Here is a 72,089-nt window from a genome sequence, read left to right as displayed (position 1 = left end):
AAACCACCTTAGGGTACCAACAAGTTCAGCATATCTTTAGTGGATTTGATTATCTTATCATTACTCCAAAGATAAGTATGTCATCTACATATAGACACAAGATGACATAGGCACTCTCTGTGGCTTTCATGTAGACACATTTATCACATTCATTAATCTTGAATTCACATTCCTTCATAGTATTATCAAATTTTTCATACCCTGCTTTAGTGCTTATTTCAAGCCATATAATGACTTCACCAATCTACATACCTTATTTTTCTGTCCTGGCACAGAAAACTCCTCAGGTTGCTCCATGTATATTTCCTCTTCTAAATCCCCGTTTAGAAAGGAAGTCTTTATATACATCTGATGTATTTCAAGACTCCATAGAGCGGCAATAGCCAACAATGCTCTAATGGAAGTTATTCTCGATACTGGAGAATACGTATCAAAGTAATTAAGGTCTTCTTGTTGCCAGTATCCTTTGATTACCAATCTGGCCTTATACTTATCAATTGTGTCATCTGATTTCATTTTCTTCTTGAATATCCACTTGCAACCTAGTGGTTTACTTCTCGAAGGAAGATCCACAAGTTCTCAAGTGTTATTTTGCAAGATAGATTCTATCTCAGATGTAATTGTCTCTCGCCAGTGAGGTCCATCAGAAGAGCCTATAGCTTCTGAGTAACTTCAGAGCTCACTTTCCAACATGAAAGTGATAAAATCCGATCCATAGGATTTTCCTACCTAAGCTCTTTTGCTCCGTCTAAGCTCAACCTCCACTGGTTCTTCATCATCATCTTCACCTTGTGTTTCATATGCCTGCTTTGAGGAGCTAGCATCCTCTCGGGTCTTATACGGAAACATAAGCATGAAGAACGAGACATTTCTTGATTCTCTTATCGAGTTTTTATGTATCTCCGGTATTTGTGATTCATACACAACAAACTGATAAGCACTGCTGTTTTGTGTATATCCAATAAATATACAATCAACAGTCTTTGGTCCTATCTTAATCCTTTTCGGATCAGGCACCAAAACTTTGGCAAGACACCCTCACATTCGTATAGGACGGTTGTCTTCCATTCCACAACTAGTAAGGGCTCTTATATATTTTCTTCTGAGGTACCTTATTTAAAAGGTAATTAGCTGTTAATACAGCTTCCCCCCACATGAAATCTGACAATCCAGAGCTTAATAGAAGAGCATTCTTCATCTCCTTTAGAGTTCAATTCTTCCACTCAGCAACTCCATTTTGCTGAGGAATGTAAGGAGTTGTTGTTTCGTGTTTAATCCCATGTTCAGCATACAACTCAGCAAACGGTGATACATATTCACTGCCTCAATCACTTCAAATCACCTTAATCTTTCTATTAAGCTGGTTTTCAACCTCATTTTTATAGAGAGCAAATTTCTCTATACCTTCATCCTTACTTTTGAGAAGATACACATAACAATATTTTGTGTTATCATCTACAAAAGTGATGAAGTATTTATTTCCACCATGTGTTAGTGTACCTTTGATGTCACACACGTCAGTGTGAATTAGCTCTAGTGGTTCATTGCTTCTTTTAATATGTTGAAAGGATAACCTTGTCATTTTCGCTTCAACACAAATATCACACTTGTATTTTGGGTCAAGGTGGAATGTAGGTATGCTTTGTATGTTTATTAATCTCTGCAACATATTGTTGTTAACATGTCCTAGTCTACCATGCCACAAGCATGAAGACTGAAGCACATAAGTGGAAGAACTTTCATTTTTATTTAGCTTGGGCCTAATGGCCATTACATTGAGCTTGAAAAGTCCATCAGATACATAACCCCTTCCTACAAACATTCCATTCTTGGACAATGCAACTCTGTCTGATTCAAAAACAATGTTAAAGTTATGCTTGCTTAACAGTGATCCGAACACTAGATTCTTCCGAATCTCTGAAACATACAGTAACATTATTCAGAGAAAGGTCCTTGCCCGAGGTAATCTTCAGCACCAACTTTCCTTGGCACATGATGTCCGAGGTTGCTAAGTTTTCCATGAACAGTTTGTCTCTAGTGACTTCTTCGAAGTTGTAGAGCAGCTCCTTATTGCAGCACACATGTCTGGTGGCTCCAGTATCGATCCACCATTGCCGCGGATTTGAATCCACCAGGTTCAACTCAGAGATCACAACGCAGAGGTCATCCATTTCTGGTCCCTCATTCAGGTTGGCCTCATGCTTCTTCTTCAGCTTCCTGCACTCAAAAGATTTGTGACATACTTTGTCACAATTGAAGCACTTCCTAGAGAACTTCTTCTTGCTGATGCCTCCTCTGGGTTCCATCTCGGAAGACTTGGGATTCTTCCGTTTTGAGCTTTGACTGTGCGTAACCACGTTGGCTTTCACAGTAGCCTGAGAGAACAGTTTTCTCTCTGAACTCTTGTTGTCTTCTTCGATGTGAAGTCTAACAATGAGTTCCTCCACATTCATCTCCTTCTGCTTGTGCTTCAAGTAGTTCTTGAAGTCCTTCCAGCCGGGAGGCAGCTTCGCAATGATAGTAGCCACCTGGAAGGTTTCACTCAGAACCATCCCTTCTGAGTGGATCTCGTGCAAGATCACCTGAAGTTCCTAGACTTGGCTAATCACCGTCTTAGAGTCAATCATCTTGTAGTCCAAGAATCGACCCACGATGAACTTCTTGGCCCTTGCATCCTCTGTCTTGTACTTCTTGTCTAGAGACTCCCATAGCTCCTTAGCCGTTCTCTTCATGCTATACACAGCGTATAGCGAGTCGGCAAGGCAGTTGAGGATGTAGTTATGGTAAAGGAACTCAGAATGAGTTCATGCCTCCACTACACTGATGATTTTCACATCAGCATCCTCAACACGCTTGGGAGGGTCCTTGGTCAAGAACCAAGCCAGATTGAGCATGGTCAGGTAGAAGAGCATCTTCTGCTGCCACCTCTTGAAGTTCATTCCACTGAACTTCTCTGGTTTTTCTCCATGACTGATTGGCATAGTTCTAATCGGGGCGAAGGGGGCCTGTATGTGTTGAGTCTGTTGCACCTCGACACTTGGTTCTATGGTCATCTCAACAGAATCGAGTTTGTTTCAAGATTGTTGGACAATCTGTTGTCGGAGATATTGGGGAATTAACTGAATTGAAATTACACAAAGTCAATTCTAACTTATCTGTCGAGATGACCTGAGCTGATAATCTTAGGCTGCCAGCGGGGGCTGGTTTCTGCTAATTGTTGAGTGAAGACAGAGCAACGAGTTCGAGTTGCAAAGTCTGAGCAGGCGAAGGGACCGAGGCCTGCGATGGTAGTAGTTTCCTTGAAACAGATTCACCCCACCTCAGGTTGTACTTCGAGGTTTCCTCGGGTCGTCTGTTTCCCAGGATACAATGACAAAACCACGAACGCAACCAAGCACTGGTTGTTCATGGCGAACTGAGAATGCACTTGAGTGCTATCACGAGTAGTTCAACGGAGTGGATGCACGACTGAGAGAAGAATCGGGGAATAAAGGTGGAGGAATTCTCTTGCTTTCGCTTTCTCTTATCTTATATGTCTTTCTTTGCTCAAGATCCAGCCTCCTTATATAGGAGCTCTCATCTTAGCTGCAATAAATGATCAAATTATGATTATTTAATGCTGGAATTGATGTCGTCGTTAATGAGTTTAATGTCTTCATTAATATCGAGATGTTACGAAATTATTATTAATGAGTTTAATGTCACCATTAATATTAAGACGTTATGAAATCATCATTAATGAGTTTAATGCTATCATTAATGTCGAGACGTTACAAAATTATCATTAATTTTATATTAATGTTCTCGTTATATTTTTGAGCATGTAATAAAAAGAAATTTAAATGATAATATATTAATTTATTTTTTAGATAATATTAAATGACTAGAATATATACATGTAACTAATTTATCTAACAAAATTGACTGTTAAAGGGTAGTGTTAAAATTTTGTCAAATTTACTTGCGTTCTTTGGTAAATTCCCGAACTAAAATCAAAGTCAAATTTAGACGCCGTCCTTGTGCAAATCCGACGTGAGGAGGCGTGCGCAATTACTTCTGCCAGTCTCGAGCTTTGAGCTCCGACAGGACGTTTTTAATGGAGTCTCTGTTTTATTTTCTGAAACCGAGACATAGATTACTGTGGTCACTAAGCTGTAAAGGCATGGAGATTCGCGTCATTTGACCACTCTTTTGATCCTTCTCTCCCACGTACCTAATCACCATTAAAAAATTAACCAGGTAATATAATTAAGCTCCTCTTCTAACTCGAGACAATTTTCAAAAGGTTACAGAAACATGCCGTGATCAATGCTTCCGACGTAATCTCGCCCTCGTGCTCAAGCTGTTCAAGAGCTTCAACCCATCCTTGATGTTAATTGAATTCATCAGTTTATTACAATGAACTACAACTTCAAACGAGCTTAATTGGTAAAACAGAGAAAATTTACAAATGTCAACGCCTTCGCGGCCTCCTAAAACTAGCAAAATATTCTCTAAAGATTTTTCAATGGAAGAAACAGAGAACCTATTCGATCGAGCTCACGGAGTGAACCGATTGTTGATCGGCTTTCGCCTGCTCACACGGACATAATCCCGATCCCACCACCAGGGCATCTTCTGATCCTTCGTCGCCGGCGCCGTCGACGGTCTTCGATGGTCGTGTAGCCTGATCGCAGCTTCACAGGACGCAGAACTATCTCAGTAACTAACAATATAATTAACCAAGTGCATGCAGTAACAACATTAATTTTACCGACTGTAGTTTGATGAAGTATCAAGGAGAGGCCCGAGAGCAAGAGAACGATCGCCCGAGCCACCAGTGTGGCACGCCCCATGCTTCCTTCAGTTAAAGCACGGCACACGCAATAGCAATCAAAGACATCAAGTCTCAAGTTTCATGCTAATTTGTACATATGGTTTTCTAGGTGGCCGATGGTGGTTTTATAACAAAATCTTCCAGAATATATTGTTTCTCATGTGAGTTCCACTATGAGAGGCCAGGCAAGCACATGGAAGGGCAGACAAAATGTAGGAGATGTTTGTGAATCTAGGCTTGGTCAGCCAAAGCTAGAGAAAAATGAAGAGGCCAGAATTAAATAAATGGTACTTCCTATTGACTATTAATGTAATCCCAGCTTGTAGTAGTGTTAATAGTTGGTCGCCACGACATGGAATTAAAGATGAAAAATATAATTAAATTATAAGCTGAAAAAAAAAATTTGATGAACGTAACACCAAACTAAGGGGGTGTTTGGTGGATTTGAGAATGATATTTTGGAAATGATTACTAAATTTATGAGAATCAATCAAACTCATATAACTTGATGAGTTTCATTTCTATTCCATTCTATTATCAAACACATACTCATAGTCATTGCCATTATTTAATCAAATACCCCCTAAATCAAGTAGTGCTTATGACATATAATTTAAAAATCTAGTATTTTATGATTACGTGGTTTATTTAGAGAAAAAAATCCTTATAAATATATTATACCTGGGATCAAATCACGAGAGTCTAGGTAACAATTTGATGCTCTTCTATTGCACTGTAACCCAAGGGGCAAAATGATGAATCAAATAATAACGATAGGGTGACCGGTCCGATTCAACGGAAGTTTTTCACCGGTCCGTAGGGTAAATCGAAAAGTTCTTACGGCAAGCAGCCCAGAAGTCTAGCATCTCATGGTTGTGTGCGCCATTAGGAGAAAAAATCCCTATAAATACGCTATATTTAGGGATCGAATTACGGATATTTGAGTGACAACTTAACGTATTTCCACTGCACCATAGCCTTAGGACATCATATCTTCAAAAAAAAAATCCATCATAAAAAAAATGATGAACTAGGTAACACCGAACTTGGGGTGACCAACCTGACCCCATAAAAGTTTTCCATCGATTGTCAGGATAAATCGGGAAGCACTCGTGACAGACAGTCTAGAAACCTAGCATCTGATGGTTGTACCCCCTATTTAAAGGAAAAATCTCCAGAAAAATATCATAGCTGGGAATCAAATTGTAAGTGCCTAGTGACAATTCGACACCCTTCTTATAAGAATAGCAGCTGAAGCTCCCTAATTAAGTAGATGCAATAATCTTCATGAGTGATGTGGCGGATAGTGGCGGCCTCCACATGGTAGTGTGAAGAAAAAAGTCAAGCCCATAGTTAAAAGTTAAAATTCAAGCAGAGTTGTACAATAAGGGAGGTAGAAAGTCAACCATGGTTAAAGAGACACACCCAACTCTCCCTTAGCTAAGTCTCCCGACTCTCTCAAGTCAGCTGCCTGACTCCAAAGACTTGGTCGTTCGACTCCATCAATTCAAGAGCCCGATTCTAATAGCTCGGGCACCTGACTACATTAACTTAGGATCCCGACTCCAACAACCCGGTCATCCGACTCCATCAATTCAGGAGCCCGACTTCAAGAGCTCGATTCCTCAATTCCCTCTCAGCTTAGCATCCCGACTCTCTTGGGCAGGGCTCACATCTTACATGGCTTGTTGAACCGCTTCCCCTAACAGACATGGGCAGCGCAACTATTACCACCCGAAGGATGTGGGAATGTAGTTGTTTAATCTCAAAAGACATCGTAACAAAACCATTTATTCTGGATGACATAGGACAACAATTGCTCGTCGTTGACTCACCAGATCGTGGTCTTAGATGGGAACAAATTGACACCATTTGTGGGAATGTCACCTAGATTGAGACGTTGAGATGGTGGAACCAGAGAGATCTATCAAGGGACATAACTCCATAGGTTACATGGCTCGAGGGAAAACTATCACTATGCCTCGAGAGGAATTTCAAAGGCTAGTCAATCGGGCGACTTCCACCGGTAACTCGACGCCTGAAGAAGTATCTGTTGCCTCAACGAAGCTACCCCATTCCTTGTTGTGTGTTGATGGGTCCAACAGGTCCTATCCTCGCTATGTTTGTTATTCCATAGACTTAGTTGGTGGTCATGCCTGAGGAACACTCGAATCTAAAGTGGGAGAGACACCTTCGTGAAATCTGAATAAAGAAAAGAGGCATTTACTCACTAAGGAGAAAGATTCAAATGATACGCCTTTTGTAAAAATTATCCTAAAAGACGAATTGCCACTTAACTTCTAGATACTCCAACTTGGAGAATTCACAGGGTCAGTTGACCCCAAGGATCACTTGGGTTGCTTTGAGAATGCTGCTCTACTATATCAGTATATAGATAGTGTCAAATACAGAATCTTTTAACAACCCTTTCTGGTTCAACCCAGCGATGGTTTGACCGATTACTACAATCTTCTATCTAATCTTTCGCTGGCATCAAGGTCGTGCTCTTGCACCACTTTGTTAGTAGTAAGCGGTATTACAAGATACTCCTCAACTTGTTTATCTTAAAGAAGATGGTGAAGGAAATCCTAAGAGAAAATATTCAACGATTCAATGAGGACACTCTAGATGTACCTTTGGCCACCTCTGAGGTGCTTATAAGTTCTTTTTATCAAGGCCTACAGAAAGGGGACTTCTTTTTTTTAGTTGAACTTCTCTAGTGAAGAAGTCGTCAATGACTTTTGATCACCTTTTGGGTCGAGTTGTGAGATACATCAATGTCTAAAAAGCTCAGTCAACAAGGAAAAAAGAGGCTAGTGTGTCGACACTGATGGTGCTACAACTTGAGCATAAATCTCCTCCACCACCTTTGCGGCACAAGGAGTCGTTAACTAATCACCATTATACTCTATTCTAGACGGGTGCAAGAATGGTGCAAATCATGGAAGTAGTATCGACCTAGAGTCCAATAGGTTGAATGGTGAAGCACTACAGTGATAATGCGCTTTTCACTGCTCTCGCAAGCACTTCACTCATGAGTGTAGGTAGTAAGAAAGAGAACTTCATCAAGTAGTTGAGGAATGTCTACCTGCCCGAGGATCACTCCTTGGGCTAGCCCAACTATCACCCACTCAATGCTCTTGGGTCGAAACTCAGAGAACCAAAGCAATAGTTGAAGGGACGTACACACTCCCGAGAAGGAGGTCTCAGTCTTGGGAACTGGCTCAACATCGATAGGAAAATCTCCCCAAGGTTGCTAGAGAGAATCCCCCACCTCGAGGTGACATTAATATGGTCTCAGGAGGATCAACTAATGAAGATTCGAACCAATCCCAAAAGAGTTATGGTCGAAGACTTGAGAGTTATGGGATTGACAACAAGTCTCATCTGAAGGTGGGCCCTTTGATCAGTTTTGGGGCCCAAGACCTCGAGTGGGTAGCTAGTACTCACAAAATCCCATTGCTAATATGAGTTGTTATAGCTAACTACAATGTGGTAAGGTTCTTCGTCAATATAGGGAGCTCAGTGAATGTGATCTTCAAAAAGGCCTTTGACCAAATGAAGATAGATCAACATGAGCTCTGACCTATCTCTATGGTGCTATTAAGGTTTACTGGGAAATAGGTGGAGCTACTAGGGTAGATTAACCTTCTATTATCCCTAGGAGAAGAGCCTCGGAAGCAAACTTGGTCTTCTGTCTTCACAGTAGTCGCATCTGCCTATAATGTCATCCTAGAACAAGATGCACCGAGGCCATTCCGAGCCGTGGTGTCCACTTATCACCAGAAGATGAAGTTTCCTGTAAACAACCAAGTGGGCAGAGTCAAAGGTGATCAAACTGCTGCTGCAAGAAAATATTAAGTGGAGGTGATACAGGTCAACTTGCGAAAAAGTCAAAGAATCCGAGGAGTCGAAGTCTAGCTTGTTTGTTACACTCCTTCCACTAGGCGAATCGAGGGGCATAAAGGGGTGTCAATAGTACCCAAACAACCTGTAAGTACCCTGAGTTAATTTTGATATTAATCAACTGAGTTAAGTTAGGTCACATAGTTTGATGCCTTGTATCTAAGTGTGTAGGAACTTAGGATAACAATATGTCGAGCAGAAGACGTAGCGAATTAACTAAAAGGGTGGCTCGGAAAGGGAGTTGATGGGCTCGATGCATCCAAGGGATGAGGAGCTATGGAATAGTATACCGATGGAGTGAGAAAGATGAATGTGGTGCATATGAGGGACGAGAAGCCGAGAGTATGTCTGCTCGAGGAAAAAGACGAAGTTGAGTTCGGGTGAACTCAACTCCAAATGACCAGAGTATCACCCTAGAGAGTGAAATGAAGAATGGTCAATTCTGAGATTGACCATTCATATGAACAGTACTCACGGAGCCTCAGATGGGACTGGAGGAATCTCCAATAAACAACAACCGAGGTGCCTCAGATCAACCCAAGGTGCCTTGAATAAGATTGGAGCTGTTACCGTGGAGATAAGCAGCGAAGTCCACATCAGTCGCACTGAGGCGCTTCCATCGGAACTGAGGTGCCTCCATCGGAACTGAAGCACCTCTGATGAATCGAGGCACCTCCATTTAGCAAGATCAACTGAACGTTGGCAAACTTCTCTGGGATCGTAAAAGATGATAGAGGGGGGTGAATATTGTTCATTAAAAATCTTTTCTTTTATCAATTTTATTTTTCAAAAGGTTATTTTGTTTTTCTAATTTTCTAAAGTTTAAATTTGAGTTTTTAAATTTAGAAAAAAAAAAATTCTTTGTTATTTAATCTTAAGATAGAATTTTGATTTTTATAAGTTGAAAATTTATTTTCCAAATTCTTGTTTTTAAAGGTTAAAGAATTATTTTTTAAATCTAAATCTTTATTTTTATTTTTTAAATTTTTAATTAAATTTTGTTTATTTTTAGTTATTTTTAAATTTTTTTATTATTCAGATTTAATTTTAAATTAACTTGATCAAATATATTTGGATCTACATTTTGATCAAATAAATTAAGGCTTAAGTTAATTTGATCAAGGTTAGTTACATTTAAATTAATTATTTTTATTAAGCAATGTTAATTTAGAATATTAATGCATTTCTAGTTCTTTAGTATAATCTAAACATGGAATATCTAAAGCATACAAATTTTCATGAAATTTAAGTTGATTTACCTTAATTACTTCCCCTAAATCCTTGGGTCTTCTCTTTGAGTATTGAAATTTATAATGACTCATTCTTTTGCACTTGAAATATTTAACGTGGTCCTTTCTTTTTCGGACTCTAGGCATCAGTTCCTCCTTTCTCTTTGATTGAGTGGATTAGTTCTTTGGACATTTACTTTTATAGTATCATTTTTCACTGCACTTAAATATGTTATATGATCCTTAAATTTTGAATTGATAATTTTACCTTTTGAATCCTCATTAGAATTCTCCCCTTGACTATTGTCATTTCGGATTCGGATTCAAACTCTTGTTTTAACTCGAGTTTGGATCGATTACACCATTGGATAATCCACTAAAATTCCTTTCTAAAAACTTTAAAAAAGAGGTAATTCATACAATAAAGTTTACAAGAAGTTATGCAAGCTAAAAGTAAATGTACCGACAATTAAGATATAAGATGAAGATCGTTAAAGCTCTTTAGTGATGTAGCTTGCACACAGAGTTGAACCATAGAGTAGTAGTAATATGAACAAAGAGGAAGAACATCAAAATGTTGCACGACAGAGACAAAATGAATCAGAATCAAAAAGTTATCTTCAGCTTGAGCCTCGAGGCCTTCTTTTATAGGTTTCGTTCGGTTGACTAAAAACCCTTAGGTTGACTAAACCTATCAGTTGACCGTTCCTCCTATCGGTTGACTAAACTCCACGCCCTTCCTTGTTTGCCTCGATCTGATCTGTTTGATCCAGTGATTTCCAGTGTTCGGTTGACTAATCAAGTCTATCGGTCAATTGATCAATGGAAATTTCTTCTTCAATGAGATTTGATCTTCTACGTCATTAATGTCATTTAATGTTCAGTCGACTGATCACCTTGATCGGTCGACCAGTCCCTATCTTTTCCAACTTTGTCGAGATCAAATCTCTCCCACTGTGTTTATCAAATTAGGTTCGATCGACTGATCCCTAGGTTCGATCGACCGATCCATTTGAATTCCAAATATGTACTGCTCGACCTAAACTCTGTGTCATGTCAGCTTAGTTTGTCTGACTAAACCTTCTATTCGATGGACCAATCCCTTCAGTTTCTACAAAATAGAATTAGTTCAATATAACAATAATATTCCTGTAAAGCAGAGTTAGCACAATATCAAATAATACATGAGTAAGAGAAGACAGTAAGACCTATCTTGATCTCAACTTGGAAACCTCACAGTTTCTTTAGTTGGATCAGTGACATAGGGTTTGTCCCTCCCTGGGATACGACTTTCCCATCGCTCCACTCTAGTTGCTTATCTCAACTCACCTACCAAACATTTGTTCCTCCAAAACTGTTTAGATTTTTTCTGCTCAGTGTCTGATCACCCGATCCACTAAGACTTTTTCTGTAATATTAAATTAGCCAACAGCAATAATAATAATACAAAATCCTATGATAAAACTAAACTTAGGTTTACTAAGATTAACTGATCAATCGACCAAAAATATTTTGATCAGCATTGCTTGGAGTTCACTCCTCCAAGACTTCTCATTACCTAAGGTTACCTGTCCCTAAGGTTTTCACCACCTACCTTCACTCATGAGGACCTAGGGTTACCTCCCCTTAGGGTTTTCACCACCTGCCTTCACTCACCAGGATTCAACATCAGATTGACCAGCTAGGGATTCGATATTGACTCCTCCATATCTACTGAATCCTTCTGCCATATGTTAGATCCATTTAACCTTCTTGACTTCCTACCTGGTTTCTATGATCTACCAAGATTTTTCTTACCTAGCCACTACTAGGACTTTCCTTGCCTAACCGCAATTAGGACTTCCCTTAGTAGGCTTCTCACCCTTACTAGTCATCCGGTCAACATTGACCTAACTATACTCCATTAAACATATTGTCAAATAAATATCAAAACCTTAGAGGTCTATTGTACCAACAACTTCATCTTGTTGGAGGCATCATGGATCAATGGAGGCACCCTGAATTGCCACGTCAGTAGAACTGTCAATTTGACCAGTACACTATAAATAATACCCCTAGACCTAGTTGTAAAGAAACACACTTAGTTTTCAATTATATATGTATTTCGTTTGACACTTTCAACTGTTGTAAGGGTCTTCTCCGCCTCTGATCTTATCGAAGAAGAAGCTTTGCTAGTAAGCTTTCCATAGTCTTGGATTAATAATCACCTAGGTTATAACCAAATAAAATTCTTTGAGTCTCTTATTTTATTTTATATGTTATTTATTTGTTAATTAATGTGTGTGTCCTTGCTAAAAGTAAGTTAGTAAGAGAAAAGTCTAATTGATTTGTAGGTTGTCTATTCATCCCCCTCTAGCTGGTCCACTCGATCCAACAAGTGGTATAAGAGCTCAACTACTTTATAAGGACTAATCGCTAACTAAAACAATAAGAAGATGACCGAATCAAACATTCATCCACCGAAATTCAAGGAAGAGTTCACACTTTGAAAGCGTCAAATGAAGGTATTTTAAAAAATAGATTTTGATATATTTTTAACAATTAAATATGATTTTAAAGCACTCAGGGATGAGAATAGAGAAGAAAAAGAAGAGCACCAATGGAAAAATAAGTAGCAAACCAATTTTGTGGCTAACGACAATGCAGAGTTCTATCTGCTAGGCAGACTACTGCCCTAAAAAATCAATCAGACCGGTGCCTACGACTCCACCAAAGAACTCTGGAAGAAGTTCCTAGAGCTTCATAAAGACACTTCGGAGGCTAAACTAGCAAGATAAGACTTGCTCCAAAATGAACTATTTAGCAACCTACGACTAAAAGAAGGGGAAATGATTGCACAACTGTATGCATAGTTGAAAGAGGTAATCACTGGGCTCAACAAACGAATAGAGAGTTGCTAAGATGTGCATTAAATGCATTTTCAAGAATCCCATAATAGACGTCAATAATAGACTCCTACTATATCTCCAAGGATCTCCAAGGATCTCGATATGCAGAATTCAAAAAAGAAAAGGATCTGAAACATAACCTAGCATTAAAAGCCAAAAAGATTAAATCAGATTCAGCATCCCTTAATGAAAATATAGAGGCTTATATGGTAAGAAAATTTTAAAAAAATAATTCTAACAACTTTAATAAGACACAGGACAAAAAGCTTCTACGAGGAAGAAAGAAAGTGAGGTGCTACAACTACAATGAAGAAGACATATCAAGGATAACTATCCCAGATTGAAGAACAAAGAAAAATAAAATGACAAATGGTCAAGAAGGTCCAAATAGAAGAATCTCAAAGCAACTTGGAGCGAGTTATCATTAGAAGAGTCCAAGATAGAGGAATACATTGGACTAGCACTTGTTAGACCCTTGGCGACCGGCTAGAGGGGGTGAATAGCCTGCATAATAAAAACAAACCCTTCTCGACTTTATAGCTATATAAAGATAAACACTTGTACAAAAGAAAACTAATCAAAGAAAGAAGAGGCTCAGAGAATTTACTTGGTTACAACTTGGGAGGTTGTTAATCCAAGGAATATGAAAAGCTCATTAAACAATCTCCTTCAGGCGGAGAATCCTTTTACAGCAGTTGAAGCACTCAATTACATAACAAGACTAAAGAATAATCAATTACAAGTGTTGTTATCACCTTCTGGGACTAAAGTTGTATTTATAGCTCTGGTCGGGGTGCCTAGAAGAGTTCCAAGTGCCTGGAGGGGATAAACTTTTATCCCCATCGCAATGGCTCGCGATACCTAGCGTGTCGATAACTTTTTTAGTCTGGGCGCCTCGAGTAGTTCCGAGCGCCCGGACCGGGTTAAACTTGCTCCGTGAAGCCACTGAAACAAGGTTCCCCCGAGCTGTCTTGGGGGTCCGAGCGCCAGGACCAGAAAGTCAACCTAGTGTTGACTTTTCAGTCTCGGTCTTCTGCTTTGGTTCCACTCGCATTGGTCCAGATCTTCCACTCCGGTTCTACTCGCTTAGGTGATTTCGACCATATGGAATAGGGCTCATCCGAACCCAACTTCCGGCCTTCTCGAGCAAACTTCCACTCTATCTTCTCGTCCCTCTGAGAATGTCGCGTGCATCCTTCTCGTCTGCCCGCGTACTCTTCCACAGCACCTCGTACCTCAGAAGCACCGAGCCCATCGGCTCTCTCCCGTGTTATCTTTCTCGCTAGCTATATCTTTCACTCAACTTCTTGTGCTCCTAAGTTCCTGCATACTTAGACACAAGGGTTAAATACCAATAGGACCTAACCTGACTTGGTTGATCACATCAAAACTACTTTAGGGTACTAACAATCTCCTCCTTTTTGATGTGATCAATCCCAAATTATGTTAGGATAAATTACAAACAAATAACAATTTGTAAATATTTGCAAGTACAAAAAAAAAATTATACTCCCTTCCCCTAGACTTAATCTTCTCTACTCCCCCTTTGATCACATTAAAAATAGGGTACTTAAAAATGCTACTTGGAAAGTCTAAAATAAAAAGTCTAAGGGAAAGCATTATTATGACCATTATACAAAAAATTCTGCTGTTTAAATTTTGAAAAATCTGGATTTGTACAATATATATACCAATTTTTAGAAAAATTAATTTTAAAATTATATTAATTGTTCAAAAAAAATTTGAAAAATTTCTTCAATAGTGAAGCAGAAATATCCAATGTTGTGAAAAAAAAGTTTCACGAAATTATGAAATTGATCTAATCAATAATAAGTTATTTTCTAAAAAAAATTTTAAAAAAATGTTTAAGAATACTTTTCAGTCTCAAAAAATTGTGAGAAATTTTCTGAAGATACAATAGAGCAAGTATTTTTACAAAAAAAAAAATATTTTTAAAAAATTAAACAAAAATAAAAATTTTAATTTTTAAAATATGATTTTGTAAAAAATCATAGAAAGATAATACATCGAAAAAAAATTCAAAACTCTTCCATTTGATTGATAACATGATAAGTGTTCACAAAAAAAATTACTTTGTTAATTATTTTTAAATTGATAACTATAATTTTTGTTAAAAAAATTCATAAAAAAAAATAATTTAACGGTTAGAAAATTTTAAAAATTGTCTTACAATAAGTGATGAAATTCTCTTTCTAGGAAAAAACAAATTCTAATTAATTTCTATAGATATTATGCAAAACAATTTATTTGATAATTCTAAGTAACAAAAATTAAATCAATTCAAAGTTCAATATGCAAAAGGAATTAATTTAAACATGATTTTGAAACCCAATATAGGTTCCTTCCAACTGGGTTTATTATAAATTTCTTAGGAATTAATTGTCTATCTACTTTTGTAATTTAGCCCTTATGGTATCTAAAATACTAGTTAAGCCTTCGATGATCTTTGAAATTTCACGGAATATTCGAACATGCATAGCCATTTTTCAATTTGACTATTTGTGCTATTAATTTTTTATTTTCAATTTTAACTTATCAAAATCTTCTAGTCTGCATACATTTGCTAAAGTCAATTTTAGCTTTGTTTTTTTTTTTCTAAATTAATCATACTTTTAGAAAGCATTTTGATAAACCTAAATAGTTCTTCAGGGGATTGGGAACGTACCTTACTTATCGTTATTTCGTTGTCCGATGCTCCCCCTTCGTTATTGCTTTCTTCCGAGGTCTCTCCCCCTTCATCGATCCTCATCTCGGATGAGCTTTCTTTATCTCCATGTAGATATTTGGCTATGAGAGTTATTCCAGTAATTTCCTTGATCTCGGATTCTTCTGACGACGACTTGGTGTCTATCGAGGAGTTGGATTCAGCTTCTTCTGGTTCTTCATAGAGCTTCAAGAACTTATCCCAAAGTTCTTTTGCACTCTTATATTTACCGATTTTGTCGAGATCCTTAGCAGGCATAACCCTCAGAAGGTGGAACTTAGCCTTACCATTTTCTATGAAATTGTTGCGCTGCTTTTCAGTCCATAGATGCTCCTCAAGGTCTTTTCCTTCTTCGCTTTTGGGTATATCAAAACCCTACTTTATCATTAGTAAAATATTGAAATCGGCTTTAAAATATACCTCCATTCGATGTCTCCAAAACACGAACTCCCCCTCAAACACTGGTGGGTAGATGCTTGCACCGATCATTTCTTGTGCTTCAGTCAGCGGTTAGTCCTTCTGAAATAACCTCACTCTGATACCACTTGTTAGACCCTTTGCGACCAGCTAGAGGAAGTGAATAACCTGCACAACAAAAAAAAACCCTTCTCGACTTTATAGCTATATTAACATAAACACTTGTATAAAAGAAAACTAATCAAAGAAAGAAGAGGCTTAGAGAATTTACTTGATTACAACTGGGGAGGTTGTTAATCCAAGGAAGACGAAAAGCTCACTAAACAATCTCCTTCAAGCGGAGAAGCCTCTTACAGCAGTTGAAGCACTCAATTACAAAATAAAACTAAAGAATAATCAATTACAAGTATTGTTATCACCTTCTAGGATCAAGACTATATTTATAACCCTAGTCGGGGTGCCTAGAAGGGTTCCAGGTGTCTAGAGGGGGATAAACTTTTATCTTAGTCGCAACGGCTCGTGACACCAAGCGTGTCGATAACTTTTTCAGTCTAGGCACCTAGACCAGTTCCAGGCGGCCAAACTAGGTTAAACCCAATCCGCGAAGATGCTGAAACAAGGTGCCTCCGGGCTATCTCGGGGGGTCCAGGCGTCCGAACCAAGTTCGGGGCCTGGACTAAAAAGTCAAGCTGGTGTTGACTTTTTAGTCCTGGTCTTCTACTTCGGTTCCACTAGCATTGGTCCGGATCTTCTGCTTCAGTTTCAATCTCTTAGGTGATTTCGGCTATTCGAAATAGGGTTTACCCAAACCCAACTTCCGATCTTCTGAAGCAAACTTCTGCTCCGGCTTCTCATCCCTCGGAGAACGCCAAGTGTCTCCTTCTCGTCTACCCACGTACTCTTTCTTAGCACCTCGCACCTTGTACCTCGGACGCACCGAGCCCGTCGGCTCTCTCCTGTACCGTTCTTCTCGCTAGCTGTATCTTTCGCTCGACTTCCTGTACTTCTAAGTTCCTGCACACTTAGTGTAAGTAACTTATGCCCACTACGGGGCATTACTACATGTAACCTATGTCCACTAAGGGGCATTACTTCATGTAAGTAACCTATGCCCAGTAAGAGACATTACTACATGTAACCTATGTCCACTACATGAAGGTTAGTAACTCCCTAATGTTAGTAAGCCCCCCCTCCCATTCTTATCTTATCCTATAAATACATACTTCTTATGTGAAGTATGTGAGTGAGAGAAAAAGGAAAAAAAAAAGGAGGGGAGTCTAAGCAAGAAGAGAGTGGTAGTCTCTATCTTGTTGAGAAGAACAAAAGAAAGGTGTCATCACACATCATTAGGTTAAGGGTTGAACCGTTGTGATATAACGTTGATAGTTCGTGATACGTGATTATCATCTTGACTTCGAGCAGTTCGTGGCTAGAGTTCACAACAATTTCAAAGATTTGCAGTGTCGGCAATTGATGCATCACCAACCAAGGTACAAGATTTAATTTCTACAAAGTAGAAGTAAATTATGTGTTTTACTTATATACACAACCAACATTGATATCAGAGCAAAGTTGGTTTGATGCACTTCGTTGACCAACTGATCAACGAATCTACGAGTGAGAAACTCGCAAACCCGGCTGAATATCACGCGCGCAGAGTTTTATCAGGATGTTCGGCACATAGAGATGCTCAGGAAGCCCAAGAAGAAATGCTCGGCGTGTGTGTTCAGCCACACACAAAACTTCTCATCCGCGCTCTCAGCACAGATGCTTGAGAACGCGATTGAGTCATGGTGCTCGGGAAGAACTCGGGAAGAACTGTGGTGCTCAGGTTCTTGACACACGAGTGTGGTTCTTAGGAGCAGAGGTCCACAGTACTCGGCATATAGAGGTGCTCAGCACGAAGTTCTATACATCATGTGCATTGCTCAACACTTGTTCAAATTGCACTCGGTTTATAACTTAGAGTGGGAGACAACCACTTGACCTTGACTTGAACTGAGCATCACGGGGTAAGATGAAGAGGTCCAACTCTGAGAAGTGTAACATAACGCTGCCGGTGTTTGGTGGTGTGTGGACTCACAACGGTAAGTAGGTTGGCCTTGAGAGTATAAAGTGACTATTTGTGTACAACATCTTAATCCGAATGGTGAGAGACAATTTTAGATTGTGGTGTATGGCGTCTGTTGACTCATACTCTCATTTTGAAATTTGTATTCAAGTTATTTGAATTAAGATGATTTGTAGGGTACACAAAGTTAATATATTAATCATCAAATGTCACTAAAGTCTCTCTATTCTATGTACAATAGATATGGCTACAATAAAGAATGTCATACTGGATCTCGTGAAGGGAGACAAGATGAATGGTGATAACTATAAAATATGGCATTGAAAGGTTCAGTTTGTTTTCGAGGAACAAGAACTCGGGGAGGTTCTTAAGCATGAGATGGTGGACCCCAGGGAAAGTACCACAACACAGGCAAGACGGGATCAGGAGGTATATCATGCTTGGAAAAGGAAGGATGTCCAAGCTAGTGTAATTCTTCTTAGTATCATGTATGATGAACTGATACCAATTTATGAGCAGTATACTACAGCTGTGTCGGTCTAGAATGCTCTTAAAGAACATTATAGCACCTCGTCAACTCCTAAGTTGAGGACGCTAACCTATAAGTTCATAACTCAAAAGAAAAGGTCTGATCATACTATAAAGCATCATTTAATGCTTATGTCAAGGATGATTGCCTCTCTGAAGAATATGGGGGAGTGTATGTCAAATGAGATTCAAGTATTAGGAGTGATACAGTCCTTGCCTGACTCCTAGGATATTGCTGAGACCTATCTCACACACACTGAAAGTATTCATACTTTCATGGATGTGAGTAGGCATTGTGAACTTGAGGATGAGCGCCAGGAGGTGACCAAGTCTGCTTCAGATTATGCTCACTTTGCAGAGTCAAGTAAGGGCTCTCGGGGTACAAAGCGCAAGTGATGCAAGTATGAGAAGAAGACCAAAGGTCATGGCAAGAAGAAGCCATTTGTAAAGATTGATGAAAAAGGACAGGGATAGAAAGGCAAGAAAAAGGAGCTCGTAAAGAGTAATATCCGATGTTATGCATGTGGTAAGTCAGGGCATTTCGCACATGAGTGTAGCGAGCGAAAGGTATATCCTTCTTCTTTTCATGGTATGAGTTATGTGTCATCTAGTATGATGTTCGCTAACTCATCTCCTTTATGGATTATAGACTCAGGAGCCACAAACCATGTAGCTCGTGATAGGAGTGCATATGTGGAATTTCGCTATTTAAGCTTACATGTGAGAAAATTGTATGTGGGAAATGGGGCATTTGTGGAGGTGAGAGGGATTGACACTTGCAAGTTGTTGCTGCAAAATAATCAAATCCTATATCTCCATGACGTGTTATATGTTTCAGAAATAAAGCGGAATCTAGTTTCTATTCGTAGTCTAGACCAGTTAGGATATTATGTTGTAATTGGAAACTCTAAGGTTTCCATCTCGTATGCTAATACTTTGATATGTTCCGATTTAGTACATGAGGGGTTATATGCCTTAAACTTGATTTATTTTCATGAGTTTTATCCTACATCTACCATTGCCTTTACATCTGATAGTGTAGTGGATGATGTTAATGTTTGGCATAGCAGACTTGGTCATATAGGGCAAGAAAGGATGGGTCGGTTAGCAGTATGTGACATGTTAGCCCAGCTAATCAAGGTCGAGCTACCCTTATGTCAATTTTGTCTAGAAGGCAAAATTACAAGAAAACCATTTGGAAAAGCAATAAGGGTTGGGATTCCATTGCAGTTAGTTCATTTTGACATTTGTAGACCCATGAATGTGAGAGCTTGAAATGGAGCCACATACTTTATTACCTTTATAGATGATTTCACGCTTTTTGGTTATGTCTACCTGATCTCACACAAGTCTGAGGCACTAGAGTGCTTCAGAAGGTTTATTAGCAAGGTAGAAAATCAGCTAGACATGAGAGTGAAAACTCTCAGAACCGATCGGGGGCATGAGTATCTGTCTGAATAGTTTAGAGAGCTCTATTTCGAAAAAGATATTACAAGATAGTTGACTATTCCTGCTACTCCTCAGCAGAATGGAGTTACCGAGAGAAAGAATAGGACTCTATTGGAAATGGTGAGGTCCATGATGGCACAGGCCAATTTACCAATCTCTCATTGGGGGGATGCGTTATTGACTGCAGTTTATGTCCTTAATCATGTTCCAACAAAGTCCATAGTTAGCATCCCATACGAACTTTGGATAGGGAGACAGCCTGTCCTTAGACATCTTAAGCCATGGGGTTGTGCTGCGTATGTTAGAGATTCCTCGCACAAGAACGACAAGTTAGGCCCACGAGAAAAGAAGTGTATCTTCATCAGATACTCTGAATACTCCAAAGGATATAAAATTGAGGTCTGAGGGACAGGTCTAGGAAAGCAGCTGAGTTAAGATTGATAGATTCAAGTTTGGGAAAAGAAAGATCAATTGACAATACATCATCATATAATATTCAACAACTAGTCATATCTATGTAGAGATTAAAACATATTAATGAATATAAAATTGAGCATTATCTGGGGATTACTTTTGATAAGGAAAGTAGCTCGATTGATGTATTAAGTCTTGGATCTAGGGTATAGCGAGATTTTGTATCTTATGATATAATGATGACTACTCAATCATCCTAACAGGTACAATGAATAGTTTTTTATGCAGGTGTACTCGCAAGTCATACGACATTCAACCCTGTATGGAAGCCTAATATGGTGATATGATGAGTCACATGAGTTGTGATCTAGTGATGAATTAATGCCCTTGTGTGCAAGTGCGAGATGTAAGTAACTTATGCCCACTAAAGGGCATTACCACATGTAACATATGTCCACTAAGGGCATTACTACATGTAAGTAACTTATGCCCACTAAGGGGTATTACTACATATAACCTATGTCCACTATGGGGCATTCTACATGTAACCTATGTCCACTAAGGGCCATTACTGCATGAAGGTTAGTAACTCCCTAATGTTAGTAACCCCCCCCCTTCCCAATTCTTATCTTATCCTATAAATACATACTTCTTGTGTGAAGTATGTGAGTGAGAGAAAAAGAAAGAAAATGACGAGAGTCTAAGCAAGAAGAGAGTGGTAGTCTCTATCTTGTTGAGAAAAACAAAAAAAGAGTGTCATCACACATCATCAGGTTAAGGGTTGAAGCGTTGTCACATAACGTTGAGGTTCGTGATATGTGACTATCATCTCAACTTCGAGCAGCCCGTGGCTAGAGTTCACAACAATTTCGAATATTTGCAGTGTCGGTAATTGGTGCATCACCAACCAAGGTACAAGATTTAATTTCTACAAAGTAGAAGTAAATTATGTGTTTTACTTATATACACAACCAACACTTAGATACAAGGGTTAAATACCAACTGAACATAACCTAACTTAGTTGATCACATCAAAACTATCTTGGGGGTACTAACAACACTAATGACCAACTATCAAGAGGAGAACATCGATGAAGAGGGAGCTACTTTAGAGGAAAGCAATAATGAGGGGGAGCATACAATTACGAATCTGATATGATAAGTGAGGTATGTCAGCTTCCTCCTGACCACTTATACAAATGTATTAAAATATTATCTAGATCATTGTACAAACTAATAATAAAGTTTGTAATATTAAAAAAAAGGACAACATTGACTTAATAGTTAATTTAGCAAATGTACGTCCCTTAGAAGAATTTTAGAAAATTAAGGTTGAAATAAAAAATTAAAACATCAAATAGAAAGGTTAGAAAAGGATAATACATGCTCAAATTCAAATTTCTTACAAGTTCCAAATTTTAGATATTCTGGAGAGCTTAATTGGTATATTAAAAATTATAGGGGCTAAATTATAAAAATATCAAAAAAAATATTTTTAAAGATTATCTGATCAATACCGTAGGTAAAAATCTATATTGAATTCCAAAATCTATTTAAATCTGCCAGTTTTTTTTTAGATTTAATTGCTAGAAATCAATTTGTTCGATTTGTTAATATTATTACCAAAATTAATTTTAGTATACTTTATTTCGATTTTCTTTAGATTTAAATTATTTTGACATATAGATATATTTTTAACAATTTAATTTCAAGAACAACTATTTCTATAAAAAATATTTATTTTGGTTATAAGAAAAATAGTTTTCTCGTGATTTTTTTTGTGATTAGATTGATTTTATTTGACATTAATAAAAAAATTAGTAATTTTTAAAAATTTAAAATATTTTTTAAATTATTTTTGACAAATTTGAGGTTTACTTCTTAAAAATTATTTTTTGTGTAAAATAATTTTTGTGTAAAATAATTTTTGTAAAAATACAGAATCTTGGATCATCTATGAGAACCCCTACAAAATTTTTTAAATATTTTCTCCACCATTTTATTTATTTTTTTTCATATTTTTAATGTGATCGAAGGGAGAGAATAGTATTAAATTAAGGGGGAAGAATTAATTGCAAAACATTATTATTATAATTATAAATATTTATGATTAATTGTTTATAATTGTTTTAACAAAAATTATTTATTATTTGTCTTTCCTAACTTTAACTCGGGTTGATGTACATAAAAAATGAGGAGATTATAAGTACTCTAGGTCAGTTTTGATGTTGATCAACTAAGTTAAGTTAAGTCATGTGTGGTTTGATGTCTTGTATCTAAATGTGCTGGAACTTAATATCACAAGAAATCGAGTGTAAGAAGCAGCGAACGAGAAGGTTGATACGGGAAGGGAGTCGACGAGCTCGGTGCATCTAACAGACGAGGAGTTGCGGAAGAGTGTAAGTATCCCGTGTTGGTTTTGATGTGATCAACCAAGTCAAGTTAGGCTATGCATAGTTGATGTCTTGCGTCTGAGTGTGCAAGGACTTAGGAACGCAAGAAGTCGAGAAAAAGATGCGACGGACGAGAAGGATTGCACGGGAATCGAGTCGACGAACTCGGTGCATCTAAGGGACGAGAAGCTACGGAAGAGTACACTGGTAGAGCGAGAAGGACACGCGCAGTGCTTCTGTGAAACGAGAAGTCAGAGAGAAAGACTGCTCGAGGAAAGAAAGCTAGAGTTGGGTTCAGGGTGAGCTCAACTCTGGATAGCCGAAAATAGGGGTGTAAATGAGCCAAGCCGCTCGTGAGCTATTCGAAGCTCGATTCGATAAAAGCTCGTTTGAGCTCGTTTAATTAGGCTCGTTAAGATAAACAAACCAAGCTCAAGCTTCACAATATTCAGCTCGTTAGCTCGTGAACATGTTCGTTAAGCTCATGAATAAATTTTTAAATAAAAAAATTAACAATTTTGATATTGAATTTATAGATTTTATACTCTACTTATGAAAAACATAGACAAATATATTAAATTTATTGATTAGAATAAAATTATAAATTTTAACAAAATATTATAATTTTTTAAAATATATAATTTAGTTTTTAATGAATATTTAAATTTATAATTTATATTTCTTAAGCTCGTTTAGGCTCGATAAAAGCTCGAATAAGCTCGTGAGCCATGAATATATTCGTTAAATAAAGCTCGAGCTCGGCTCGATTATAAACGAGCCAAACTCAAACATCCAAGAGTTCGGCTCGGCTCGGCTCGATTACACCCCTAGCCGAAAACTCACCCAACCGACCGGAGCGGAAGGCCGGACAAAGTCAACTTGAGTTGACTTATCTGGGCACCTAGACCATGTCTGGGTGCCTGGACCAAGTCCAAGCACCGGAGTCCGGGCACTCAGACCAATTTGGTGTCGAAGAGGCACCCGTTGCTGTGGATCATCACTGGGTCTACGTCAGCAGCGGTCCGGGCGCTGGGGAGTGGATAAATGCTTATCCCTTTACCGTTATGATGCTGATTGAGGTAACCAACTATGGGCGCCCGGATCAGGTTCGGGCGCCCGGATTGTGCCACGTCATCAAATGGTCACTTCAACTAGTGAGTCTATAAAAGGAGACCTGGTGCTCAACATTTTGAACAACACTTTTATGTACTTCGACTTTCTACTCTGTTTTCAAGTTATGTACTTTTAATGTTCTGCACAAGGTTTCTCTGCCTCCGACCTGTATCAAAGAAGGAGTCTACTACTTGAGTTTCATTAGTCTTAGATTAGCAACCTCCCTGGTTGCAAACCAAGTAAACCCTTTTCTGTCCCGTACTCTTTTTACGCAATCTAGTTTTGTTTTTTAAATGTTTGTCTTATCTAAAGTTGAAAGCTTCGAGAAAAGGTATTTTTGTCATTTTAGACAATTCACCTTCCTTTTGTTTGTGACATTGGGATTAACAAGTGATATCAGAGCGAGGATGCTTCAGAAGGACTAACCACTGACCGAAGTATAAGAAATGGTCGGATAAAGCATCACCCGCCTAAGTTCGAGGCGGAGTTCATGACATGGAAAAAGGAGGTATTCTTCAAAACATATTTTTATTTATTATTAATTATAAAATATGATTTTTGTTGCACCTAAAGATCAGCGAGGATCCGACAAAGAAGAATATCTATGGACAAAGAAAGAGTACGTCGACTTTGTGGCAAACAACAAGGCAGAATTTCATCTGCTGAGGAGGTCGCCTCAGGACTTCCAAAAGAGCTCGTCGGAAGATCGCCTGGGGAGGGAGTAGAGAGAGGAAGCCATGACTGGGAGGTGAGGAACTTGGTTCGTCTCTAGTGGACCCCACCTTAATAGGGGGGTCAGTCTTAGGGACACTACTAGCATATTTAGTTCGATTGGAGGATCCCTTAATTAGTGCCTTTTTATACTTATTCTCAATGGTTTCCCTGACTTCTCAATAGAAACAAGCACAACCACCATTGAAGGGCGAGGTGAGGGCAATTCTCTTATGTTTACAGTTGAATCGCCTAAAGAACCAACAAGTAGAGCACCGCACTCCTACAACTCAAACTAGACCAACTTGAGAGACTTGTTGAGGGAAGCTCTCCACATCGTTTGAGTTATACAAAGAGGCACACCTTCAGTTAACAATCACATATGAGAAAATAGAAAATTCTTACCAAAAGAAGTGTAGAGCTCGACATCAATCGAGTTCAATCCAAAGCGATAAAGAAGGCCCTCCTCGAGCAAAAGTTTGATGTCGAATTAAAGATGTGATAGAGTGTTTGCTGCCTTGAGATAGGTGGACTCCAAGTTGTATTGATCCAGACTTGGTGGCTTTGACAATTCCATTTGCCAGCCAGTTGGCCAAGTAAACGATGTAGGTGGTATGATTAACAGGTATTAGGACTTCTATACCTTGTGTGAAGTTGACATCTCATTTACGAAGCTTTTGGAAGATCTCACTACAAAGTAGAAGATTCTAACATCCATCTTTGGATAAAAGTAGTGAAAGACTTGGGTTGTGAGGGGAATTTAGTAAAAATGAAAGATAATGACTACCCCATAGAGTATCTAAAACAGTTGGGTGTTAGTTGTTGAAGGGAAATATGAAAGTATTGAGAGACCTCTTTAAAGAACCTCGGGATAAGAAATTAGAGGTTGCCTAACAACTGACCCTTAAAGAAGGTGACGAAGCTGACGGGAGGAGAGAAGGGTGGTCAAGAGCATTCAGGATTATTATTTGGTGGTTAGTAGGAATTTCAAATTGCAATCACAGTTGGTCCAAGTCTCCTCCATTAAAATTAGACACCATCAAGTTATACCAGAGAGTAGAAATGCTTTCAGTCGCCATGGATAGACTGAAAGATTAGAGAGAATGGAGATGAAAGAAACAATGAGGGTCGGAGTGTAGGGAAGATGATGGAATTTTCACAAGAAAGGAGGTTCACGGTGCGATAGAAAATCGCCACTGCTAGAACTTGAAAAAAACGATGAAGAAAGTGACGACATTTTCCCCTTGCTAAACATAATAAAGCCTGAGCGCGTGAATCCCAGCCATTAGATCTTAGAGATAAAAGGGTGAGATATCGTGCTTGACCATTAGATCACATGTCTAAATCTGCAAGATCCCAACAGTCACCACGAGTCGATTCCTTGACATGGCGTGGCCACATGTCAACTTTGGACCAACTCACATTAATAGCCGATGGGACTCGCCAATCATGATTCTGATATGTGATCTCGCATATCACCTGCATTGATGATGTCTAGCGTGCGGGTTCCAGATGCAACCAATAGTGCAGCAGTAAGGTCTTTCGACCATGTCATCTTTACAATTTTGATGGGTGTCGGGTCAAAATGCACTTTAATCCAGTCAGTCGGACTCAAGTTTCCTTTGACTAGACTTAGCGGGGAGGCTTATGATGTGGCAGATAGTAGAGGCCTCCACGTGGCAGTGTGAAGGAAGAAGTCAAGCCTATGGTTAAGAGTCAAGCAAAGTTGTACGTTGAGGCAAAAAGTCAACAGTGGTCATGTTGGTACCCTAAGGTAGTTTTGATGTGATCAACCAAGTCAGATTAGGTCCTATTGGTGTTTGATCCTTATGTCTAAGTGTGCAGGAGCTTAGGAATACAAGAAGTCGAGCGGAAGACGTAACTAGCAAGAAGGATGGCACGGGAAGGGAGCCGACGGGTTCGGTTCATCCGAGGGACAAGGTGCTGCTGAAGAGTATACCGGTGGACGAGAAGAACATGCACGACGTTCGAGGGATGAGAAGCCGGGAAGGAAGCCTACTTGAAGAGAATGTCGGAAAATAGGTTCGGGTGAGCCCTATTCTAGTTGACCGAATCACCCAGGCGATCGAAGCAGTAGAAGAACAAAAGATAGCTAGAAGTGCTGCTGGAGGCGCCTTCAAAGGGAATTGAAGGTGCCTCCCGTGCCTCACTGTGGAAGGCGCCTTCCATGATTAGAAGGCGCATTCGATGAATAGTACAAAGGCACCTTCCAGCCCTATGGAAGGCGCCTTCGACCCGAAAAATATTATCATTGCCAAAAGATAAATCTTTATCCTTTGGCACCTCGCTGGAGGCTCCTTCCAACCTATTAAAGGCACCTTCCAACCCGCGGATACGATTTTTCAGGAGCTATAAAAGGACCCCTGCAATTAGGAAATAGACAACAACTTCAGTATCAACTCTAGTATTCATTTCCTAGCAATAGTCTGAGCAATCAACGAGTGTAAGAGGCTTCTTCGCCTTCACCAAAGGAGATCTTTTAGAGCTTTTCATTTATCTTGGATTAACAACCATCTAGGTTGTAACCAAGTAAACCCTGCACCTCTTCTTTCAATTTTTTTTTGTTTAATTCATTCTTAACTATACTGTTGCTACTAATCTGAGTTGAAAGAACGAGAAAGGTTGTCTCACAGATAATTCACTCCCTCAAGCCGGCCACCAAGGGTCCTAACAAGTAGTATCAGAGCTAGGACACCTCAAAAGGACTAACCGCTGACTGAAACAAAGAGATGATGGCCGGTGCAAGCATTCACCCACCAAAATTCGAGGGAGACTTCGCACAATGGAAACGCCGGATGAAGGTATTCTTTAAAACGGATTTTGAAATTTTGTTAATTATAAAATATGACTTTGTAGTTTCGAAAGACAAAGAAGAATATCAATAGATGAAGAAGGAGCAAGCCAACTTTGTGGCAAATGGTAAAGCAGAGTTTCATCTACTCAGTGTCCTTCCGCCCCAGGAAGTAAATTGAATCGACAGCTATGCCTCTGCCAAAGAGCTCTGGGATAAGTTCCTAGAACTCCACGAAGGCACTTCGGAAGCAAAGTTAGTAAGGCGAGACATCCTCCGAACCCAACTGACAAACCTGCGAATAAACAATGGAGAAAAGGTAGCGTAACTCCAAGCACGGATCAAAGAACTCATCACTCGGCTCAATAATTTCAGAGAAATAGTAACAAATCGAGACTCAATCCGGTACGTGCTCAACACCTTCCCGAGAATCCTAGAATGGTCATCCTTAGTAGATGCATACTACATCTCTAAAAACTTCAAGGTAAGTACTCTAGAAAATTTGTTTTCTACTTTTGAACTTAATGAAACTCAATGTGAAGATTCTAAAGAAATCGAAAAGTCTAACAACAATATTTTCTTGAAAGCCAATAAGGAAGATCCTGACTCCAACGCATCGATCGACGAAGATGAAGCAACCCTACTAGTAAGAAAATTTAATAAATTTTTTAAATCTAATAAATTTAAATTGTAGACAAGAAAGCATTATCAGAACAAAAGGAAGGTCCAATGCTATAACTGTAACAAAGAGGGGCACATCAAGGATGACTGCCCAAAATTGAAAAACAAGGACAAAGAAAAGAACAAGAAGCTAGCTCGACCAAAGCACAGTCTAAAAGCCACATAGGATGAATAATCATCCTCCGAATATGAAATTGAAGTCTACGCCGGACTAGCCCTAATGGCAGACCATCTAAAGAAAGACGAAACCAACTCAGAGATGAGCATCAACGAAGGGGGAGGTTCATTAGAGGAAAGTTACGATGAAGGGGGAGCATCAGAATACAAGGTAAGTCAGATACGTGCCTTATCTCCTGAAAAGTTGTTTAAATTTATTAAGAATATTTCCAAGGATTTAGTAAAATTAGAACAAGAAAATATGGACTTGAAAAGATAATTAGCCAATACTTGCCTCGTAGAGTTGTTTGATAATTTGAAATTAGAAAATGACAAATTGAAAACTGAATAAAATACTTAAAAAATCGTGCATGCTCAAATAATCAAAATATTAGGAGATATAATAATTTAAACTGGTATTTTAAATACCATAAGGGACAAATTAGGAAGATATCACATAAATATTTACTTAAGAAATTTCTGATTAACTTAGTTGGAAAGAACATATATTAGGTTCCAAAATCTTGCATAAATTAAAATGGGAAGAAGGGCTTTCAGAGAGAAAAATTAGATGTTTAATTCTTTTAAGAGACTTTATCTAGAAAGTGGTTGTTGCTCCAATAACCAAGAAGGTCTAGTGTGTCGCCACAGTCTGGAAGCTAATTACAGAAATAAATGTTTAATTGACTAACTGTTAAACATTAAATTATCATGCTTTCAATGTTTGTCAAATTCTTTTTAAATTATTTAGAATTTTTTCAAAATTTGTTGGGCCAACTTTCATATTGTTAAAACATCAAAGTTTGTCTTTAACTTAAAGTTTTTTTGTGAAACTTAAACTATCGTATTTTTTTTTCCTTAGACTTTTTGTCATTGTTAAGTAGAGGTTACCCCATTTTTAATGTTATTAAAAGGGGAAGAAATAAGATTAAGTCTAGGGGGAAGTAGTACAATTTTAAATTTTGATATTTGTATTTACTTTTCATACTTGTAAATTTTTTATTGTTATTTTGTTTATGATTTACCCTAACTTAACTTGAGTTTGATCACATCACAAAGGGCGAGATTGTTGGTACCCCAAGATAGTTTTGATGTGATCAACTAAGTCAGGTTAGGTCCTGTTGGTGTTTGATCATTGTGTCTAAGTGTGCAGGAGCTTAGGGACACAAGAAGTCGAGCGGAAGACGCAGCTAGCGAGAAGGATGGCACGGGAAGGGAGCCAACGGGCTCGGTGCATCCGAGGGATGAGGTACTGCGAAAGAGAACACCGTTGGACAAGAAGAATGTGTGCGACGTTCGAACGATAAGAAGCCGGGGAGGAAGCATACTTGAGGAGAAGGCCGAAAAATGGGTTCAGGTGAGCCCTATTCTGGTTGATCAAAATCACCCAGGCGATCGGAGCAGCAGAAGAGCAAAAGATGGTTGGAAGTACTGTTGGAGGCGCCTTCAAAGAGAGTTGAAGGCGTCTCACTGTGGAAGGCACCTTCTGTTGGTTGCTACTCGGAAAACCTAGAGGTTCCACTGTACAAAAATTTTGTACAAAGGTCTGAACTTTTTCCTAACTACCATGTGTTCTTTTAAATTAAATTTTGGATCGCTTGCGGAACTTAACACGTTTGATCCAAAACTTAATATATTTGTTCTTTTAGGTTTTGACTTGGATCTCCTGCGGAACTTAACACGTTCGACCCAAGTCACCTTAAGTTATTAATTCCATTAAATATTAATTTCCATAATTGGTTCTCAGTACTGACGTGGCGAGACACATGACCTTCTTGGATATGGGAGCAACCACCACCGACTAGACAAAACCTCTTATGGAAAACTAATATTTAATTTCCTAAAATAACTTTAGGTTAACCGAAAAGAACAATCAAATCACAAGGAAAAGAAAAAACAAAAGAACACAACATCGAAAAACATATTCGAAATTCTTGAATCGTAAGCCTCTTGTATTTGGTATTATTTCCATAAATAACTAGTATGATGCGGAAAGAAAAATTACTAGTTATACCTTTTAGAAAGACCTCTTGATCTTCTACCGTATTCCTCTTCTAATCTCGGACGTTGTGTGGGCAACGATCTTCCGAGATGAGAAATCACCAACCACCTTCTTCTCCTCCTAGCTAGGTTCGGCCAACAATAAGAAAGCTTCACCAAGGAAGAAGATCAAAACACCAACCAAGCTCCAAGAGATGCTAGCTTTCTCTCCTTCTTCTTCTTCTTCTCCAAGTAGTATCCGTCCACCACAAGAACTCCAAGAGGGATGAAGTATTCGGCCACCACAAGAGGAAGAGAGGGAGAGGATGATGGCCGGCCACAACACCAAGGAAAATAGGGAGAGAAAATAATAGAGGTTGTATCTCATGAAGGCACCCTCACCCCTTCTTTTATATTCCTTGGCCTAGGCAAATTAGGAAATTTAATTACAATAAAATTTCCTTAATTCCCTTGACATGATTTAATTGAGAAAAATAAAATTAAATTTCCCCAATTAATCTCTAATGGCCGGCCACATCAAAGGAGTAAAATTAGACAAGTTTTAATCAACAATTAAAACTTCCTAATTTGTTTCCGGAAATTTTAAAATTAAAATTTCTCTTTAAAAATCTCTTCATGGTTGATAAAAGGAAATTTCTATAATTTTAATTCTATCAACATGTGGATAATTTTAAAGAGAAAATAAAATATCTCACCAATCTACAAATAAGGAAAGAGATCTAATCTCTTTCTTTAATCTTTTGTAGATCTTTTACAAGAGAGATATTTTAATTTTAATTCTCTTTAATAAATTATTTCTTCCACATAATAAAAATTAAAATTAAAATTCCTTTTAATTTAATTTGGCCGGCCCCCACTAGCTTGGGTTCAAGCTAGGGCCGGCCACCCCAATTTATACCTAGGCCGGCCCTAGCTTGGTTCCCAAGCTAGCTTGGCCGGCCCCCTTTGGGTGGGTATAGAAGGTGGGTATAGGTGGGTATAGTACTCTATAAATAAGAGGCTACGATAGGGACCGAGAGGAGGAATTGGTTTTGGTCTCCCGATAAAATTAAGCATCCCGTGTTCGCCCCGAACACACAACTTAATTTTATCAATAATAATTCATTCCACTAGAGAACTATTATTGAACTACCGCACCAATCCCAAATTACATTTTTGGGCTCCTTCTTATTATGAGTGTGTTAGTCTCCCTGTGTTTAAGATATCGAATGTCCACTAATTAAGTGAGTTACTGACAACTCATTTAATTAATATCTAAGTCCAAGAGTAGTACCACTCAACCTTATCGTCATGTCGGACTAAGTCCACCTGCAGGGTTTAATATGACAATCCTTATGAGCTCCTCTTGGGGACATTATCAACCTAGTATCTCTAGGACACAATTTCCTTCTATAATCAACAACACACACTATAAGTGATATCATTTCCCAACTTATCGGGCTTATTGATTCATCGAACTAAATCTCACCCATTGATAAATTAAAGAAATAAATATCAAATATATGTGCTTGTTATTATATTAGGATTAAGAGCACGTACTTCCATAATAACTGAGGTCTTTGTTCCTTTATAAAGTCAGTATAAAAGAAACGACCTCAAATGGTCCTACTCAATACACTCTGAGTGTACTAGTGTAATTATATAGTCAAAATAAACTAATACTTAATTACACTACGACCTTCTAATGGTTTGTTCCTTTCCATTTTGGTCGTGAGCTACTGTTTATAATTTATAAGGTACTGATAACATCATCTTCTGCATGTGACACCACATACTATGTTATCTACAATATAAATTAAATAAACAACTACAAACAAATGTAGACAATTTGACCAAATGTGATTCTTTATTCATAATGAATGTTTACAAAGCTTAGACTTTCAGTATACACTCCAACACCTTCAATGGTTGGAAGGCATCTTCGATGAATAGTACAAAGGTGCCTTCCAGCCCTATGGAAGGCGCCTTCGACCAGAAAAATATTGTCGTTGCCCAAAGATAAAGATTTATCCTTTGGCACCTTGCTGGAGGCGCCTTCCAGCCTATTGGAGGCGCCTTCGACCCACGGATAGGATTTTCCAGGAGTATAAAAAAGCCCCTGGAGGTAGGAAATAGACAACAACTTCAGTATCAACTCTAGTATTCATTTCCTAGCAATAGTCTGAGCAATCAACGAGTGTAAGAGACTTCTCCGCCTTCACCAAAGGAGATCTTTTAGAGCTTTTCATTTGTCTTGGATTAATAACCATCTAGATTGTAACCAAGTAAACCCTGCGCCTCTTCTTTCAGTTTTTTTTTGTTTAATTCATTCTTAACTATACTGTTGCTACTAATCTGAGTTGAAAGAACAAGAAAGATTGTCTCACAGGCAATTCACTCCCTCAAGCCGGCCGCCAAGGGTCCTAACAGGTCAAAGTGACACGCCCCACTCCCCTAGCTCAATCTCCTGACTCTTTCAGGTCAATCTCCTAACTCCAATGGCTTAGTCATCTGACTCCATCAGCTTAAGAGCCCGACTCCAATAGCTCGGTCACTCGATTACATCAGCTTAAGAGCCCGACTCCAACAGCTCGATCGTCCGACTCTATTAGCTCAGGAGCCCGACTTCAAGAACTCGATTACTCGACTCCCTCTCAACTCAGCCTCCCGACTCTCTCCGGCGAGACTCGCATCTTACGTGGCTTGTTGAGCCACTACCTCTCGACAAATGCGGACAATGCAACTGCTACCTCCCAAAGGATGTAGACATCGTAGTCGTTTAATTCTGGAACACATGGGTAACATATAGCCATTTATTCTGAACGATGTGGGTAAGATAAGCATCCATCTCAGAACACGTGCACTACACAAAAAAATAGTTTTACCGACGGAATTATCCATCGGCCTTCCGTCGGTATAATAGGTTACCGACGAAAATATAGTTGTCGGTAACTGATTTGTCGGAAAGGCCATTACCGACGGAAATAGGACCTTCCGTCGGTAATAATATACCGACGGACCATAATTCCGTCGGAAACATTGCCGGAACAGTGATTTTGGCCAGGGAATAAACTACCGACGGAAGCCATCTTCCGTCGGTAATTACCGACGGAACAGGTACACCTATTTCTGTCGGTAATATATCGATCTACTGACGGAAATAAGTGTTTTCATCGGTAGATTTTCCGATATTTACCGACGGATTCTGATTTCCGTCGGTAAATTAAAAAAAAATTCCAGATTCTGTCTGTTTTGGCAATTTCCATATATACAAATTCCAAATATACAAAACCATCACAGATATAATCCATTACAATCAATCCACACAAACATATATAATCCACACATAAATTAAAGCATTACATTTACACAATCCACAGTTAAACAATCATAACATTCTAACACTTCATTGATACAACTTCATACAAACATATAATTCACACTTACATCATATATATATATATATATATAACAATCACTTTTACACAATCGACACTTAAACAATCACAATATCATAACAATTCATTCATATTATTAGAAACAACTATAATCATCTAAAACAAACTAAACTGAACAATATACCATAGTGCATATATAAATCCTATGAAAATGATACATACCATAGTGTAAAGTTACAGAATATATACCATAGTGCAGAGTACGCAAAATAATACAAGAATGAAAGATAATGCTAGAAATCCTGTCAAAAGACAAATATCAAATGATCATGTTGATATATAAATAAACATTTTTGCATATATGTATATCGAATTTTATTTATAATAAAATGATACCTGAATAAAAAATGAACATATGATCATATGAAGAGCCAATATGTAAATAGAACCGAACGTGACTCCTGAAACATATATTAATAAAACATTTAGAAATTAAATGAACATATTATACCAAATATAAAAATGGAATAAATATATTACCACGGTCTATCTATGATAAATAAAAAACTAATAAAGTGTAATTGAACATACCTCAGAAAATGCTAATCATCACCGGCTGATGGATCTTGAGTCTCCTGTGACTCAGAACCATGTGACCCCTGGGTGAAATTAGCCACGATCTGGCGCATCTGGGCCATGAGATCATCATTACTCTTGTCACGTTCGACTCTCCTCTTCTCCTCATTAGCTCTCCTCTTCTCCTCATCATCTCTCCACTGATCCATATCGGCCATCCTCTGATCCATTGATTTCAATTGAGTGTGCAGTTCTTGATTTTCACGTCTTAAGGACTGCATCTCACTAGATGAAGAGGAACTAGCACGGTCGGCCGGATTTCTCAGACAATCAAATGCAACTTTTGCTTGAGAGCCCAGGCCGTAGAGGGTAGAGTTTTTTGTCCTTCCACCGACAACATCATAATAAATCTCATTTAGAGCGTCGGTGGATAGAGATTGTGAATCTCCCCCCTCTACTGATGGGCGAGATGCCTGAGCCACCCTTTCTGTCATTTGTTGCTGTAAACAAATAAATAATATCCAATTTAATCAGTATTACTGACTACTAATTAAGATAGAAATGAACAAATATAATAAAGTTAATAATCTTACATGGAGAGTCTGAGATCGAGAATCAACAAATGATTCATCCTTCTTCTTATGGGTCTTGAGAAAAGCCTCCATACATGTGGGTTGTCGGGCAAGCTCGCGTTCCTAAATACAAAAAAAAAATTGGATAAAATTATACAAGTTTGCTAATAAATACATAATTTGTTACAATGTATAACTTTAAATCTTACTCACCAGATCTATGGTATACTCTACAATAGATCTGGATCCTGACGTATGCCGAGCGGTTCCAGTGCTCAGGCCACCTGTTATGTATTTCTATTTACTTTTGCCTTTTCAGCATTTGCCTGCCATCTTTCTGCAGCCCAGGTGGTCGTCCATGCACTCCATATCACCTCAGAAACATACGCAGTTCTAACACCCTTCTTTCTGATGTAATACATATGGTCTCTGTATAGTTTGGCACAGTATGTATTCCATGTAGATTTAAATTCTTCTTCATGCCCGTCCTCCCATGTATACATTTTCTGCAATTATAAGTTAAGCATTTAAGTTAAGTGACAACTATATTAACTATAATACCAAATATATTAAATTTACTTACCACAAATTCATTATAGTAAAATAGCTTCATCTCCTGGTCCACATACCTCCATGTAGTACCAGACGCGCTAACTTGTTCTTTGAATTTTCCCGTGATATATGTGGCAACTCGGTGGCCATCTAGAGTGAACCTGCACAAAATAATATTAAGTTAAGAGAAATCAATTATATATTAACTTGAATTAATATAAGGAAAAATACGTACGAGTCCCCGACGACTTTAAGGACTTTGTAGCCACGTAGTGCTACAGGCTGCTGCTCTGCCATAATGATATATGTAAAACAACATTGCAACACATAATAATAAGGTGATGAAAACATGATAATAAAATTACAAATTAATACGAAAACATAACTTACTTGATGATTACTAATTTTAATACTTAATCATCATTACCATCTGACTAATCAACTCTGTACAGTTTCTATGTCCTCTTCGCTAGATGAGCTTAGTTCAACTTCATACTCACTGTTGGACATCTTTCCATCATCAATCTCTTCGTAAGTGACATTAACATCTACAAGTAATTGAGAAGTAGATTGGAGTTGTAAATCAACTAAATGTCTCTCCACTTCATCATTCTGAAATGCATCATGATTTTGAGGAGTGACTGTGTTCGGCATCTCTATGGTTGAGCGAGACTTGATTCGACAAACAGACAACCATTCACTAGATCTTCTTCTCTTCGTAGGGTATTCAAGATAGAAAACCTGACCCGCTTGTATCCCAAAAATGAAAGGCTCAAATTTGTTGAATCTTTTGTTTGCATTAACCTCAACTAAATTATAATTTGGGTAAATTCTAGTACCTATTCTTGGTGTCGGATCATATCATGAACACTTGAACAACACACACCTCTTTATTGGTAATACAGGATATTCAATCTCTATGATCTCCTCAAGTCTACTGATCCTGTCCGAATGCTGAACCAACGGACGCTGGGCACGTGGCGCTCCCCTGCTGCTGATGTGAATCTTCGACTAACTGCACGATGCTCCAGCGAACCTGCACAAAGTCGGGCCGGGAAGGGGTTCCCGGTGGCGACCCTCCGACGCTCAAGTCAGGCGAAGCTCAAGAGAGAAAAAGTGGCTCTAAAACTCGTAGCAGGCGTATCTCTGGGGAAGGGTGAGGGCCTTTATATAGAGCAGCAGAGAAGCGAGTGTACACATACCGAGGTGTACACGTGTCCATGGCCCATACCCCAGCAAGGGCTTGCCAGTGAGCTTACCTGACCCATACTGCTACAGTCCGAGCATGTCCTCGATGGGACAGCGGAATCTCCTGTCATAAGATTTGGAGTATGGCTTACACGCGGAGCATACTCGTTATCAGACAAAGATGTCCCTTGTCCTTTTCCCTTACTCCCGATCTGGCGTCCGGCCGGCCGGCCGGCTTCCTTGGAGTCCGGCCGGACGTATACGGTGATTTACTTGGGGAGATTCTCAATCACGGGCGTTGTGGAGACTATTAACAGTATGCTACCTTATGACTTTGGCCGAGCGTGCTGTCTGCTCGGCTTTGCGATCTTTTCCACTGAGCGCCGGAACCCTGACTTCCTACAGGGCACCTTTAACCATTAGCCAGACACCGGGCAGTCGGACCCAGCCCTCTCTGGACGTTGACTCCATCGAACGGCCGGTCGGCCGTTCGGACCTCCCATCTCCGGACGGGCCTCCTTCCACTCTGACTTCCATGTGGCATTGACCTCACCGGACGGGGTCCCCTGTTCTTACCACCGGATCACTTGCCTCCCGTTCAAGTCTAGTCGAAGGAGGCGAATTGTCCGACTGACTGGACTACGAATCATGCTGGGCGGCTCCGCCGTGCTAGTATCCTCCAATCGGCCGACCGCAGAGATGGCCTTAAACAAATCGACAATGGCATTCACCGGATCTCCTCGTGTTATGCGCCAATCTTCGACATTAAGGTTGAGCATGCTTTCATTAAATGCCCCGAATGGTTGAATGCCACGTGGCGCACTGCCATCGGCCAACGGCGGCGGTGGCATGGTGTTTTGATGTGATCGAAGCGATTCGAAATGGACGGCGCGATGCACGCTTTGGTTCCCGTGACCTGGATCCAACGGTGGAGGCCGCCCGGTGTCCACCCTATAAATCCTTCGTTTCCTTCTCTCCATCATTTTCCTCCGCGATTCCGACCTTCGTCTCCAGCGTTTTGGTGCTCCGGCAATTTCCTTCTTGCTCTCCGACGCTCCCCAGCGCCTCCTCCCTGATCTTTTCTCCTCACAGTAAGGCTCTGCACCTCTTCTTTCTTGTCTCCGGTGTTCACTCCGCATCTTTTTCCCAGTTTCGATCCTTGAAACCTCCCTTCGCTTGCGGTTGTTTTTCTCTAGCCTTTTCGCCTTTTTGATTCCTTCCGGTCGGCCCATGGCTAGTTCTTCCAATCCCAAAGACCAGTCGCTCGGCCCATGGTACACCACCATGCAGTCGCGATTCAACCAGCGTGATTTTGATATTCTGACAGACAATTTCGAAATCCCGGAGGATTTTGAAATTCGTTTGGCCGGTCCCTCCGCTCGGCCGCATAGGCCGCCGCGCGGAGCTTTCTGTGTCTTCCGCGACCAGTTTACCGCCGGTCTGCGTTTCCCTGTACATCCTTTCATCATTGATGTTTGTAATTTTTTTGGGGTGCCGCTCGGCATCCTGGTACCCAATACCTTCCGTCTCCTCTGCGGTGTTGTTGTTTTGTTCAAGATTCACAACATCCCCCTCCGACCGGAGGTCTTCTTTTATTTCTACTACCCCAAGCAAGCCGAGCCAGACACCTTCATGTTCCAAGCTCGGCCCGGATTAGTCTTCTTCAACAAACTTCCTTCTTCCAATAAACATTGGAAGGATTATTTTTTCTACATCCGTATGCCCGATCAGGCCACCTTCCCGACAAAGTGGCAGGTCAGCTTACCTCCCACCCCTGAGCTGAAGAAGTTCAAGACCTGACCGGACTATCTCCATGCCGCAAATATATTAGCCGGTCTGCGACTTGACATCAATAATCTTCTTCACGAAGGAGTGATGTACATCTTCGGCCTGAGTCCTATACGGACCTCTCTTCCGACCGGCTTCGGTAAGAACTCTACTTGGGCATTTGCTTTGATTGCTAACTGATTTCTTTTCTTTCCTTTGTAGCGGACATCGTCATGGACTCGGTCATGGCTGGCGTTCTGAAGAGAAAGGCGGCAGCGTTAGAGGCCGCGGTGGCCAGGGAGACGGAAACGTTGGGTATCCAGCCAGTCGGATCCCACGAAGGAGAGAGCGGGACTCGAGCTGAGTCGGCCGCTCAGGCTTCTCAACAAAACGTGGCCAGCGGAGCCACCCCCCTGGAGAACCAACCGCCCCCGAGGAAGGTTCCGCTCGGGAGGAGGAGCAGCCTCAACAAAAGAGGTGTCGAGTGGCGACTCCCCTGCGCTCGGCTACATCAGCGGTCCAACCGTCCGAGAGGGCAACTGCCGCCGCTCGTGGCAAGGCGCCGGAGACTGAAGCCATCTCGTCCGACCGGACGCCTTCTGAATGGGACGAGCCGGCCGTGCCAATCGAGGTTGTTCCGGTAAGTACCCTTCCGCCCGTTCGCCAACCAGTCAAGCGCTCGACCATTCACTCGCAGTTCTCTGCGCCGACTTCTGATCCCGTTCGGACGATACCTGGTCATGGCCGCACAGTACGGGTCACTCTTCATCTCCCGACTGAAGAGTTGCTGCCAGAAGCCGACCGACCAACCGCGCCCGAGCACACCATTACTTTGAAGGGGCCCCTAGCCGAGATGTGGGCCGACGCTCGGGCGCGCATCGCGATGATTCCCCTCCGCAATTTGGCCAATAGCCACATGCAGGAGTCTACTGGGGTAAGTTCATTTTTTCCGAAATTTTGCGTGTATTTTTTCCGCTCGTCTTTTAACAACTTCGCCTTTTTGCTTCAGAGATGGGTGGAAGAGATAGCAGTCTCCAACCGCCTGGCTATGGTGGACGAGGAGCTAAGGCAATTGCAGGCGGCAGGCGGTCCGTCCGGCTCGCATGGACCTTCGTATTCCGAGCTGCAGAAGGAGCTTAAGAAGGCTCAAGATATGCTGGCGGCCGAGCAGAAGAAAACAGCCGACCAGGCTCACCGTCTGGCCGAGCTCGAGCGGCAGGTCAAGTCACTTGACCAAAAAATTACCCTGGCTACCACTCGGAAGAACACGGCCATTTCTGACTTGGAGAAGAAGAATGTGGAGGCTAGAGGCTTGGAGCTGAAGATCAAGGAGTTGATGGAGCAGCTCGACCAAGAGAAAGTGAGCCACTCGGCCGACGCCATCAGGCATAAGGATGAGCTGACCACTTTGCAAGAATCTCTTGCTGCAGCTCAACTGGCCTTCAAAGAGTACCAAGAGGCCGAGCCGAATCGGGTTGCAGCTCTAAGACAAGGCTACATCCGCTCGCCCGATTTCTCGGAAAAAATCTGCGAGCGGATGTACACCGCCTTCGACTTGGCTATGACCGCCACCATGACTTATATGAAGTCAAAGGGTCTTCTTCCTGAGTCCACCAATATTCCGACCGGCGATCAGGTGGCGCTTCTGGATAACATCCCCAAGACCCTGTATGATTATATTGAGTAGTTTCTGTACTTTGGCCACTCGTCTAAATATCATCCTTTTTGTAATTAGGCCGCCCGGCCTAAAGTCTGAACTTTAATGCAATGTTTTCCTTGTATTCACTGTCTTTTACATAACCAAAATATGTGTTTATCCGCTCGCCCATTATCACCCCTCTGGTATTCGAAAGGGATTTTTACTGTCTGGTGTTGCCTTTACGCCCGGCTTAACATGTAATACTTCGCCTACTTAATTTTCCGCTTTGATAGCAGAGATCACTCGCTAGATACCCCATGCCTTTGGGTTCTAGGCCGAGCGGAGCGTAGAGATGATTTAACGATATTGAGGGCGAGTTTCTGGGGCCATTGCATCCTTTTTATTGGCATCTTCCGCTCGGACGTTTATAAACGCCGGCTCGTCTATACGGTTTAACGTCTGGGCTGGACGGTCTTCCGCTCGGAGGGTTTATAGACGCCGACTCGTCTCTACGGTTTAACGTCTGGGCTAGACGGTCTTCCGCTCGGAGGGTTTATAGACGTCGGCTCGTCTCTACGGTTTAACGTCTGGGCTAGACGGTCTTCCGCTCGGAGGGTTTATAGACGTCGGCTCGTCTCTACGGTTTAACGTCTGGGCTAGACGGTCTTCCGTTCGGAGGGTTTATAGACGCCGGCTCGTCTCTACGGTTTAACGTCTGGGCTAGACGGTCTTCCGCTCGGAGGGTTTATAGACGCCGGCTCGTCTCTACGGTTTAACGTCTGGGCTAGACGGTCTTCCGCTCGGAGGGTTTATAGACGCCGGCTCGTCTCTACGGTTTAACGTCTGGGCTAGACGGTCTTCCGCTCGGTGGGTTTATAGACGCTGGCTCGTCTCAGTTTAACGTCTGGGCTAGACGGTCTTCCGCTCGGAGGGTTTATAGACGCCGGCTCGTCTCTACGGTTTAACGTCTGGGCTAGACGGTCTTCCGCTCGGAGGGTTTATAGACGCCGGCTCGTCTCTACGGTTTAACGTCTGGGCTAGACGGTCTTCCGCTCGGAGGGTTTATAGACGCCGGCTCATCTCTACGGTTTAACTTCTGGGCTAGACGGTCTTCCGCTCGGAGGCTTTATAGACGCCGGCTCGTCTCTACGGTTTAACGTCTGGGCTAGACGGTCTTCCGCTCGGAGGGTTTATAGACGCCGGCTCGTCTCTACGGTTTAACGTCTGGGCTACACGGTCTTCCGCTCGGAGGGTTTATAGACGCCGGCTCGTCTCTACGGTTTAACGTCTGGGCTAGACGGTCTTCCACTCGGAGGGTTTATAGACGCCGGCTCGTCTCTACGGTTTAACGTCTGGGCTAGACGGTCTTCCAGGCTAATTTTGACGCTTCCGTTCGGCTAAGTTGTTTGCCATCCTCTTTATCATTTTTGCTTCCTGCATTACAAGGATACAGGCTACCAGAAAATATACAAAGCATGTTATTACACCCCTTCGCTCCTTTCAGCTCGGATAATCTACCTTCGCTCGCACGGCACGGGGCCTTCGGTTTTCGAGCGCTTGGCTCGGATAATTTACCTCTGGCCGAACGACACGGGGCCTTCATTCTCGAGCGCTTGGCTCGGATAATTTACCTCCGGCCGAACGGCACGGGGCCTTCGTTCTCGAGCGCTTGGCTCGGATAATTTACCTCCGGCCGAACGGCACGGGGCCTTCATTTTTCGCTGACGATGCCTTATATTTGCTTTAGTCTTCTTTCACCCCGCCCGGTAAGGCTGGAGGTGGTTCGCGCTCCACGACCTATCTAGCTGCCGACCGTCCTCATCCTCCAAATAATAAGCGCCCGAGTGGAGCTTTTCGATAACCTTGAAGGGGCCCGCCCAAGGAGCTTCAAGCTTGCCGACGTCGCCGACCGGCTTGACTTTCTTTCAGACAAGATCGCCGACCTGGAATGATCTGGGAATGACGCGCCGGTTGTAGTTTTGCTTCATTCGTTGACGGTATGCCATCAGCCGGACGGACGCCTTGGCTCGCTCTTCGTCGACTAAATCCAGCTCCATGTTCCTCCGCTCGGCGTTATCATCATCATAATGCTGGATCCTGGCGGACTCGACGCCGACTTCGACAGGAATCACCGCTTCACCGCCTTATACCAGATGAAAAGGCGTGACGCCCGTTCCTTCCTTAGGAGTCATTCGGATGGCCCATAGGACGCCCGACACTTCATCTACCCAACTTCCTCCCAAATGGTCGAGCCGAGCGCGCAGAATTCGAAGAATTTCCCGATTGGCTACTTCGGCTTGACCGTTGCTTTGGGGATAGGCCACGGACGTGAAGTGTTGCTCGATTCCATAGCTTTTGCACCAATCTTCGAGTAACTTCCTTGTGAATTGCCGCCCATTGTCGGAGATAAGTCGACGGGGGACTCCGAACCGACAGATGATGTTCTGTCAAATAAATTTCTTGACCATCTGCTCGGTGATCTTGGCTAGCGGCTCGGCCTCCACCCACTTGGAAAAATAATCAACTGCCACTAATAGAAATTTCCGTTGCCCGGTTGCCATTGGAAATGGACCAACAATGTCCATTCCCCACTGGTCGAACGAGCAGGAGACGGTGGAAATCTTCATTTCTTCTGCCGGTCGGTGAGAGATATTGTGATACTTCTGGCAAGATAGACATGTCGCGACGGTCCGAGCAACATCAGCTTGTAAGGTCGGCCAAAAGTATCGAGCTAGCAGGATCTTCTTAGCTAGTGATCGTCCGCCCGGATGCCCTCCGCAGGATCCTTGATGTACTTCTTGGAGGATGTAAGCCGAGTCCTCCGAGCTCACGCACTTCAACAGCGGTCGTGAGAAAGATTTCTTGTAAAGCTGATCGCCGATGAGTGTGAACCGGCCGGCTCTCCTCCTTAGCAGCTGAGTTTCATCCCGATCGGACGATGTAGCACCCGAGCGGAGAAACTCCATGATGGGTGTCCTCCAATCGCTCGGAAACGTGAGGCCCTCCATCCGATCGACGTGCGCCACCAAAAATACCTGTTCGATTGGCTGCTGAATGGCGACCGGCGTTATTGAGCTCGCGAGTTTGGCTAACTCGTCGGCTACTTGATTTTCTGCCCTGGGTATCTTCTGGACAATAACTTCTCTAAAATTGGCTTTAAGTTTCTCAAACGCTTCAGCGTAGAGCTTGAGCCGGACGTTGTTAATTTCAAAAGTGCCAGAGAGCTGCTGCGCGGCCAACTGAGAATCCGAATGAAGCGTTACCCGACCGGCTCCCACATGCCGTGCTGCCTGCAAGCCGGCTATGAGGGCCTCATACTCTGCTTCATTGTTGGTAGCTTTATAATCCAGCCGGACGGATAAGTGCATCTTTTCTTCTTGAGGGGAGAGCAACAATATTCCAATCCCGCTTCTGAGTCGAGTGGACGACTCATCCACATATATTCTCCACATAGCTTCCGGCTCCGGCCTCTGCACCTCAGTCACAAAATCGGCCAAGGATTGCGCTTTGATCGCCGAGCGGGGCTGGTATTGGATGTCAAATTCACTTAACTCCGTCGTCCATTTGATGAGCGGCCCGGATGCTTCTGGATTCAATAACACACGCCCGAGCGGGCTATTGGTCTTGATAATGATGGTATGCGCCAGGAAGTATGGGCGAAGGCGCCGAGCGGCGAGGACCAGAGTGAAAGCCAGCTTCTCAAGCCCAATGTAGCGAGATTCAGCATCTTTTAAAATATGACTAAGGAAATACACGGGCTCTTCTCCGCTCGCCCTCACTAACGCCGAGCCGATTGCATGCTCGGTTGAAGATAGGTACATATAAAGTGGCTCACCCGTAGTCGGCTTGGCCAATACCGGGAGAGAGTTCAGATATGCCTTTAAGTCTTCGAACGCCCGATCGCATTCTTTATCCCAGTGAAACTTAGTGGTCTTGCGCAAAATTTTGAAGAAAGGGAGGCTCCGGTCGGCAGTTTTGGAGATGAATCGGGATAGAGCAGTTATCCGACCGGTCAACCGTTGCACTTCCCTTGTATTTTTTGGAGGCGGCATGTCTTGTAGAGCTTTTACCTTGCTGGGGTTTGCTTCGATTCCCCGCTCGGTCACTATGTAACCCAAGAAACGTCCTCCTTTTGCTCCGAACAGGCATTTCTGAGGATTCAGTTTGACTCCATATTTCCGCAGCTTTCGGAAAGTTTCCTCCATGTCTTTAAAGAGGTTTGCCGCTCGGATGGACTTGATGAGAATATCGTCCACATATACTTCCAGATTTCGGCCGATCTGTTCCTTGAACACTTTGTTCATCAGACGCTGATATGTGGCTCCGGCATTCTTCAATCCGAACGGCATCACATTATAGCAATAGGTGCCGTCGGCTGTTATGAAGCTTACTTTTTCTTGATCTTCCCGGGCGAGCGGCACTTGATGATATCCCTGATGAGCGTCCAGCATGCATATCAATTCGCAGCCGGCCGTGGAGTCCAACAACTGATCGATCCAAGACAGGGGATAAAAATCTTTCGGGCAAGCTTTGTTGAGATCCCGAAAATCAATGCATACCCTCCACTTGTTGCCCGGCTTGGAGACTAATACTACATTTGCCAGCCAGCTCGGGAACTGAACCTCTCGTATATGGCCGGCCTCCAGAAGTTTCTCTACTTCCGCCCGGATGATGGCATTCTGCTCAGCGCTGAAATCCCTTTTTCTTTGCTTTACTGGCCGAGCGTCCGGTCGGACGTGGAGCTCATGCTGCGCTATACTTGGTGAAATTCCGGGCAGCTCATGTGTCGACCAGACGAAGACATCATGGTTTCTTCGGAGGCATTGGATCACCTCCTCTTTCTGATTCGCCTCCAGATCGGATGCGATGAACGTCGTGGCCTCCGATCGGATCAGGTGTATCTGCACTTCTTCTTTTTCTTCATAAATCAAAGAGGAAGGTTTTTCAGTTATAGCGTTCACCTCGATCCGTGGCGACTTCCGAGCGGCATTTGCTTCTGCTCGGACCATCTCGATGTAGCATCGCCGAGCTGCTAGTTGATCTCCCCGTACTTCTCCCACTTTGTCCTCGACGGGGAACTTGATCTTCTGGTGGAAGGTGGAGACGACCGCTCGGAATTCACTGAGAGCCGGTCTTCCCAGGATGACGTTGTATGACGAGGGAGCGTCGACCACCACGAAGTTTGCTGTCCGCGTCCTCCTGAGCGGCTCCTCCCCCAGTGAGATAGCCAGTCGGATCTGTCCGACCGGCAGAACTTCGTTGCCCGTAAACCCGTAGAGGGGGATCGTCATGGGCAGCAGCTCGGCTCGATCTATTTGTAGCTGATCGAACGCCTTTTTGAAGATGATGTTGACCGAGCTCCCTGTGTCAATAAAAATGCAATGAATAGTGTAGTTGGCTATTACCGCTTTGATGAGCAGAGCGTCGTCGTGGGGTACTTCAACTCCTTCCAAGTCCCCAGGCCCAAAACTGATTTCGGGTCCGCTCGCCCTTTCCTGACTGCAGCCGACCGCATGGATCTGGAGCTGTCGGACGCTCGCCTTCCTTGCTCGGTTGGAATCTCCTCCGGTCGGACCACCAGCTATGATGTTTATCTCGCCTCGGGAAGTATTACTTCTATTTTCTTCTTCCCGAGCGGACGGGCGAGACCGTTCTGTAGACATGCGGCGATTCTCCCGCCTTGGTGAGCGATGCCGACCGGGAGTCTGTTGTTGTCGCCCTTCAGCTATCGTCCGATCGGCTTCCTGAGCTCTCTGTCGCCTGTCGGATGAGGGAGATCATCGACCGCCATTTCGGGGAACAGGATGAGCAATAAAGGGGAGACTTCGGCAATCCCGGGTGTTGTGCGTGTCGGTCCGGTGATATGAACAAAACATGGGCGTCCATTTCTTCTTTTGCTTGGGCCGCTCGGCAGATACTTCTTGGATCGCCTGGTTCCTTGCATGTGGGTGAGAACGAATTGCTTCAGCCCTTGGTCCTCTGGGCGGCTGATGAGCAGCGTGCGGCTTCCGTTCGATAGGAGGGGCCCGCTCGGTTGGAGTTTCTTTTTTCCGGGCGGCTCGAGCTTCTTCCACGTTGATGTATTCGTTGGCTCGATGCAGCATGTGATCGTAGTCTCGGGGCGGCTTCCGAACGAGTGAGCGGAAGAAATCCCCGTCCACGAGGCCTTGAGTGAAGGCATTCATCATAGTCTCCGAGGTGGCCGTAGGGATATCCATGGCCACCTTGTTGAACCGTTGTATGTAGGCTCGGAGTGATTCGCGGGCTTCTTGTTTGATGGCGAACAAGCTGACACTCGTCTTCTGATAACGACGGCTGCTTGCAAAATGATGGAGGAACGCCGTTCGGAAGTCCTTGAAGCTTGTGATAGAGCCGTCTGGCAGTCTCCGGAACCACCGTTGAGCAGATCACGAGAGGGTGGTAAGAAAAACTCGACATTTTACTCTATCTGTGTATTGATGGAGCGTAGCTGTGTTATCAAACTTATCCAGATGATCATCCGGGTCGGTTGTCCCATTGTACTCGCTGATCGTCGGAGGCACGTAGTGCTTGGGCAGAGGATCTCGTAGAATAGCCTCTGAAAATTGGCGATTGATCCGCTCGGGTGAGGCGTCCGTGCGGGGGGCTTTCCCTTTTTTGTCTTCTCGTCTCGGCCATTCATCCGAAGATGATCCTTGATCTCTATTCGTTGCTGCGGCTTCAGGCGTGCGAAATAGGGCCCGATGAAATGCAACGGTGGCTTGCGGTGCTTCCGCTCGACCACCCGACACGGATGTTGCTTACTGCTCCGGCCGCTCGGCTGATGCTTTCTGTTTTTGCTCCACAAGCTTAGCGGCCCTCAACTCGATCAGAGCGTCGAGTTCCTCCGTGGAGAGCGTCACCGTGTGTTGTCGTCCAGCCTCGTCCATCGTTTCCGTTCGGATGCAGGAGCGTTCCCACAGACGGCGCCAAATTGATCCTGTCCGAATGCTGAACCAACGGACGCTGGGCACGTGGCGCTCCCCTGCTGCTGATGTGAATCTTCGACTAACTGCACGATGCTCCGAAGAACCTGCACAAAGTCGGGCCGGGAAGGGGTTCCCGGCGGCGACCCTCCGACGCTCAAGTCAGGCGAAGCTCAAGAGAGAAAAAGTGGCTTTAAAACTCGTAGCAGGCGTACCTCCGGCGAAGGGTGAGGGCCTTTATATAGAGCAGCAGAGAAGCGAGTGTACACATACCGAGGTGTACACGTGTCCATGGCCCATACCCCAGCAAGGGCTTGTCAGTGAGCTTACCTTACCCATACTGCTACAGTCCGAGCATGTCCTCGATGGGACAGCGGAATCTCCTGTCATAAGATTTGGACTATGGCTTACACGCGCAGCATACTCGTTATCAGACAAAGATGTCCCTTGTCCTTTTCCCTTACTCCCGATTTGGCGTCCGGCCGGCCGGCTTCCTCGGAGTTCGACCGGACGTATACGGTGATTTACTTGGGGAGATTCTCAATCACGGGCGTTGTGGAGACTATTAACAGTATGCTACCTTATGACTTTGGCCGAGCGTGCTGTCTGCTCGGCTTTGCGATCTTTTCCACTGAGCGCCGGAACCCTGACTTCCTACAGGGCACCTTTAACCATTAGCCAGACACCGGGCAGTCGGACCCAGCCCTCTCTGGACGTTGACTCCATCGAACGGCCGGTCGGCCGTTCGGACCTCCCATCTCCAGACGGGCCTCCTTCCACTCTGACTTCCACGTGACATTGACCTCACCAGACGGGGTCCCCTGTTCTTACCACCGGATCATCTACCATAGTAATCAAACTCAGTATTGTTGTTGTCCATAGATCCTTTGACGCAAACACCAGAATTATAAGTTAATCTCTGTGAATCTCTTTGTGCCACGTGAAACTTAAGGCCATTAACATAGTAACCAGAGTACATCTTAATTTTACGGAGCGGGCCTGATGCAATATTCATTATCCTATCATCTTGCACATTTGATATTCTACGGTTTTTCACCTATAAAATATAGTCCACATATAAATTAGGACACCTATTAATAGGATTGAAGGAAAAAATTTTATAAATTTTGTAACTTACACATATTTGAAACCATAGTGCAAATTCGGTCTCTAACTTTGCAGCTACCTCACTTGCAGCAATTGATGGATTTTGTATATATAGTTGTTGTTCGTACAAGCTGGGAAAGAAGGTAATTATATAAATATTGGGATATCAAGAAAGATATTTAAGAATGAATAATTATTTACTTAGAGTAGTTAACTTACTTTATGTATGGCTTGACCTCTTCATAGTTTAATAGTATGTATGTTCTTGCAGCATGGTATTCATCTTCGGTTAACCATCTAGAACGTGATGCACCCATTGACTTACCAGGAAATTTGAAAATAGAAAGCATCGATGGGTCTATCGTCTAAACATCATCAGAATTTCTAGGACATTTGCGGTGTCTTGTTTGCACACTATCAGCAAAATAATATGAACAGAAAGAAGATGCTTCTTCAACCAGATAAGCATTACAGATTGAACCCTCAACTTTTGCTTTGTTACGAACATTATTTTTTAATTTCCTCAAAAACCGTTCAAATGGATTCATCCATCTATACTGCACAGGCCCTCCTATTTATGCCTCGTATCGTAAATGCACTGGTAGATGTTCCATTGAAACAAAAAAACTAGGTGGAAATATGCGCTCCAGCTTACATAATATAAGAGGAATGTCTGTTTCTAACTGAAGCATATCATCCATCATAATACATCTCGCTGTCAAATCTCTAAAAAATAGACTCAATTCAGTGAGTGTTTGCCAAACATGTTGAGGAAGTAAGCTATGGAAGGCTATTGGAATAAGTCTTTGCATGAATACATGACAGTCATGAATTTTCATTCCAAACATCTTTAATCTATTCAGATCCACGCATCTAGGCATATTTGAGGCATACCCATTTGGAAATTTGATTTCTTTCAACCAATTGCATAAAGCTTGCTTACCATCTTTGTCTAATGTATAACAAGCTTTCGAAAATCTGTTGGTTGTTTCATCCTGATGCAACTCTGGTCTATTAACTAGTTCCTTTAATTCTTCACGTGATTTTGCAGTGTCTTTAGTTTTTCCAGGCACGTTCATCACAGTGTTGAAAATATTATCGAAGAAATTTTTCTCAATATGCATGACATCCAAATTATGTCTAATAAGTAGATGTTTCCAATACGGTAGCTCCTAAAAAATACTTCTTTTCTTACAACCACACTTGCACATCCTAACAATGTATTTATTTAACATCGGAACCAGGTTGAGATACTGGTAGAAATCCATAACTATCTATTTGCTCAATGATTTCTTCACCTGAAACATGGGCTGGAGGAGATTTTTTTACTACAATATTTTTTAAAAAGAATTTCTTATTTCGCCTAAAAGAGTGATCAATTGGTAAAAATTTACGGTGATTATCAAACCAAGATACTTTCCCACCGTAAGGTAATGAAAATGCATCAGAATCTGTCATACAGTGTGGACAAGCTAATTTACCAGCCATGCTCCATCCCGACAACATTGAAAATGCTAGAAAATCACTGATTGTCCATAATAATGCAGCATGTAATCTAAAATTAGTTTTACTTGCAACATCGTAAGTCACTGACCCTACATTCCATAATTCATTAAACTCGGCAATCAGAGGTTGCAAGAAAACATCTATCTTCTCTTTTGGATTTGTTGGACCAGGAATAAGTACTGTAAGGAACATAAATTCATCCTTCATACACATCCATGGCGGTAAATTGTACGGTGTTAATATAACTGGCCAAGATGAATATTGTTGCCCTAACTGACCAAATGGCTGAAATCCATCGGCGGAAAGTCCCAATCTCACATTACGTGGTTTAATTGCAAACGAGGGAAATAAAGCATCAAGATGTTTCCATGCAGGGGAATCACAAGGATGATACATCAGCGCTCCATCGTGCTCATGTTCATGATGCCACATCATGTGGCAAGCTGTAGCAGTAGATGCATACAAACGTTGAAGTCTAGCGGTTAACGGAAAATAATACATCACTTTCCAAGCAATTTTTTTCTTCTTCTGCCCTGGTATACGAGTGTCATGCTTATAACGAGGGTGTGTACAGATTTTGCATTCACGTAGATCATTGTCTTCATTCCAAAATATTATGCAGTTATTTATACAACAATCAATTTTCTCTACAGGCAAGCATAAATCTCTGACCAATTTCTTTGTATTGTAAAAACTATCAGTCATTATGTTATCAGCAGGAAACAATTCTGACATCAATTGACATATGTCATCATAGCATTTTTCTGAAAAATGATGTTCTGCTTTCATATTCAATAACATAACAGTAGCTGATAACTGAGAATAACCAGAGGGAATGTCTTCCCACGCTTCTCTTTCACTAGCTTTTAACATTTCATATAGTTGCTGATATTCAGGTGTTGGTGTTTCATCTATATTGGAATAATCAACTGCAGCATTCATCGCATCATGAATCATTGACTGCATTTCAATATCATTAGTTGAGATATCAGGAGCAGTATAAGTTGTGGCAGATGACGTCCCACCAGAAGGTCCAATTGATTCATACACATAAGGCTCCCCGTGACAATACCAATTATAGTAATTTGGTACAAAACCATTTCTGCATATGTGAACCTTCACGGTATCCTCATCATGAAAAGCTCTATTCTTACATTTTTTAAGATTACACGGACACTGTAACTCATCACCATTCATACATTCTGGATGACTCTTAGCAAAGTTCACAAATTTTTCAACTTCAGCAATAAAATCATCTCTAATAAACTCATTTTCCAAACGATTGTACATCCAAGCTTTGTTCATAGACATTTTGACCTTAAACTAATAAATTGAAAATTAGCAAATATTAACGTACAAACACATTACAAATGAAATAATTATATTATGTTACAGATTAATATACGAATATATCTAAATTAAACCATGCTAAATAAAACCAAGTACAATTTACTAAAATATACCTAAAGATGTGTAGGTCAACCGGAGAAGAGCAACAAATGCTATCTGTTTACAAAATAAAAACACCCTAGTACAAAATTTTACTAAAAATTAACAAGTACAAAGCATAAACTATTACTACCGACCAACACAGCAGTGTCCAACGCAGCAACGATCACCAAGGCAGCGTCTGGAACAGCCGGCTCACCAGTAACCGGCACAGCGGCCAGCTGGCCGCTGCCACAACGGCCAGCTGGCCGCTGCCACAACGGCCAGCGGCCCGCTGGCGGCCGCCACAGGGGCCAGCGGGTCGCTGGCGGCCGCCACAGCGGCCAGCGAACCTCTGGCGGCCGCCACAGCGGCCAGCGGCCCGCTGGCGGCCGACAAACCCGCCACCGAGGGAAGGGGAACGAGAAAAACCGAAAGAAATAGTGAGATTCGACTTACCGGCCGATCGGAGGAAAACCTAGCTCGTCGTCATCGTCCGCGCGCGTGGAAAGAAAGGGTCGGCCGCGGTAGGGTTAATTAGGCATGTTTACCGACGGAATGTTTTTCCGTCGGTAACATTAAAGGTTACCGATGAAAAGTTTTTCCCGTCGATAATTCCATCGGTAAAACTATATTTTTTTTGTAATGATGGAGGACGGGGTATAGCAACGGCTCTATAAAAGGACATATGCACACACAACCATTTAAACTTGACCGCTATATAATTTTCATTTTCTCCTAGCTCTTGTGCTAACTTGAGCATCTGGTCACGTAGAGTTCAACCTTGGCGCCCATTCTAATTCCTTTTGCTAAATGCCCGTAGGATCTTTTGGCAGTCTCCACAGCCTCGTGTCACATGTAATCGTTCACTCATATTGCGCTTTCAGACGGGAACCATGAGCATTGCTGTTTAATTCAGAAGCATGAATGATATATATATTAAACTCTGTTGCTACATCTGAGAAGATGAGGGAAAAAAAATTCCAAATGAAATCTGATGGTCTGAAAGATCTAATAGCTGATGAAACAGTTCATATAAGCCAGATTGCATTACTTATTTCTCCTAACTTCACTAGAGTGTCACAGTTCACACCTATGCTAGCTATATATTTGCATCGTCATGATCCATCCTTGGCTTCAAGTTTACGCCTCAGTTAGTAGCAAGGACAGAAGTCATCGATGAAACCTCCTATTACATTACTTTCAGAGAAAGATTTAGCATATCTGAATTGGTTAGGACTTAGGAGCTAGCCCAGGGCCTCTCTTTCGCTAGCTGTTCCATATTGTCACATCTTAATTCCTATTGCAACAAGTATATATACAATATATGTCTTGAGACAATAAAGTAGCTTCTGTTCACCTCTTAATCGGCAATCATCTCCTCTAAACACGCCACGAGAAGCTCCACCTGCGATCTATTCTAATCAAATCTCTCCTGTCGCCGCACCTCCTTTAGCCAACAAGCTCACCAAAAAGCAATTTAAAGTTGCTATTTCTTTTCAGGCCTAACAAAGCACCTTTCTCAAGAACCACATCGATCACGGTCATTGCTTTCTCGTTTCTTATGACATAAAGCACCAACCTCCTGTCCTTCGACCGGGTCTTTATCTAACGCACGCTCATAAAGCGTGTCCATGCACTTGATCCCTATAAAAGGGGCCTCCGAGTCTCGCCGAGCTGTGCAGGGACACAGGATGATCAGGCTGAGGACCAAGAAGCTCTTCAAGAGAAGTAGTAGTTCTAAGGCGAGTAGCGGCGGCGGTGGCGGCGGCGATATCCAGTGGGAGGTGCGGCCGGGGGGCATGCTGGTCCAGAAGAGAGAATGCGGAGAGGGAGGCGTGGAGATGGTCACAGTGAGGATCTCTACCGGCTCGAATTTGCATGACATATCCATCGGAGCTACTGCCACTTTTGGTATCTGTACATTTGCTTTAATTAAGCTCGATCGAGCATCTGAATTTGTCCCTCTGATCCGGCTAACGTTGCGATTTCGCAGGAGAGTTGAAGATGGTGGTGGCGATGGTGAGCGGGTTGGAGCCGGAGGAGCAGAGGCTGCTGTTCAAGGGGAAGGAGAGGGAGGATGCTGATCATCTTCATATGGTGGGTGTGAGGGACAAGGACAAGGTGCTGCTTCTGGAGGACCCTGCGATCAAGGAAAGGAAGCTGAGGGCCATGGCAATGGCACGACCCGGGAGCCAAGTGATGAGCAGCGGATGCCACACCATTATTGAGGTGTAGAGGAAGCTTAATTTCTTTCCCTTTTTCAACATATAGAGAGAACGAAGAAGAAGCAGAACCTCCTCTTCTTTTTATGCATGGTGGGATGGTAAAGCAGCTACCAACGGCTGAGATTCAATGAAGCTCAATCGGATGGTCAAAATGGCATCCTCATCTAATTTGTGTTCCGAGAGAAGCTGATTAAAAGGCTTGAGAGTTGCATTCCTGAGTATTTTAATGAGATGGAATGGAAATTTCTCTGTTCTTGCTTGTTTGTGTTTGATGATCTTTAATTTTACTTTTGAATGATCCTAAAAATCTAGTTCAGGTGGTTAAGTATAGATTAATTGTGAAATTTATCCAGATAATATGATTCTGTATTTTTCACTCTAGAAATTTAAACTAGATATTAAATTACTATTCCTTTAGATATTAAACTAGTATTCCTTTCCTTTAAAGAAAAAATATGTCACATAATTATTATATTAAAATCTCTCTTTTATTAAACTATTCTTATATTTATTTTAACATTAATACTATAAGTAATATTATCCATCTATTCATATTTATTTTTTATATTCAAAATTTATTTTAATATTTTATAGATTTTTTAATAAAATCTACTCATTAAAATATTCAAAGTATTGAACGCGACTATAATATGTGAGCATTATAATACCATTCACATCGATTAGACAGAACATCTAGGTTGTCATCCAAATATTTATGATTCAAGTCCCAGCTATAATAAATTTATAAGAATTTTTCTTCTAAATAAGGCACGTAACTAAAGGATGCTAGGCTCCTGGACTACCCACTGCAAGCGCTTCCCGATTTATCCTGGTGACCGATGGAAAATTTTCGTAGGACCGAGTCGGTCATCTCATACTCGACGTTACTCAGCCCGATTAATTATTTTTTTTATTATAATATAAATTTAAACCGTTGTACTTTATCACCCCGTATAATACTTATTATAATGTAAATTAAACCTCTTACTTAATTCCGGTAGCATTGTTAATTACATGAGTTTTTGTTGTTAGTTGTCAATCAATCAAGAAGAATGTCATCTGAATTTTATCGAGAAGAATATTAATTATTATATTTAAATATATGATTAATTTTATATTTTTGAAAAACTATATGTAGAATTATATCTCAAGTGTGAAGAATCAAATAAACATATGCAAAAAGTTAAATTATTTCAAAATTAGAAAATAAGCATACATTGAGTTACTAATTGTGTCACTTTAAATCATTGAAACACTCAAGTCGATATATTCAATGCATTTTCCCGTATTATAATCTATATTATTATTTTTAATTTATTAATTTAGTGATATTTTTATAAGTTTGTTTAATTTTTATAATAAAATTTACATATCTTTGCTTTTTATTATATTTTTTAAAAATTTGCACTTTATATATATTTTTTTAAAGCTCATAATTCATAAATTTAAGCACGTTAAATTGATCATATGACTAATTAAAATTTCTTTTGGGCAATGATAGATTTATATGGTAAATTTGGTGGAAAAAAAATTATGCTGGAGCATTTTTTTTAAGATAAACTAAAAAAAATCCATTTAATAGTAAAAATGCTCGTTTATTATTATTTTACCAATTTTAGTTTTTTTTTTCAAAATCAAATCGATACATGCCATTTTAAAAAAATGCCCAATTAAATTTCTGATACTCAGAGTTCGATTCGGCGATCGAATCTCCGGCGAGCTCAGTCGTCGTTAATCCACCCGGCGTAAAAAGAGAAATGGCGGATGAAGGGCTCTATGCTTTAGTGAATCTACCCTGAAGTTCGACCTGATTCTTCCACTCAACGCAAAAGGTGGATCAACAGCAATTCTAGTACCCAAAATGCCCAAATCTTCGGCAATATCATCGTTCCGATCCAACTCGATCGTCGAATCCGAAGGATACAGCTCCTGTCGAAACCGGAGGGCTTTTCCTGGAGTTCTGCGTAGTTGGGGTACTAAATAAAGGCGATAGTTTCCTCACTAGTTTCTTTAGAGTGAGGCGGAGGAGTGACTGGAGAAAGAGGGCATGGCTTCTTGGAATTCCCTCCCTCTGGACGTAACTTATCAGATCTTCGGATGGATCGCCTTCGTCTCCTGGTCCATAAGCTTCTACCCTCAGGTCATTCTCAATTTCAGGAGGAAAAGGTTCGATTTTATTTCTTTCTCAGTTACCTTTTTTTTACTTCAATCTCGATTTTTTTTCTTCTTGGAATTGTTGGTTTTGATGGGTTTTAATGATTGTGGTGGGATTTTGGTTTGGATAGTGGACTGATTTCGTTGTTGATTTTAGCGTGGTAGGGTTGAACTTCGATTTCCTGGTTTTCAACATCACGAAGCACTCATCGTACCTTATTTACAATGCGGCATTGTTCTTCAGTCCTGCCGTCCAGAGGCAATACCGTGAGAAGTATGGTTCCGATGAGGTTGGTATTTTTTTATCAGAATAAAACCATTGTTGATCTCGGTTAGGTGAATCTGTTCATGTTATTCTGGAAAGGCATTTGCTTCTAAGGACTGCTGAAAGGGTGGTGGATAAGTTAAAGGATGGATGGATAAACAAATAGATAGAGTTTGTTTTATGACTTTATCCTTCCATCCGTTCCGTTGGAAAGGATGAATGGATGAAATGTTCCATCCATTTAGCCATCCTTTCACTTGTTGAAGATAAGTTGAAGAAAGACTAATTAAAATTTGATTAAAAAAAGACAAATAATGCCCTTTTCAGTATAAGTTGTAATCCTCTCATCTTTCTCATTTCATCCAACTAACTTCCATACATTACTTTATGATCAATATGTTGGTTTATCCTTCCATCCTTCAACTTATATGTACAAAAAAATAAGCCCCATATGTTCCAATGATTCAGTCATCGATAATTTTATTGAAGGTGAATGAATAGATTAAACTGCCTTCACTTGTGTTTGTTAAAATCCAAGAAAACTTCCTTTTCTTGTCTGATGTCTTACTCAATTTAGACGCTTCATTCTTGATATATTCTATTTTGTTTTAAAAAATTAAGAAAAATTATGAAGACTTTAAAAACATGTGTAGGAAGTATGTGCTCTAGTCACCTCATTAGGCATATGTGGTTCATATATATATATATATATAGATATAATATTTAAAAAATTGCACTTAACCATCCACTATATAGTACTCCAGATTAATCAACCTAATTAGACATTGTAAACAAAAATACATCTATTACCTGTGTTTAAGGGGGAAAAGGAAGAGTGTTGACGGAGGGAAGATGGGAAGGAAACGATGGGGGAGGGATTTCCTTTGTTTTGTCTACTTCAAAAGAGAGGAAAGGAGAGGAAAGAAAAGGAAATGTGAGAAAATGACAACTTTCACCTTTTGATTTTGTCATTCTGATACATGCAAGCTTAAATGAATTTTTTTTCAATGTTTTTTCCACTCTTTCTATCTGCTTCACCCACTTTTGGAAGAACCAAAAGTGTAAAAACATAGAGTGAAATTGTTCCTTTCTTTTTCTTCACTTTATATTTTTCTATCTAAGTAAACAAGAGAAATGGTTGTTTTCCATCTTCCCTTCCCTCTATTTGGGCTTCCATCCTCTTAAGTAGAAATGAGATAAATGATCGCTTTACCATAACAACCTCACTTCTTATGCAGGGTTGGGATGAGAAGTTAAATCCCTATCCCAATTCATATTGCCATTCCTAATCATTCATGCTTTGTCAAAAGCATAGTGTTACACTTTGGGTGAGATTAGAATGGGGTATTACCCCTCTGGTTAGATTATTATTATTTTTTGAACTATTATTGATTACACATTAACTAACTTTTTTATCACGTGGACTGCTAGTATCATTCTAATTGAAAGTGGGGTGAAATCATGTTAATGTGATAAAAGCAGCTGTTTGGTATTTTGTGTTGTTTATTTTGTTACTCTAACAAAGTTCTTTATCCTAGCAAAAGATGATTCCTAGAAAAATGAAAATACCATATTTCACTTGCATGGATTTCAGATGATTCCTGTAGCTGCAAATGATGTGGCTTTTTCTATACATGCTGTGGCACTTACAGCTTTCACACTGTTCCAAGTGTTGATCTATGATGTAAGTATTCCTTTCATACACTAAAAGCTGCAGTTTCAGCCTGAACAATATATACCATAATTTTCCTTTTCCCTTCTTTTTTTATTTCTAATCTACACAGCGTGGAAACCAGAAGGTCTCTAAGACTTGCATTGGGATTACTGTAATCGTCTTGCTTTCTGCTCTGGTTTGTCTGATCTTAGCTTGGCCAAAACATTCTTGGCTATGGCTTGTCTCTGTATTCAAGTAATACTTTGTTCTCTTATGAAAAAGTAGTATTAAGATCATCAATCCATAGAGCTAATTTTATTTTCCTGTCACATTGGAGCTTGTAGTTATTTTATCTGATTCTAATTCTTTTCTTTATTTACTAATTAGTACACTACAAGTTTGCATGACGGCAATCAAGTATATCCCACAGGTACAGATGCTATCTTTGCTTCTAAGATTTGATTAATCACATGTCATTACGCCTTGGTTAAATAAGACCTCTCTAAAATAGAAAATTTGGATAAGCAAACATGAACAGCCTGAAACCAAAAGAGAGTAATATCCTTTTGAATTCATTATAGTGGGTGGTACACATTTGCTCTGAAATGTCTGAGCTGGTCAATCATATTTGGGGATTTGTTATAATGGAGCAGATTACCCCACATGTAGCTTTTATTTTGCAAATCAAGCAAGTCATATTTGATATCTGAGTTGTTCAATGAAGCAGAATGGGAATCTTTGGCATTATTTTCACAATAACCAACTTTATCATCTCTCCTAAGCAGTAGAAGGATGAGTAATTTTGACATTATTAATTAGTGACAATTTCACCAATAATAAATCTTTCAGGAGTTGATAGTATCTGCCACTCCATCTCTTATTTTGTATCAATCTGCCTCAACAACATCTGTGAGTTACATTAAATGAGCTCGGTATCAACCTATGTAGTCTGCTGAAGTCCCCTGTCTATAGCCTGTCCTTGTCACCAATTTTTAAATTATATTCAAGAAACTAGATGATTGAAATCTTCCATGTGCTTATTATGTGATACCCCAGTATCATTAAATTAGATAAGGCTTAGGTAAAAAAGTAGATGCCCAAGAACACATAGAACCTGCAAATGGGTACTCATAGTACACCAGCATACATATAAATTAGCTTCATGAATTATATCTTGAATCGAAGGATCCTAATCAACTGAGATAAAGAAAAATTAGTGAAAGAAATAAGAAAGCCATTAAAGTAGAAATAAATACACTGTCTTGAACATGGAAAACACCTTTGTAATACATGATGTATTGATGTGTCATGTTATATAACAAAGCTGGTCATATTTTTTCACTCCTTACACTATCTTTTAGGATTTTAGATTGGTGGAATTCCTGATACCTTGTTTCCCTCCCATCTTGCTCTTTAACACTGCTAACCTAATTGCTAGGCATTTATGAACTTCCAACGCAAGAGCACAGTTGGTTGGAGTATTGGCAATATCCTGCTTGATTTAGTTGGAGGCGTGCTGATCTTTGCTCAGTTGGGTATCCAATCCATAGATCAAAGTGAGTAACTGGTTTTTATTGCGACAGAACCTATCCTTCGTACACTGGTTTTGATATTTTCCTGTCATGTACATAATTTTCCTGCAGAGACACTAGTTAACTTCTATGGTAATATCGGGAAGACACTACTTTCGGTGGTAAGTAATTGCCTTCTGCCATTCTGTTTCTTAATGCATGGAGGCATTGGGTTAATCACACTAGATTTTCCTGATGTTCTAAGTTATTCAGTATTCTTAAAACCAGACAGTTCAACAAGTTAAACCAGGAACAATGAAAGCATTCCTTTTGAATCTGTCAAAATTTGCAAAGTATATTTCTTTTTTCTGTTGTAAAAACCTTTCCTCTGTTCCTAATGTGGCAGTAAATTTATTACAGAAATCACCCTATTATCCACTACTCTCAAAAGTACTGTTTCTTTTTTAATATTCTTCAGATCTATTTTTCTGCTCAAATTTCCTAACTTTTTTTTATTTGGTTTAATTCTGCAGGAAGTAGTACTCTTTGATGTCCTCTTCATTTTGCAGCACTATGTATTCTACCTCGTGAAGAACGACGGCAACACAACCACACCGGAAGGGAATGTAACTTCCCTTATTGACCCAGATGATGAGAAACCTGAGTTGAAAAACGTATAGGGGAATAGCATCAATAAATAAATAAATAAATGTGTGTGTGTGTGTGTCAGATCTATAGATTTCGTGATAGAAATAGAAGCAGAAAGTATTTACTCGTTGACGGTAATAGATACTAAATCTATTTAACGTTTTCAATTATTACGGCTGACCAATCACAAACCGATCGTACATGGGAACGATAGATTTCCTACTTTAAATATAGTAAGTTCGTTAAAAGAAACTATCAAAAGAAATGTTATGTTATTATTATTGACGAGTAAGTTGTTATGGATGAAACTTCTAAAGCTCAAAATCGTCAGGTTTACTAAACGTGGGAAATGATTTTATGTATTCTAATTCTATTTTCCCTTAAGCAAATCATCTATTAAATTAAGTAATTTGGTATTAGTTGAGTGGTTAATCCCCTACATATTATGATAAAAGATGAATACGCTCGTCTCCAGTGCCGTCAACCTATCCCAGGATCAACACGGAGGAGGTAAATCATGGATGACTACTAGTCTTTGGAATAGTGATTAGCACATAAGGGAAGTATTTATCTCGACTTTGTTTAGATTCGAACCTCAAACTTCATTATAGTAACAATTCATGCGCTAGTCACTAGATTCATCCGAGGGGACGATTAATCCCCTACATAGCTCCTTGAGGTTAACATTAAAAATTATTTTTTCCTACGTACTTTTTGTACGTCTACGTAAATTAGTTAGATGCAACAAAATTTATCATTAGATCATAGTCATCCAGTTGGTTAAGATGTTAAAGCTTCATTTGATACTAATTATTAGATCAAGTAAGACCGACTTAGGGGAACAAATACACAATGTCCAAATCGAATTAGGTTGGGTGTAATAAAGTGGAGCTTTGAACTCATCGCCCTTCACAACTAGGTTTAATCTTAGTAATTTTGAATTGTGCTTTAATTAGTTTAATTTATTAATCTTTTGGTTTTTTCTTCTCTCGGATCTTTTTGTATATATATATATATATATATATATATATAAAAGCCAACTCTTTTGGTAAGTTGGATGTCATTAAGCCAGCTATTCTCAGATCGGCTTTTGTTGGATCAATTTCCGTCAGATCTGACGATTATTGGGTTGAGACTCCTCCGATAATCAAGGTAAAGTTTGGAGGAGATATCTGACAGCCGCCAATGGCAAAGCTAGAAATCTTACGGCTCTCGAGCTGATCAAAGAGGAAAGAACTAGACTTCCTTCCTCTCTTTTCTTACTGGACTATCTTCGTTTTTTCTCACTTATTTTTTCTGAGTTGAGATCCTCTATCTCTAAAATAATATATCTTCGTGTCCTCTTATTGAACGGACGGGTTAAATCATATCTCAAGGATGCAGTGCACATCACGAGGATATAATGACCGTCTGATCGACGAGAAAACACGGGGACACGTCATTTTCGAGACAGAAAATCTCAATTCATTTTTTCCTATCTCCCATCAAATCTGGTAACTCCTCTTCAAGGTGTCGACCTTAAGCCCCAGGCTAAAGTCATAGTAGGTCTTCACATGGTTCTATCTACGGGTGTAAATTTTGTTGAACCGTCTCGATAAATATTTGATTTGTATTTAAATTTATCAAATTCGAGCCGAATTCGAACATATTCGAACTTTTTTTCGAGTCAAACTCGAGTCTAAATTATTTAGTTCGATAGTTCACAAGCTACTCGTAAACCTTAATATTTTATTAATATAATATAATTATATATTAAATAAATAAATTTTGAATCTTTGATTACTTATTTATGAGCAATAATTTGAATAGTTCACGAATATATTTGAATCTTTCGAGCTGAATTCGAACCCGAGCTTTGATTTGAACCGAACTAAAAATTTTAAATTTTTCGAACTTCAAATCAAGCTCAAACTCAAATATAACTAATTAGAACCGAATTTAAACCTTAGATTTTTTTTCTATATTCGACTCGATTCGATCACACTCCTAGTTCCGCCCTTGACAGTAACAAAATGAAATATGTAAATGTTAATATCACAATTTACCCCTTAATGCTACCACTATTACCATGCATAAGGAGCGAATAGGTATATAGGATTCTCAAAGATCTTGTCCCTTCGCTCTATTATAATTGTCGTGTCGCACTTGAGCTCTGAGGTTGGACTCGACCTGGATGGATGTGATTCGGGCTGATTCAGGTTGAGCTCGGCTATGAGTCAGCTGGTTTGATTTCAGTTCGGCGGCTGACTTGATTCGAGTGCGTTGCCCAAAGTCCTAAAGCCTGATTAATTGAAACTGGAATTGAATTTAGGAGTGCTGATGCGATTGGACTTGAGTTCGTCGTCAAGATTTGCTCGGATCAAATTCTGGACCTATCACGTGGACCCTGTTATTTTGTCACATCAATATATTTTTAATTAATTACTCCAAATATATGAGGATGGAATCCTCTGATACTGTCTATCCTAATCTGTCCTTAGATCAGGATTAAAAGGATTTAATGATCTCCATCTATAGAAATTATTAAATCCCTTTCATAGTGCAGTGGACCAGAGTAAGCGGAGGATCCCGCTCCAAATATGTGAGCATGAGTAGGCGTGGGCCTCGAATTCGGACACCTGCAAAGAAACACACTTAATTTAATGAATCAGTACCATTGCAACCGTATTTATTCGTCCATGGCTTTGCGTAAGGAGACATGATACTCAAAGTAGGCAACGTGATGCATGCATGCATGCATGAGCAAGCTGGTCGATTGAATTTACATAGTTCGGTTTGGAAAATTTAAAATTAAAATCAAACTGAAATCATTCGGTTTAAAACTAGCTAGATTGATATATGAATTAAGTGAATAAAAATTTATCATTTGAGGTTGAGGGATTGAATCTCAGGATTAACGAAGCATAAATATCTATACTCCATATAATTCATCCCTATATTTATTTGTCACTTTAGTCATCATAATTTATTTTTTTTATCTTAATTTTAGGATGAATTAGTTGGATGCTGGGACAAACACTTCGCCTTTTGTTACTAGATTGATATATGAATTAATTTTTGTTTCTATTTTAATATATCATGATTTTATTAATCAATATTCAATGAAATATATCGTATGCAATCAAGATATATATATCTTGAGGTTGTTGTCCCTTAACGCCACCAAGATATATATATCTTGAAGTTTTGTGTTCTCTAATATCTAAACTTTCATAGCCCTTTCACTTTCATTCCACTATTCACAATTTGAGAAGCATTTATTATTGTTAGTTAATATAATAAACAGACACTTGCAATTTGAGAAGCAATTAATTATATATCACTATCAATGTAGATTAATTAAAAATATTAAATCATGGGTGCAGTGAGTGATTGAGGTATGAGATATTATCATACGAGGTCTTAGGGTCAAAATTCGGTGTGTCTGAACATATTTTTTCCTATGCCTTGGTCACTCACACTAATGGTTAGTAGTCACCTATAATTTACTTCGAGATGAGCGAATCACGAGGTATCTTTATAAATTTGCTATATATATATATATATATATAGAGCTCAAGGGCCTGGAATTAATCGCATCTAGATTTGTTATTTGTTTTTTATTTTTTATTTTTTTATTTTAGATCGAGGCGCTTGATTAAATCGATTCCTTTTTAAATTTTTTTTTATTTGAAAAAATAAAAATTTCTTAAATTTTAAATCCGAAATATCCTAAATACATATATTATACCCTAACATATAAAATTTTTTATATCAAATACTATAATCCAATAGGTAAGCCTGAACTCTAAAGAAAATTTTTATTAACTTACACTCATTACAACTCAACTTCTAAATTCTAAAATCTTAAACCCTAAATACATATAATATACACGTAAGCGTCTAAAATTTTTAATCTTGAATACTATAACCCAAGAGGGAAGCATAAATCCTAGAGGAAAAATCTTATTGACTTAAACTCATTATAACCCAACTTTTAAATTCTAAAATTTTGAATGCTAAATACATATAATATACCCCCAAAATAAAAAAAAAATATATTGAATGAGTCCAGGTGTCTGGACCATGTCACCCATGGTCACCTAGATCCAGGCACCCCGAGTTAAGTCCGGACGAATCCGCGCACGAAGGATATATATATATATATCGGATCAGTTGAGCACTCAGTCTGTTTAAGCTTTCCGACTCAATGAAGAGGACGAGCGAAGGTCGAGTCTCCACCTACAGTTCTCTCATATGAGCAAGCGATACCTCCGAGTGATAGCCGGTCGAAACACTTGGAGGGTTCGATCAAATTATCATTTAAATATATCGTCGCCTCATTAATCCAACGACCTCATATTTGCTTTTTGACATCTTATGTCATGAAGGACAGAGAACAATATTCTACATGTAAGTTATACATGTGAAGTTTTCTATATGATAAACACATAAATTGTGGGTCTATTTTAGGAAATGTGTCAAAGTATCTTTATAGTATATCCTTTTTTAGAAATTTGTTGAGACTTGCGCATAAACCTTGACACTATAAAAAAAATTTCCATCTACCGATGGAAGTATGCGATGCTATACATATTTTTATACGCTTGTAGCTATTGTTCAATCTATTATTCATGCATCTACTCGATTACTGACTTGAACGTCAAAGGGTCAATTGTAATACTCCGGTTCTGAGATTCTGGTTAAGTATGACTTAAAAGGTTAGATGGTACTATTCATATCATCAAGGTGCACCTTCCTTTTCGGAAGCCTAAACTTAAGAACTTCAAAGTTAAACGTGTTTGGCTTGGAGAAATCTGAGGATGGGTGATCTCCTGGGAAGTTTTCCAGGGGTGCGTGCAAGTGAGGACAAAACACGCTGAAAGGATCTCTGGTGATCTGTGGAGTTAATCGTCAAACTGATGAGCAATTTTGATGACATTCTCGGTTCAGTCCGGATGGGATCCGCCTGGCCGAGGCGTTACACCAATACCAGAGACCTCACAACGAAAAAAAATGATGTCAAAATGTTCATAAACTGATCGATATTAACGATGATATATGAGCGAGGAGTTAAAGTGTCGACTTATATAGGGTTGGTATTTGACAGAAGAGAAAGAAAGATGGAGACGTGCACACACTTAAAATTTATTATTGAGTTTAATTAAACTGCAATGGTACATGGTTTTGAAAATGAAAGACAGGCCATGGTTTTTATATGTGAATATGTGATCATATTTACAAGATTTACTTCTTAAAATAATTATTCAAAAGTTTAAGATTGAATATAATGTAAGAGCGAGGGAGGACTATTACTATGAAAACGCGAACTTCATGTTTGGTGAATGTTCAATGTTTCAATATTTTTATATCATGCTTAGTAGACTTTGATGAGTTGATTAGCTAGCTAGTGACGAAGTAAAATAAAAAAGACATTCCAATGCACGAGAAAGGGTAGAATCATATTATATTTATTATACACAATTTTATCTTACATTTTATAAGAGACTATTTTCATGACTTGAACTTACAACCTTAAGATCACAAGAATAATAATTTTATTATTGTGCCAAGCGGTCCTTCTAATAAAAAAGCAAAATTAGAAATTTAAATTTCTCTATTTTGATCCGAAACCTAAGCTTCTCTTTGAAATATAAATTGAGTGAAACACATCACGGAAAGGTTAAAGAGGAAATATATAAGAGAGATTGTGAGTCCTTGATTGGAAACATGCAATAATTAGATTGCAATGGTTGACCAGTTCATGAGTAAAAGAAGCATTTGATTCATGTAGTTTAAATGTGATAAAAAAATAAAATAGATATCTCGATGAAAGATTTGACACATAATAAAATAATTAAATGCATTAATTTTGTTTGAATATTCATAAGGTTTGCCCTATTTAATTTGTTTGAACTTAGCTTGTCTACTATACTAGAGTAATTTGCTTGGTTATTTTTTTTTAAAAAGTACTTTCTAAAAATAAATAACTTAATAATTTTTTAATCAAAATTCAAAAGTAGTTTATAAAAACGGTAAATTAGAGAAAAAATCTCTAATCATAATCACAATTTTGCATGCAGTCCCCAATCATAAAAAATTTTATTTCCACTCACTGCATGTAAAGTATTACTTGTGTCAACTCCCTCATGCAAATATTATTACCTAAATTGCCCCTCAGATTTTTTTAGGTATAAAAAGTCTAAAAACGAGTATATTTCCGGTTAAATTCAACACTTTACATTAGAATCCAGTACTTTATGCTAGAATCGAGTATATTTTCTATCAAAATTAACTTTCATATTGTTTTGATATAAATAATTTAAAAATGAATATAATTTCTATTAAATTCAGCATATTAATACATGAAGTATGTAGAAATGTAAAATAATGCTTGTAAGTATATAATAAAGTTTAGCTTCATTTTAGAAGTAATATGATAAAGTTAAGTTGTAAGAAGAATAAAAGTATAAAACAATAAATTAATTTATCCAGTAGTATTTGGTCTCCTGTATTTTAAAAATAATATTTAACCCTTTTTAAAAAAATTTATAAAAGGTAACTATGTCCTTATCTTTATGATATTTTTTGATAATTTTAAGTGAAAAAATTATATTGAATTTATTAATAATTTAAGTCCACTTCTGTTGTTGATAATCAAATAAATTCTAGATAGTTCAATACCCTAATTTATATTTTCACGATGTGCATAATTTACTAATTAAAATCAATAAATTGTGTGCAATCTCTAATAATATATAAATATATAAAGATTAATACTCAATTATATAAATAAAATAAAATAATTATTTAAAAAAATATATTTTCATCGCCCCGACGCCCCTGCCCACGATTATATAAGATTTTATGAAAATATGTGAAGGTATAATTTTCTTTTTTTACGTGAAGATATATTTTCTTTGTTTTCTTCGAGCTCTTTTGTTTTCTCATGCATGCACGCAAGTTTTACATCTCAGTTCATCACTGACTTGATCGTCAAAGAGGGTATCACTAATAATGTCAACCCTCAGCTGACAAACTTTACTTTGCAGGACACCAAAAGCGGACACACTGACAAATCGACATCAACCATAGATCCGAACGAGCGACGAAGTGCACAATCACTGGATGCTTCTATATTTTTTTTTATGTCCTTTTATGTATATTTTTCTCCCTGTGTACACTGATCTTGTTCGAAATCTGAGTCAGACAAGGGACGGGTGAGCTGTTGCGGACACTGACGGAGGGGTTACTCAGATGTCTTTTCGTACGTGCTTCTAAAAATGGAATCCCAGTCTACCCAGGTGTTTTAGGTTTGGAATCACAGTTTGTTGGAACTCGGTTAGGAATCAGGTTACTGACATCGTTCCCGACCTGTTGACTGTCATGTATCCTTGACTTCTGACTGCCACACATCTTTGACTTCTGACTGTCATGTCTCCTTGACCTCTGGCTGCCATGTCCTTTTGACTTCTGATTACCACATCTTTATCGGACCCCATTATCATACACCGTATCATACATCATCAATTTAACTAATCAATAATTAAAGAACCAACCTCGAAAACATATGTAATTATTTTTCATATCAATTCAATATATTTTTTTCTCTTTTAATATTATCAAAAAAAAAAAATCAAAAGCATAAGGACATAATTGTTTTTTTTTTATTTTGTTCATATTTGACTTTGGTCTAAGGGGGTTAAGTATTATATTTTAAATACAAGGGTAAAATGGTACTTGACAGAAATATGGTACTTGATAGAAAATAGAAGAAGGGGTTAAAAGTATTTTTCCATTTATTAAAGGGTATATCTAATTTTCAAAATATCTTCCGTTGAAGTCATTAGCCAATTAAGTGCTAGAATTGACCAGACAATCGAATTTAAGTAACTTTAGTCAATTAAACATTATTCTAATTGATCGATTACTGTCAAACATATTCAGAGTGTTTGACAATTGTATAAAAGACTAAAAAAAAATATGCTATTGCAAGAGAACCTTAAGAATGCAATAATATAATATTAATTTAGCACGAATTTGAGGCTTATGATTATTAAATACTTTTTGTTAAACATACATATTTAATGACTCTAAAGTTTAAAATATGAAAAATGAGTATGGAAAAATTTATGAAAATTTCAAAAGTACAATATATAATCTCATTTGATATATATGAATTACATTCGAAGTCTTTAGCTTCAATTGAAATTACTTCAAAGGTGTTTAATAAAAAGTGTTAAACAACAGTCAACAAGCTTGCTAGTCATAACTCATATTAGGCCATCTCAAGATTTCATATTTAGTACAATATAAATACTATATTGCCAATTTAGTTATCCCATCTCAAATATAATCATATGCATATATATGTAATTTACTAATGCAACTCAGTATGCACCTTCACTCGATCATTCTCCTATCAAATATTCTAGGGTTTAGTGGGTGCCTCCTGCTTCAGTTATATCTTTAGGGACTGCACCATGTTACTTACTTGCATGGCGGCGTCTAGCCATCTCCACAATATCAAATCCAACCTTGGCTCTTCCAAAAACCTCCTCGCCATTGTCGTGAAAAACTCCATCACTCCATGGACGCCACCATCACTCCATGGATTATTCACCTGCACCACCTTCTTCTTCTTCTTCTTCTTCTTCTCCATCATCAGTTGTGGGCATTTGAGAAGATTCAAATACGCTTCCATGTCATGCACGCACATCGGGTAATTCCACACGTCGAAGAAATCCAGCGCCACCTCCACCCCGAAGTGAGTGTAGTACGCGCCGGCGCCGGCGCCCCACGGCAGCTTACTCGCTGAGCCCTCGTTCAGGAACATTCCCGGTAGCTTCGTCACCGGGTCGTTGGCGTTGGCCACCCGCAGCACCTTGAGCCCCAGCTCCTCACACCGCCGTCGGAAGCCGGCGTTCCCCACCCGCGGCCCACCGTAGGAGTAGACCGTCACCAGCACCTGCTCCCCCGCTCTCCGGTTCAACCCCAGTTCCACCAGGTCGTATCCCAGAAGCACCGCCAAGGCGCTCCCCATGCTGTGCCCGGCCAGCGTCACGCTCACCTCTTCCTCCTCCTTGTACTCCCCCATCAGCCGCGACACCTCCGCCAGCAGCTGCTCCCGGCAGCTACCCCCGTTGAACCGGCTGCCGGACTCATCCGACGTGTAGAGGCTCAGGAACCCGGACTCGACCCGGACCTCCGGCCGCGGCTCGGTCGGGTCGAGCCGGGCAGACTCCAGCGCACTCATCAAGTTGGCGAGCCACTCCGCGTGGGTGACCGTCCCGCGGAAGCACACCAGCACGTCGCGGCGGCCGAGACGGCGGACCGCTTGGTCCGAGGCGACCGCCACGTACCCGATCCACCGGCTGCAGCCGGTGGCCGCCGGGGTGGCGTACACGTAACGGGTGACGACGTAGCCGGATTCGGGCAGGCCCACCTCGCGGAGCAGACTCCGCTTGCCGTACATGCAGTTGAGGTAGCGGGCGGACGCCGGGTCGAGGTCGAAGCCTCTGTAACACGCCGCCACCAGCTCGCCGTAACGGACGATCTCGTGGCGGAGGAGCGGACTCAGCGGCTCCACCATCCCGACCCAGTCGCCCTCCCCCTGGATCTCTCGCCACGCCTCGGACAACGACGTCGCCCTCGCTGCAGGCGCCGGAGGCGTGGTAACCGCCACGACCTCCCTCTTAATCCTCGTCGACTTGACGGCGGCCGTCGAAGACGACGCTGATAGTTGAGCAAGAGCCCGCGGTCTGACGCTGGGCGGGGGCGCGAAGGAGGGGGGCGGAAGGCGGGGAGCAGCCATGATGGGGGCGCGAAGATCGGAGAGAGAGATCAGCTTAATTAATTAACGGGCAACGAGGTCTGGAGCTGGTGGGTGAGAAATTATTCAAGTAGATATAGAACCGATTGCCGTGGGGGAAGAGGACAAGACCTTCAAACTTGAGAGAGTGAAAGTTTTAGCCGCAATATAAAGCATTTTTGTTTTTGTTTTTTTAAACGACGTTGTGTTTTTAGTGGTCGGTTAGTTAACTTAGTCAGGACCATGACAAACAACACATCATCATCGTGGATTGTGAAACATGGTCCCATCTTATTTAATAATAATAATAATAATAATAATAATAATAATAAATTATTATTATTATTATTTATATTCGAAAGTCGATGAGATAAAAAATTAAAGATGTGACACTTCTGTTGATCATCTGATTCCGTTCTGACTTGTAACACAGATTACGTCAGTATCGAGACAGGGAAGGGTCCTCGGTGTTGACCATCCAACACTCAAGTCATGTCACCGACAAAAAAGTAGAAGGCGGAACATGAACAGTAGCACCAGTAATGTCGATTGCGTACTTCCGTCGATGCTTGGACCCCCTTTATATAGAGCTCTGGTAGCACGTGCACGTTCCCCAAGGTAAGCATGCTTCCCAAAGCTTCCCCTAAAAAGACTTGTAGTAAAGTGTCCTTGACACAATACCTTAATAGACCAAGTATATCTCTGAAGTGACAGTGGAAGCTTCCGTCGTACAATCTTTTGGTTGATCATGACCAGTGTCAGCGACACTAACTCCCAAAAGGATGTCGAGAGATAACATAGCCAGGTAGTCGCTAGACCGAGTGAGATAGTCGCTCGACCGGGACTTCGCTGTTCCTATGTACCGCCCGCTCGGCCGGGACTTCGTTGCATGTGTCGAGTCTTGTTGCCTGGGCGAGCGGGGTAGCTACTCGGCCCGGCTTCTCCACATCGTCTCCTCCTCCGTCTGGCGTCCAATACTCCATTGAGCGTCGGTAATTTGACACCTCCCCCGTGTCAAAGGCGGGATCAGACCGAAACCTTTTTCCTCCTGGTCGGGGCATGATCGTCCGACCGACCGATGATATCTGAGTGTTGACTTGATCGCCTGATCGGACCGGAACCTTCTCCTCTTGGTCGGGGCATGATCGTCTGATCGACCGATGATATCTAAGTATTAATCACTTTGACTTTGACTTTGACTTTCACCGTGACAATTATCTTTCACGGGGTGGGGCCCTTTCTTACCACCACATAATAATGTCAACTGTTACTTGCAAACACTTATTATAGATTTCTTGAAAAAAAAAACGGTGAAATTAACAGTGAGATAAAAATTGAAAAAAAAAAACGGTGAAATTAACAGTGAGATAAAAAACAAAAACAAGGATGGAGTTTAATTATGTTGATAGAAGCCATTGAAGTTGGTGTTAAACGTGGGACGTAGAATTTTGACGGTGGTGGTCAGTGAGTTCTCCGGCCATTCGCGTCGCTTTCGCTGAATTCTAACCCTCGCCGTCGACAGAGACGTACACGTTAACTTGTGTGTTTGAATTATTGTATCGTCTCTCTATGCTTCATGTTCCTTCACATAAATATTCTTAATTATTTCTCTTTTCTTTATATTTACACAAATATTAATTCATCAACGCAAAGAAAAAACTTTTAACTATATATATATATATATATATATATTTGTTCCTTTCCCTAGCTCAATGCCTCGTTTTGCAAGTGCATGATCAGCTTGCTACACACTTATTTGTCACCCTCCGACGCCAATAATGGTGGATATGTATTGTCCCTGACCTACCCAGCAAGCTAATTGTATGCATGACGATCCACGTCAGAGAAATCGTCTGGACTGTGCTGATTTAATTGATCTCCAAGCCTGCAAGCCATAGATCGATACTGTCAGCGATCTCATCCTCAATCTAAGTCTAAGCTCTGTTTAATTAGGGCAGCCGTGTAATTCATGTGAGCTCTGTTCCACAGTTGACGTGCTTTATTATACGATGATTCATTAATTTCCTATATTTTGATCAGAGGTCGTGAATCGGTAATTGGAAGCTTCATTTCTTGATAGCTAGGCGATCGATGGAGTCCCTTGTAATAACTAGTTTGACCCGTCTGAAAATGTCAACCTTCAAATGCCACGTCCATTATCAAAGCGTTCAAGTTCGATTCCAAAGAAGCCATGCATGCTTCACCTGGTTGACCTATTTAATTAGATCAACCTCGTTGACTTTTTTAAAATGATGACCAAGGTTAATATTCTCGTCTCAAAATCCTACTAATCCGTTCTTAATATGAAGAAGATGACTAACTCATAAAGAAAGTATTTATTTTGATTATATTGAAATTTGAATGATAATATCTCATATCATCTCGAGGGATACTTTTTCAAAATGTATATTGATACGATATATAATGGTAGGGTCTAGTCAAGAGGACATGGTAATCAGAAGTCAAGGATACGCGATAGTCAAAAGTCAAGGGTACGTAACAGTCATAAGTCAAGGAGACGTGACAGTCAGAAGTCAAGGGTACGTAACAGTCATAAGTCAAGGGGACGTGACAGTCAGAAGTCAAGGGGACGTGGTAGTCAGAAGTCAAGAGGATGTGACAGTCAGAGGTCGAGGGGGTGTATCACTCAACAGGAGGGCTATAATTGTTAGAAGCTGCTAACCAGTTAATGCTCGGTCGGGATGTCCAGATCGGGGATTCAGACCGGTTGCTCAGTCGGGATGTCCAGATCGGGAATTCAGACTGGTAGCATAAGGAACAATGAAGGAAGAGCGGGAATTATCTCTACCGGTCGGGTTTTCTTAAGCAGACCCACATATAAGAACCTGGTACACCCGGCTAGAATATGGCGG

The 72,089-nt window shown here is 40.4% G+C and overlaps 3 protein-coding genes across 3 annotated transcripts; 2 read left to right on the top strand and 1 right to left on the bottom strand.

The window, feature by feature from the left end:
- The first annotated feature begins 52,649 nt into the window (after positions 1-52,649).
- LOC122004004 (BAG family molecular chaperone regulator 1-like) lies at positions 52,650-53,453 on the top strand. The gene is made up of 2 exons (XM_042558958.1): positions 52,650-52,880; positions 52,963-53,453. Exons 1-2 carry the CDS (start codon positions 52,661-52,663, stop codon positions 53,202-53,204), a joined length of 462 nt encoding a protein of 153 aa, XP_042414892.1. The 5' UTR covers positions 52,650-52,660; the 3' UTR covers positions 53,205-53,453.
- Positions 53,454-54,858: 1,405 nt separating this feature from the next.
- On the top strand, positions 54,859-59,593 carry LOC122006617 (cystinosin homolog). Its single transcript, XM_042562184.1, has 8 exons — positions 54,859-55,360; positions 55,506-55,638; positions 57,208-57,297; positions 57,398-57,522; positions 57,655-57,697; positions 58,706-58,823; positions 58,911-58,960; positions 59,312-59,593. The coding sequence occupies exons 1-8, from the start codon at positions 55,242-55,244 to the stop codon at positions 59,456-59,458; spliced, it is 825 nt and encodes a 274-aa protein (XP_042418118.1). The 5' UTR covers positions 54,859-55,241; the 3' UTR covers positions 59,459-59,593.
- Positions 59,594-67,866: 8,273 nt separating this feature from the next.
- On the bottom strand, positions 67,867-69,219 carry LOC122004628 (phospholipase A1 EG1, chloroplastic/mitochondrial-like). The gene has a single exon (XM_042559484.1). The coding sequence runs from the start codon at positions 69,217-69,219 to the stop codon at positions 67,867-67,869; it is 1,353 nt and encodes a 450-aa protein (XP_042415418.1).
- Between the last annotated feature and the right edge of the window lie 2,870 nt (positions 69,220-72,089).

This window comes from Zingiber officinale, chromosome 7B (genome assembly GCF_018446385.1).
Source record: "Zingiber officinale cultivar Zhangliang chromosome 7B, Zo_v1.1, whole genome shotgun sequence".
Lineage (NCBI taxonomy): Eukaryota > Viridiplantae > Streptophyta > Magnoliopsida > Zingiberales > Zingiberaceae > Zingiber > Zingiber officinale.
The sequence above is the reverse complement of the archived record's forward strand: the minus strand, read 5'-3'. Positions and strand labels throughout refer to the sequence as shown.

What these genes read in the sequence shown, in the direction of transcription:
- LOC122006617 (XM_042562184.1), top strand. Translation starts at nt 55,242, where the DNA reads ATGGCTTCTTGGAATTCCCTCCCTCTGGACGTAACTTATCAGATCTTC. An exon ending in CTCAATTTCAGGAGGAAAAG is followed by an intron (nt 55,361 to 55,505) that starts GTTCGATTTTAT and finishes TGTTGATTTTAG; the next exon opens with CGTGGTAGGGTTGAACTTCG. An exon ending in TCCAAGTGTTGATCTATGAT is followed by an intron (nt 57,298 to 57,397) that starts GTAAGTATTCCT and finishes TAATCTACACAG; the next exon opens with CGTGGAAACCAGAAGGTCTC.
- LOC122004004 (XM_042558958.1), top strand. Translation starts at nt 52,661, where the DNA reads ATGATCAGGCTGAGGACCAAGAAGCTCTTCAAGAGAAGTAGTAGTTCT. An exon ending in CGGAGCTACTGCCACTTTTG is followed by an intron (nt 52,881 to 52,962) that starts GTATCTGTACAT and finishes GCGATTTCGCAG; the next exon opens with GAGAGTTGAAGATGGTGGTG.
- LOC122004628 (XM_042559484.1), bottom strand. Translation starts at nt 69,219, where the DNA reads ATGGCTGCTCCCCGCCTTCCGCCCCCCTCCTTCGCGCCCCCGCCCAGC.